This window comes from Quercus robur, chromosome 2 (assembly GCF_932294415.1).
Source record: "Quercus robur chromosome 2, dhQueRobu3.1, whole genome shotgun sequence".
NCBI classification, from domain to species: Eukaryota; Viridiplantae; Streptophyta; class Magnoliopsida; order Fagales; family Fagaceae; genus Quercus; species Quercus robur.
In genome coordinates, this window is record NC_065535.1 from 57431260 (window position 1) to 57503348 (window position 72089).

Sequence of the window (72089 nt, forward strand, 5' to 3'; positions counted from 1 at the left end):
TTCACCGTTTCGAACTTGTTAATGATTTGCTTTGCTACTCGCAAATAGGCTCTCATTCGAGAATCCCGAGCTTCAAAGCTACCTTGGATCTGATACACAACCAACCGAGAATCAGAATAAATCTTCATATCTCATGCACCCAAGCATAAAACAGTCCTTAAGCCGGCAAGAAGGGCCTCATACTCGGCCTCATTATTAGAGGCTTTAAATCCCAATCTGAAGGAATACTCCAAACGTATCTCCTTTGGAGTAATTATGACAATTCCGGCTCCGACCCCCATAGCACTTGAAGCACCGTCCACAAATACTTTCCACGGGCGATTCTCTACAAGACAGATAATCTTCTCGTCTTCTTTAGGAGAGAACTCCGCAATGAAATCAGTTAGGACCTGCCCCTTTATCGAGCTTCGCGGCCTGTACCGTAAGTCGAAGGAACCTAGTTGAGTCCCCCATTTAGCTATTCGGCTTGTGAAGTCTGACCTCTTTAACAATGACTGTAAAGGATACTCAGTCAGGACGAACACAGTATGAGCCTGAAAATAATGCGGCAGCTTTCTCGTGGCGTGCACCAAGGCTAACACCAACTTCCCCAAAGGTAGGTATCTTATCTCGGCATCAACCAGGGCTTTGCTGATGTAATACACTGGTTGCTGCATTCCTCGGTCTCTCAGCAGCACAGTGCTCACGGTATGATCAAACATCGAGAGGTACATGAATAAATCTTCCCCGAAATCTGGGGCCGTCAACATGGGCGCTCGCGTTAGATAATCCTTTAAATCTCGAAGGGCTCTGTCACACTCCTCATTCTACTGAAATCCCTTCCACTTCCTCAAAAGCTGATAGAACGATCTACAGTGATCAGCAAATTTGGAAATGAACCGGTTGAGTGCGGCTAACATCCCAGTCAATACTTGCACTTCTTTTGGATTGCTCGGCGGCCTGAGGCGATTTACGGCCTCGATCTGATCGGGGTTGGCCTCTATTCCTCGATTGGTGATCAAATACCCCAAGAACTTACTAGCCCCCACACCGAAAGTGCACTTCTCAGCATTTAGGCGCAACTTATGTTGCCAGAGCACCTCAAACACTCCCTGAAGATCTTCTACATGCCGTGCTTCTTGTTTGCTCTTCACTGCCATATCGTCGATGTATACTTCCACCGTACACCCAATTTTATCTCGGAACATCCTTGTCATCATTCGTTGGTACGTGGCTCCGGCGTTCTTCAATCCAAACGACATCATGTTATAGTGATAGTTTGCATCCGGAGAGATGAACACTGTCTTTTCTCGGTCCTCGGGTGCCAGGGCAATCTGATGATATCCCTCAAAGGCGTCCAAGAAGCTCATCATCTGGTGTCCGTATATGGCATCTACCAATTGGTCAATTTTCGGCATAGGGAACGGATCTTTCGGGCATGCCCAGTTTAAGTCCGTGAAGTCCACACAAACCCTCCACTTGCCATTCTTCTTCTTCACTACCACGGTATTTGCTAACCATTTCGGGAAAAAGATCTCTCCTATCACCCCAGCTTCCTTCAGCCTCCGGACTTCCAACTTTACCACGTTAACATGCTTCTTGGCAGCTCTTCTCAACTTCTGCTTCTTCGGGGGGAATGACGGGTCCACATTGAGTTTATGGACAATGAACTCGGGGTCCACCCCGAGCACTTCGTACGGACTCCACGCAAAGACATCCACATTCTGCATAAGGAATAACAACATTTTTACCTTATCCTGGTTCTTCATGCTCATCCCTATTTGAAAATACATGTCAGTGTCTGGAAAGATTTTAACCTTCATCAGTTTCTCGGCATAACTAGCCCCCACTTCTTCTCGGGGCTTCTGTAATTGCTATGAAGATGCCTTCTCGGTGGTTTCCTTTTGTTCAACCTGCTTACCCTTCCATCTGACTGCGGTAACTAGGCATTGCCTAGCCACTTGCTGGTTTCCCTATACTACGGCAACACCATTCTCGGTAGAAAATTTAACCTTCACATGCAAGGTGGACGGAACAGCCTTCATTGCATGAATCCACGGCCTTCCCAGGATTGTCGTGTATGGGGAGAACGATCTAACTACTGTGAAGGTCACCATTACTTCCTTGCCCTCCATATTCATAGGAAGGGAAATTTGACCCTCGGGAATCACCACTCTTCCATCAAATGAGACCAACGACGTATCATACCTCGTCAAGTCCTAACTTTTTAACCCCAGCCTTTCGAATAGATCTGGGTACATTACGTCGACCCCGCTTCCTTAGTCTATCATCACCCTTTTCACTAAGAAGCCGCTTATCCATGTTGTTACTACCAATGCATCATTGTGCGGTTGAATCGTTCCCTCCATATCTTCCTCGTCAAAAGAGATAGGCAACCGGCCCACTTTCATCCTCTTTTTGAGTGGTTGTTTTTCCACGCAAGTTTCTTTGGGTGCCACTGTCAATACTCCTCTTCTGGTTATAGTCGCACCCTTCGAAGCAGCATGGATGACCTCGATCACCCCTAATGGCGGCGGGAGAGGGTTCCCTTTTAGCCATGACCGACATCCTGGTTTCCGGAATCCATTACGAACTCTTTCAAATATCCTGCCTTCACAAGTTGCCCCAAATGATCTTTTAACACCCGGCACTGCTCGGTGGTGTGCCCCTTATCCCTGTGGTATGTGCAATACAAGTTTTGATTCCTCTGAGACGGGTCGTCCCCTATCTTGTTCGGCCATCTGAAGAACGGTTCGTTCTTAATCCGGTCTTAAATCTTCTGTACCGGCTTCTTAAATGCTACATTCACCCCCCCCCATTTGCACTTCCAGTTCTTGCATCTTGAAATCCTTCCTTGGTCTCGAGGGAAAAACGCCCTACTGGGAACGATTCAGTAACAGGGCCTTGCCCTTATTTTGCAGCCGATCATCTTCGAGATGTTTATACTCCTCAATGTGCCTCATAAGTTGTCTCATATCCTTGGGAGGTCTTTTCGTCAACGACTCCAGTAGTTCAGAGTCCTCAGGCAGCCCCATCCTGAAAGTGCTCGCCGCAATCTTCTTGTTACCTCCACCGATTTCATTGTATAGCTCCCAATACTGACTGGCATAACTCCAAAGGGTTTCGTCGACCCTTATCTTTATAGATAGTAATGCTTCCACCGGTTGTGGCACCCGGCTATACGTCATAAATCGAGCACCAAACTCCTGGATCAGCTCGGCAAAACTGTGAATGGAACCTTTTCGCAACCCATTAAACCATCTTAACGCTCTGGAGCCAATACTTGAGGGAAACACCTTACACATCAGCACATCGTTATGTGTGTACAAGGACATCATATAGATATAATGACTGACGTGCTCCATCGGGTCCGTTTTCCCATCATAGGAGTTAAACGGTGGCCGTGTAAATCGGCTTGGTATAGGGGCCCGTTCAATTTCGCTTGAGAAAGGCGACCGAGCGGCTCTTTTTAAAGCCCGGCTCATTACATCCATAGCAGCATTGTAGGGCTGCCGTTCCTCCGGGGAATCCAAACCACGGTCGGCATATCCGCGCGAACGTGAACGGTCCCGGTGTTGACACGTCTCTCGGGAATGTGAGCGGTTCCTGCATCGGCGTGATTCTCGAGAAAGGGAACAATCTCGGCGTTGACAGGAACCTGACTGGCTGGACCCCTCCTCACCTCGATTTCCCACACTACCATCCCTCCTTTCTCGGTTGTCTCTGTCCCCTCTCTGGTGCCAACCTCTCGCCTCCAACTCCAAATCCCTCACCAGTCTGCGCAACCGCTCCAGCTTTTGGTCTCTCTCGTTTTGTTGCCCGTGCCCTGAGGCACCCGACACTGTTCGGTGAGTTTGGTCCAACCCCTCCCCAAGGCCAGTCTCTTCCTCTCTTCGCTCGCACTCCCTATCCTCACGCCTTTTCTGTCTTCTATCCCGCCATATGGAATCCCGAGAAGACCCTACGTATTCGCTCTCGGCTTGGGCTCCCAAACGCCCTTCGGTCATTTCCCGTGCGTGAGTCTCAGTCGAACCACAGCTTCATAGGACAGCCCCACGGTGGGCGCCAATTGTGCATGTCGGAAATGAGATTGTTGGGCCTGAGCTCACTTAGGCTCACAACTTACTTGTAAAGTGGGCTTAGGATTTCCAACTTTGGGTCATTCTCCGCACAAAGACTCAACGTAGTTTCTCCTCTCTCTCTCTCTCTTTCTGAATCACTCTTTTTCTTTACTCTTTATTTTTTGAGAACCTTTCAACAAACTTTTTCCCTTTCCATCTCCTTATATTTATAGCTCTGGATTAGTGGAAAGACCATGATTACAACCATAGTTAGTGCAATTGGAGGTCCAATATCATCAGTTGTAAGTGGGCGGTTAGGTGGGGGTGGAATGTGGCGAATGTGGCCTTTGAACTTGGTTCCAACTCAAGTAGGAATGCTCGGTAGTGATGTTTCCTGGAACTGTCGGGCATGCTATAATGTGTTCGGGTGTTAGTCTTTCTTTATTATTAGGGAATGTTTTGCCGAGCAATGATCAGGTGATGAAACTTGGGCTTGTAGTTTGTGCGGGTTGTGTAGAAAAAGATTGGGGATGTGGGCCATGCTGTTGGGCTTGAATCCAAGGCCCAACTGGATCTAGGTACCACGGTATCGTACAGTAACTGTGTATATTTACATGGTTACTGTAGCAAAAATAAAAATCTACAGTGATTTAGAAGGACTGATGTGGGGTGTTTTTGAAGAAAAATGTGTAAAATTGACAAAATTTTGTATTTTGCAAGGACTAGTGTGATTGTTCTAACGTCATTGCCAATTTGGGAAGAGTATGTCTTGGTACAACAAAATTTCGCAACATTTTCTTGACACCTTTTTTTTCTTTTTTTGGTTTCATTATACCCTTATTTTGAGTTGCAGGTTCTAATATAACTTCTTTTTTTCAACCTCTAATAGACAATGACAAAACTTAGGTTCCTAAACAAAACTTAGGTACAGTAGTTAGGTGTTATTCCTTAGGTTCCTCTCTTAAGATTCAGCCATGTGGTTTTTTTCTCATGGGATGAAAGCGTATTTTTAGTTAAATACAGCCACATGGCTCAATCTTAAAAGGGGAACCTAAGAAACAATACCTAAATACTGTACCTAAGTTTTGTCTGATAGAGACTTTTTTTTTTTTTTTTTTTGAGAGAGGTCCGATAGAAAAATAAAAATACTAATTATTTATACCACTTTTTGTATAACAATTTATGTTCCAACAATCACAACTTGCTATGTGCATGATTTCACTCAATTTTAAACTTTAATTATTTTATGAGGAAAAAAAAATCAATACATGACAAGTTTTGATCGATGGAATATAGAGTGGTACACAAAAAGTAATACTGAGGTTTTGTACTCATGATAGGCTAATAACTCATTTTGTTCATTGTTGTGACTTGTGAGATTTTATTATGGCTTTGGGAGGAACGAATCTACTCTAAGAAGGAATTGTCCGTTTTAGGAATGAGCCGAGGAGGCCGATGCCACCCGCACGGATTTGCTCAATCCCACATCGGGGAGAGATGCCTACCCACAGCTTATAAGCATGAGCTCACAAGTGGGGTGTACTACTTGATGGGTACACCCCACTTGTGAGCTCATGCTTATAAGCTGCGGCTGGGAGGCGTCTCTCCCCAATGTGGGATTGAGCAAATCCGTGCGGGTGGTATCGGACTCCTCGGCCCATTCCCAAAGTGGACAATTCCTTCTTAGGGTAGATTTGTTCCTCCCACAATGGCCATAAGAAAAAGTTATTTTTTCATTCATATACCTACTTTTTAAAATAAACTTTCTAATAAACTCTCTATCCTTTCTCTATCACATTCAAATATTATTTCTTAAAAAATTTTGTACTCATTCTTTCAAATAAACTTTTATTCTTTCTACACTTATTCATCTTTTTAAGACCCCACCTACAACAAAAAAAAAAAAAAAAAAAAAAAAAAAAAAAAAAAAAAAAAAAAATTCCAATGGAAACCTTTTTGTAGCTAATGGATGCTGGCTCTTCAGACAAAGAGTCACCGTTCATGAGCAAAGAAAAAAAAATTCTATATTTTTAGAGATACTGTTTGACATATATATATTTTAGGAGTTTACTCGCAAAAATAGAGTGGATTTTGGGTTGTCCTATATTATTAGAAATTCTAATCATCCTTCTTTGAAGTTTGAAGTGCATGATTTACATCTCTCTCTCTCGCTCTTTCTCAATTGTGAATGAAAAGACCTCACCTAACCATCTAACTTTTTTATTTATTTGCTTTTTATCTTATCAACAAAAGGTAAACGCAATGGGGACCAGAGCATCTTTAATTCATGCAAGTTAAACATGTCTCCAATAAGAGAACAACGCAATAAAATTTTTCCATGTTTATATTTTTCAAATAAGCTATAAAGTAGAAACAATAAACAATTTTTTAAAACATGGTAGAATTTTTCACTGAATTTTATATTTTAGCTAATAATTTTGTAAGAACATTTCGATTAGTTTCAAATGAAGTGGTTTCAAATAGGGTGTCCATAGAATGGGCTAAAGTATTTTTAGATGGACTTAAAATAATTTTTAATACGTTAGAAGTATTACACGATTTAATTAAAAAATTATACAAAAATAAATCAAAATTATATTTATAATTAGTAAGCTATTTAAAGCTTCAATAGTGTTTTATCTGAATGAATTAACTATTTTAATAATTAATGATGAATCAAATGACATAAATCCATTCATTTTACAACATTTAATACATACAAATACTGAGTCATTTGGTGCAAATATCATTTGTTATGGATTCCGTTCCGTTTCGGTCGAAACGGTCGGAATTTCTCGTACCAGTATGTAAAACGGAATGGTAATACCCTCCATTCCACCTCGGATTAAATTCCGCCCCATTTCGGCCCGTTCCGGTCAATGCCGGCCAATTTCAGCCAAAATTCATTTTCCGGCCAGTATGAATTTTGCCTTCTTATTTTCCCTTTCTGAACTTGATTAGCATCTTTTTTGCTAGATCACCAAAAATCCTCCTCATTTTCACACTTGTAGCTCCTTGTCTCTCTATCATCTCTCACTATCTGACCCTCTCAACCATGACAAAGAAGTTGAAAAGAAAATTGAAGAGCAAGATGAAGCAAAAAAAAGTGTGAGTTGCGAAACAAAAAGGGAGAAGAAGAAGATGAGAAGAGGAGAAATAGCTCAGAAGGTGAAATGACAAAGAAAAAGTAGCAATAATGAAAGAAGTAGCATTTGAGCAGCTAATAGTGTTGTCACTAGTCACATGGGTGGGTTGGGAAATGGGAAAAACTGAAAAAGTAGTCAATAGGAAGCAACACTAGTCATGTGGGTGGGTTGGGAAATGGGAGAAACTAAAAAAGTAGTCTTCTTGGAAGCTCACTTGTGTACAATTACACAAAATGTGAGTTTTATTTTATTTTTTTAAAACCATAAATAATTTTTTTTTTAAATAATCATCCCACTTCTTTTAATAGAAAACTATATTAAATTTATTATTTTATAGAATAGCAATAATAATATATAAATATATATATATATATATATTTTAGCAATAATTTCGAAACGGTTTCCAAAACGGTACCCGAAATTGATCGGTACCGAAATATTCCATTCCAATGAACAAATCGAAACGGGTTCCGAAACGGTATCCATAACAATGGCAAATATTACATGTAGTGTGTAAACTTTACTACATTAAAATATAAAATTATGATATATAATCAAAATAAATAAATAAATAAAAATATTAATTTTTTAAAATACTGAAAAATTTTGGTAATATAAATTTAATAATAAAAATTTAGTTTAAGTAGAATTTTAAATTTCTTGTAATATAGGTAATAGAGTTTCACCTAAAGCAAGCTATCTAATAGTGGACAAGGTTTCTCGCCAAATTAGTCAAACTCCTCATATATCTTTTTATTGTATGTGAATTTTGAAAATCTAACCCTTATATTGCATACTCTTTATGTTCTTAATTTGCATATCAAATTTCATTCAAATGAATGTTATTTACTATTTGATCAATAAATTTATTTTTTATACATAATTTTATATCACAAAAAATTAAATTTTGAATATTTGATTGATTATATAGCTTTTAATCTTTTATCTTCTTGAAATTTTACAAGTATGGAGAATATAATAAAAACATGTCATTCAACGGTTAGATTTTTAAAATTCAAATCTAATAAAAAGATATAGAATAAGTTTGAAAAAACTTCCCTCTAAACTAAATTTTAAAAATATAAAAAATAAAAACTTTTCCATACATGTTTCCTATCCACGGCAATAATTCCAATCAGCCTATTGTTCACAATGTCAACCAATGCATTTGTTTGTTGGCAATGCGGCACGGTATTTATAATCCAGTTGTTAGGTAGCTCGCACATATTTGGTGGCATGTGTAATGTGTAAGAGCACTGGCATCCCAAGTGATATAAAAGTTGCTATTTTGCAACCTAAAAAATTATTTTTTCTAGAAACAGAAGATACACAAGCTAAAATCCACCCAACGAAAATACTATTGAACCCAAGTCCGACCAATTCAAGCTGAGCAGAGGTCTAAGACAAGGAGACCCATTATCCTCCTATTTATTTATAGCTGGCTAGGAAGTCCTCTCAAGACTGATTGAGAAAGAGTTTGCCTACAGAAACATAGATGGTGTCAAAGCTAGTATTGGAGCACCACCACTACAAAAAAAAAAATCCTATAGCTGCGTTTTTAAAACGCGGCTATAGCTAATAAAAACGTGGCCATAGACCTCTCAGGCCTATAGCCACGTTTTTCTAGGCTGCGTGTACAACCGTGGCCTAAAACCCGTGACTATAGGCTTGAGAGGTCTATGGCCGTGTTTTTACAAACGTGGCTATAAGCCCGGACCAACGACCGCATTTTTATAAATGCGGCTATAGGACATACTTTAGCCGCATTTTTCAAACACGGCTATAGTGTATATGTAGAGCTCCATTACCTTGTTACCAGCACAGAATGCTACAACAGTGTATATGTTTCTAACTGCATCCTCAAGGACTAAAGATGCCTTCCTGTGCATCTCCTGGATACCCCTCGAAAATCCAGCAATCCACAATGAATAAGTGAAAGTGAATCACATAAGTGAAAGCAAATATCCAGATACATTAGTACTTCATTATCAAAAAATGAATAAGTGAAAGCGAATCATATAAACGAAACTTTTGCATCTACAGAATACAAATATATTAGAGCAGCAGATATTTCACAAATCCAGGCACATCAGTAAGGTTAATAAATTGACTAAACTATCATAAAAAACGTAGATCCAAATATAAAGACAATATAGCTATTACCTTAACACAATATTGACCCTTTTTTGGGTCACCATAAGGCTATAGAGTTGGCAACTGTGTCTAGGACTTGGAAAAAGCACCTCCTTATAGATCAAAGAATGTATAAAATCAATTCTTTTTAATAGTAATTAGAAAAACAAATATAGTTTGCTGTGTGTTTGTGAAAATCAATTAATGAAATGATGCATATACCAATAGTTATTCAGCCCCGCACTGCAAGGGTGTGCATGCAAAAGCAAATACATGTGTGAGGTGTATACATTGTTTTTGTAGGATGTATTGGATAATATGGGACGAGAATTATTGTGGTCACTATTGGCTGATTACAATTAGCTAGCTGAGTGTGTGTGAAGTGGTCTTATGTGGATGAGTCAGTGGAGTTGATGCACAGGCTTCTGTCATGGGACCCATAAGAACCAATTGGTTTTGGATTAAATAATGCAAATATAAACCTAACATGCATTTGACGCATATATAAACCTAACATGTAATTAAATGGAATCATATTCACATATAAATTTACTAAATGAAAAGAGCAATTACCACAAGATGTGATGGCAAAAATGGTGCCAAGTGTTTCTTCACACCAATAGGACCCATGCCAGGACCACCTCCTCCATGAGGAATGCAAAATGTTTTATGGAGATTGAGATGGCAAACATCAGCTCCAATCCAACCAGGGCTTGTCAGTCCCACCTATAAGGACCAAAGGTTTTTTAGATTTAATGTGAAATTAAATTGAAAAGAAATGCCAGGAAAAATGAAATGCATAAATAGAAACTGAAGTTTCCACTAAAACAATATGTAGGTATGTATTTAAAGAGCAAAAAATCAAATGACCTGGAAATTATCTACTTAAACCCAGGGAATATAAATTAAAGAATCGAAAAATCTGCCAACACACACACAAACTAGCCCTACAGCTATATATTTTAGTAGACCATTTAATTATAAGGTGAAGGCTATTAGTTGATTTTACTAGATAATGTGCTCGATGAATACAATTAACATATGAAGGAAACAAAGGAGGATGGGGCAAATAGCTGACCTGTGCATTCATGTTAGCCCCATCCATGTATACTTGACCTCCATTGTCATGAATTATCTTACATATCTCATCAATACCTACTTCCCTCATTCAAAAACAATATAATACATACACTAAGGTTAGCCCAATATTATATTAGTGAAGACTTGTTGAATTGAAACTAGAAGAACTCGTAGTTGGGGACAAAACTATACATCTTGAGAGAGAGAGAGAAATCTAATGTATTCAGTTTCACAAGTCACAAGAACTCTCCAAGTTGTGGTGCCTATTAAATTATAAAATAAAGAGTAAATAAATTATGTTTAGATATCCATCATGTCCACATACTTTGTCAGTTTGCTGCAGGATTTCATTGTCGTTTGGATGGAAGTATATCTTCCCACTCCGGTAAATACCACAAACTGCCTGAAAGGACATCCATTTATAGAAAATATGAAAATGAGCAGCCCCATACTGAAGATTATTTATAAGCAAAACTAAATTTAGTTGTTAGCATCGGAGAAAAATGGAAATTAATCCTGATTTTCAAACATTATAATTAGTAGGCCACGTTTTCAAACTATATTTTTTACTAGCATCTCGAGTCTAAGAGACTCAATTTCCATGGTCTGATGTGACATTTTTTCCATGTGGCGACCATCTGGAAATCGAGTCTTAGAGACTCGATTTATAAGTTCTGAAATTTTATAAAGCTTTTGCACTACTAGTTCTTGCAAATGCAAAGTACCACACCGAGACCCACAAACAGAGCCAAGCCACAGTGCAACCCACAAGCAGAGCCAGACTAGGCCACACTAGACCTAGGTCGCAATGCGACCCAAGCCGAGCGCGACCTAGGTCGCAGTGCGACTCGGGCCGCGCAAGACCTAGGCCACAGCACGACCCATGTTTTTTTTTTTTTTTTTTATGAACACATATTTTCAGAGTAACTGAGGTTGCTGAAAAACTCGAAGAAGTTGATGGAATCATTGCTGTTGTTGTTGTTGTTAAGGTGAGAAGGTGTAAAGGCCAAAATCTTTTCTTTTTACTGTAGATGTAATATAGATGTAAATCGAGTCTTAGAAACTTGATTTACAAGTGGACGCCACATGGAAAAAGTGTCAATTCAGACCCGATCAGAACATGAAAACCGACCCTCAAATACTCGATTTACAGTCTAAAATTGAGTCTCTTAACCTCGAGATGCTAGTAAAAAATATAGTTTGAAAACGTGGTCTACTAATTATAAAGTTTGAAAATCAGGGTTAATTTCCCATTTTGGCCGTTAGCATTACCTCTTGAAACCCTTGCCTTATCTCTCTATAGGTCATTCCAGCTAGATTGGGAAAGCTACAAAGATTAAATACATTTTCTGCAATATGTAGACATCATGGTTTTAAAAACCGGAACGGACAAATAACCGGAAAAGAGACTGATTACTGGTTTTATGGTCCGACTGGGGTCAAACCGATGATGTCATAATTAATATTATTTAAATATTTAAATAATTTTTATATGAATTTTGAATTTTAATAACTTATTTTAAGAAAATATAAAATATAGATTTTTTTCTTTTTTTGCATACTATTTTTTTCTAGTTAGTAATTATTGACAAAAAAAAATAATAATAATAATCTACTATTAAAGTTTCAAATTTTTATTTTTATAAATAATAGTCAACTTTAACTATTTATCTATTAAAAAAAAGAAATTAAAACCCCCCCAAAGTCTAGTGATTAGACAACACACTGACTTGTTAATTATTATGACCAATTCACCATCCCATCCCCAGCCATACACGTACACTCCTCTTTCTTTTATTTTAATTTTTTTTTTAATTTCCCCTCATAAATCTAGCATCCCATAGGCCCACATGGTTGTTTACTATCAGGAACTTTTTTTTTTTCATTCTCATTGTTTTGTCCCCCAGGCTCCAGTACCTCCATCTCTCGCTCTCTGGAAGTTGATCTCCATCAGCTCCTCTCATTTTCTGTCTCACCGAAGAGCTGTGGATGCATCATACTAGTCCAAGAGGCTGGTTTCAACACCAAGCATGAGCATTTAGTAATTTTCTCAATCTCTCAAGCCTAGTAGATCTGAGAAAAAAGAAGATTTTTATAGCAAAAAATTTGTCCTTACCCATTTAGACCAGTAGATCTGAGAAAAAAAAAAGATTTTCCTGCAAAATAAAGCTCCATTTCAGATCTCTTTCATCCATTTTACAAAACCGGTTCAACCATCGCGGTTTCCAGTTTTTCCGATTTTTCCGGCTGAACCGACGGTTACCGGTTAAATCCGGTTTTTCTTAAATTTTCGGTTTTTAAGCATAACTGAACTAGATTACTATCCGGTTCCCGGTTGAACCGGCCGGTCCGGTCTGATTTTTAAAACTATGGTAGACATAACACTAATTAAGAATCAACTAAATTTGGTTGTAGCGCTAATACAGATAAAAATGCATCAGTATCAACTTCATACCTAATCAATTGAAGACCTAGAGTTAGGAAAATTTTAAAGTGAAATTTTAAGAATCTTGGCTAAAAAAAAAGCTTTTACACTACACAAAATGATCTTATGAGCCACAGATACTGATGCGTACAATGGGGCATGTCATCGGTGCTTCCAATTGTGTCATTCATAATCAAAGTAACATGCCTATTAGCTCTTACCACTAAGTCATCTTTTGATTGAAACATGGGTAACAGGTTAACAAGTTAATGCCTAGAATACAATGGCATTCCCCATTAAATGCAGAATTCTGATGAATAATACAACTTTGCCATATCCTTGGACAGTCTGAAAGGCCATGGAGGGAAAGCAGCTTTAAACCAAAAAATTAGAATAAACATGAAAAACCTAACCAGTTCTTTTAAGTTGATCACGTTCTTACTTATTTTCCTTTGTTTGAAGTATAATTATTGCACGTGCTTTGTCTATCGCAGCGTTTTCAAAGGATGTTGTTAAACTAAGGCTGCAACCGTAAAAGTGAAAAAAAAATAAAATAAAATAAAATAAAGAAGAAGAAGAAGAAGGTAAGAGATGGAATCAATTCAAGTTTAGATAATTATATCTCCCCTAATTACAAGTTATATCTAATATTTATTTAAAATCTTAAAACCTGAAACGAGAGAGCCATGATAAACTCTATGAATGACAAAGTCCCATTCCCAAAAGAAACTAGCTTTCTGAGAGAAAAAAAAGGGATTGACAAAGGTAACTGAAGAAATCAAGCCTATAACAATAACCATTTGGTTCACAGTGTCAGCCAAAATCAACATGTTTGCTAGCTATATATCATACAGGTAGCATTCAATCTGAACACTGGGTACCATGCATGCATTTAAGTCAAGCAATATCATAATGTCCACATGCATTTCTTTCAATTTTAAAGCCCTCCAGATCAGCAAAAGCAAATTGAAGGATAAAAAAAAATGAAATTCGGAGTGGTTCATTAGAAGCTGTAGTAACTATCAGTCTTAAAAACTCAAGCTGTTAGAAAGTGAGCTGGTAGAATATTGATTAAGTAATTAAATTTTCTCTTTCCCATCAGCTTAGGCATTTGGAATAAGTGATAGTTTATCATGGTATTAAAGCTAGTGATATTGAGTTTGATTCGGCAAAAAAATAAAAAAAGTGATCTTGAGTTTGAAACTCGTCCTTACTCTATCTTCCATTTAAAGTTAAAAAACTAGATGTATTGAGAGATTCTATACTCACACATGAGAAGTCTTAGAATATTGATTAAGTGATTAACTTCACACTTTCCAATTAACTTGGGTTTTTTGGCAAAAGTGATAGTTTTTCTGGACCAACAAGCAGTGGAGGTCAAGAAGACAAAAAATGCAAGATTGTTTATTATTATTGGTAAGTTACACAAGCATCATGTTAGGAGTGTCTAGTTGTATGTGTGCGTGTGGTGCTAATGGGCAGTGTGTGTGGTCTTGAACCCAAGGGGTCTTGAACCCACAACCTCACCCTCCACCTTACTCTACAAGATGATAAGTATCATTTGAGCTAGAGTATGATCAACTAACTGGTTTGTGTTAAATCATCTAATAACACCATACTTCGGTTCCATTCAAATATTGACCATTCTATTTTTTTTTTTTTAATACGAATATTGACCATTCTGTTATTTAAAAAGAAAAACCCTCCAAACTTGCAACAACCCATTTGCTTAATAACTGCTTCAACCAAAAATCAATTGTACCCTTTGCAAAGGCACATGCAGAACCCTTTTCAAAGTTTTAAAAAATAAACAAGACAACGTCATTTCCATGTGATGTCCTATCTTCCGTATTTAGATTACTATTTTTAAATTACAGAGGATAAGGACAATATGGATTAGCAATTCAAAATATAAAACCAGATTCAACTGACCTTGAGTGAAATGGACTTCTTTACATCTTCCACCCTATCTTCAACCTCCTTTCGGTGTTTCTTATCCAACTCGCTCATAGAATCAGCCCATTTAATCTTTTCTTGAATTGAGATAAGTAGATTGTCCGACGTAGCCAACCTATCTCAACATTTGTAGATAAATATTAGACAAAATACCAAGAACCAATTATCTTTAGAAGAAGATTCATAGATCATGAATTGTGGGGAAAAGAAGTAAAGAAGCAACTAGACTAAGCAATTTTTATTGTAAACTAGTAGCCATATGCCCATATCTATGGTGGTATATGGCAAGCTAGATAAAGAATTGGAACACTAATTTTGGTGAATTTTTCCAGCTAGATTAAACGAATACTAATATAGATATATATATATTGATAAGTAAAGTAAAGAGAGAAAAATGTGAAAGGCTGTTTGGGGGAAAACAGATGAGAGAGATACAAAGAGTCCCCTTAAATTCAAAAAGGCCTTTTAGTTTGATATCTGCCTCCTAACTAAGCCAGGTATGAAATCCAAGTTCACATGGCTACTCTTTGAGGCAATAACGAAAGCTAATATGGTTATATGTTCACATAAAATATTATTCACCAAAAAGGACAGATTAAAAGTCACTTAAGATGAGTTTTTTTTTACCAGATTAATACGAAATTCATTGAAAATAGAACCTGGTATAAATAGAGTGACTAAATTTTACACTGATTGTCAACCTATGCAACCTTATTCTGGTATTTTCAAATAGCATTTTCACTTGATAAGTATAAAAATTAAAAATAGAAAATAAACTGTTCAAGAAATGGAGAATGATTTAGCAATCAAACAAGCAACCAAACATGAGCATAGAAGTTACTCAAATGCTATTTGAACAAGGGATGTTACCAGTTTGACAAAGTTTGTATCATGCTCCCAAGTTGACCAGGTCTCAGATCCCTCCCCGCTGCAAATTGAACCTGTAGTACAAAATCATAGATAAGTCACTAAAAGGATAAGTAACTACTTAAAGAGAGGTGACAGTAATGAGCTCAAACCTCAAAGCATCTTCGCAACTGATCCAGCTTCCCTCTGACTATGCCCTAATCGAATGCAACAAATTCTACCACAACAATCAGCACAATCTGTTTATGTCATTTCTCTATCTTAACAATTATAATAGTGCAACTTTCTACCACACCACCCCAACCCAGCTTTTATTTCTAAAGAAAGGCCCATATTAGAGATGTCACTAAAAGGCAAGGCCAGAGAGAGACAGAGTAAAGAGAACTTCAATATGCCATCTATATCATTTGTAACATTAGTACCAATGGATGCTAGCTCAAATGGCACCTCTTCCCCCTATGACTATAGGGTGGAAAGTGGGATCATGGTTCAAGACCACTAAGTGCATGCATATCATATGTAATATTATGAAAGAAATAACAAAAAAAGGGCAATTGCCATCAAGTCATTAAAGCATTTGAAGCACCATTTTCTCACAATCAAAGTGTTTGTTCAGCAGTTAAGAGTAAAATCCCAATTTCATAGGTCATTAGGATTGGAGCAACAATATGGACTTTGAATGGGGAATACCTACCGCATACATGCATTCATTGATTAGGAAATCTTCAAGTTCACGTACATTCATAACATCTAACTCCTGCATTAGTTGATCATAAGGTAGAACCTGGGAAAGGACAACAATTAGACTCTGAGAAAGATAAAAAGAAATATCAGAAAGAAGACACTGAATATAAACAGAAGTACTGAATACCCGTGACCTAGATGACTGCCCATAAAATTTAATTTGGCAAGAGGCTCACAGAGAACTTGCAAAATCCATCAAGGGCAAGTTCAAAGGGAGAGGTTAGTTGAAAAAGTTATGATTCCACTCTTCAGTATCTAATCTTATAGTAAAGAATGTACACAATAACTGTTTAAAAAGGTAGCCACTTTTATGTCATTAACTTCAGTAAGCGAATCCCAAGCTATAATCGATCACTGACACTCAGAAATTGCTAAGTCATTCGCTTGGATATACTTCAGGGTAGTGAAGATATTCTAAACCTGTTTTTATAAAACTTGTTTCGATGAGAAAGGATGCACCCAAGACATTTCAAACTTATAACTTAATTCAACTTGTCTTAATATTCTTCCTGTGTCTCAACAGAATTGATAATAACTTACTACAATCAGAATTCATTTGCTTCCAAATAGATCCTTGAATCACTCACTATCTCTATAAAGAGTAGGAATACTAGACAAGCAACTTGTCTGAATTAGGCCACAAATTGACTACACTGTTACAATATTTTTAAAATGACATAGTTCCTTGAAAATCAAAACCATAGAGCTGTAACCACTATCATTCAATCAGGCAGGTAAATCAACCTGTCAAGTGTCAAATGTATGAATTTGAAAAGAAAAGGGTTGAAACTCAAGGAAGGATACCTTGTTCGTCTCAGCCAGTGTAAGCACAGTAAGTTGTTTCAGCTTGACGACTTGTTCAGGAACCAATTGTGGAAGACGGCCAGCATTACCTACAAACATACATATTTAAATTTCCAAAAATCCGTAACATTATGCCTTGCAGAAACACAACTCAAAAGTCAGGCTCAATGAAATGAAATTGTTAAAATAACAATTTTTTTTATAAATAAAATTTTATTAAATATGTAAATCATTTCACACTCACGATGATGAACACGGAGTGTTTAAAAAATTACAGAAATCATACAGAAAGCCTATACCTTTCAAAATCAAACTATTTCAAAACCCTAGAATTCAAATATAATAACCGCGAAACAAAAAAAGAAACGGAAAAGAATCAGAACCTAGAGAACTTTGCCCTAAATTTCTATTCAAATTAAACACAGAACTTAAAACCCTAAATTCAAAAATTGAAAACAAAAAATAAAAATATAATTACCTCTCTCTCTCTCTCTCTCTCTCTCTCTCTCTCTCTCTCTCTGCGAAACCACCAAAGATTTGAAATGTCAAGAGGTTGGAGATGAAAGGTTTGGAAGTGGAGGGTGAGGGCTAGCTTGAGATCGGAGAGATGGAGGGTGAGGATTCAAATCGGAGATGGAGGGTGAGGGCTTGAGAGATGGAGGCTTGGAGGGTGAGGGTTGAGATCGGGCTTAAGTGATAGAGGCTGATGTGCGATGGGAGAGGCTCGGGTTGAAAATGTTTTTAGTTTACTATTTATACAAAGCCTAAAGCCGCGTTTTTAACCTGTGGCTATAGGCAAAATTTTTAGGCCACGTTTAAGAAATGCGGCCCCATCCCAAACTAAAACCGCGTTTTAAACACGCAACTTTAGACCAAATTTAAAGTCGTGTCTATAAAACGCGGCTTTAGGCAAGCTAGAGCCACATTTTATAAACGTAGCCATAGTTAAGATTAAAAGAAAAAAATGAAATAGGAAGGTTCTATAGCCGCATTTTTTAAACGCGATAATAGCTCCACCCTAAAAAATGCGGCTATAAACACTAAAAACGTGGCTATAGACATATTCTATAGCCGCATGTTTAAAACATGACTTCTTTTGCCCACTTTAAGCCGCGTTTTTTAAAAATGCGGCTTTATCTCGTCTGTAGCCATGTTTTTACAAACGCGGCCTAAGACCCATGTGTTTTGTAGTGCACCCATCACGCACATGATGTATGTAGATGATATTATTTACTTCTCTAAAGCCACTAGGAAAAATACCTCTGCCATCATGAACTACATTGATAAATACTGCATGTGGTCAGGTTAAAAGCTCAATGCTTCAAAGTCTAGAGTTTTTTTTCTCAAAACTCACAACTAGCATAACTGTACGTAGAGCTATTAAGCATATCCTCTAGATGAAGAACTTAAAGAAAGATGCCATCTACTTGGGATCCCCACTCTTCCTCTCTAAAGCTCAATCTAAGGATTTCAAATATCTTATAGATAAGGTTGAATCCAAGCTCATGGGTTGGAGAAGTAAAAGCCTCTCGTGAGCAGGTAGAAGAACCCTGATCAATTTAGTAGCTCAGGCCATCCCAAAATATGCCATGTCCTCTTTTAGCATACCTTCTAGTGTTTGTGAAAGCTTGGATGCTCTCTCCCACAGGTTTTGGTGGAAACCGAGGCAAACAAAAGGTAGGTACATAGCCCTCACAGTTTGGAACAAGCTATGCCAACCTAGATGCAAGGGTGGACTTGGGTTTTAAAAAGCTAAGGAAGTGAACAACGCCCTCTTAGCCAAGCTCACTTGGATGATAGCATCCAAGAGAGACAACCTCTTTATGTCAATCATGAGAGCAAAGTATAAAGTTAGACATGATTGGTTTTGAAAGGACCCTCCAAAATCTACTTCCCTAGTTTGGAAAGCAATAGAAGCAGTTAAAAAAATCATCATTAAAGGTGCCTGCTACCTTATTGGAGATGGAGCTTCTATTAATGTATGGCTTGATCTGTAGGTTCCCTCGATCCAAGATTTCACTCTGAATCTGTCTTAAGCTTGTTTTCTCGTTGTTTTATGGTGCTTTGAGTTATGTTTAATATCTTTGTTGCTCTCATTACAACATGTTTATGTGTTGGACATGCATACATCATTATGTTATTGTGCTTTATTAGTTGCATGTTCGAATGATCATTTCCTTTACTATATGATCATTGTAGTCATTTCCATATGACTGTTTTGGTGTATGATCAAGTTGCTCACATGTTTCACATACTGTTTGCTTGATCACAATTTACTTGTTACATTATACTTGTCCTTTTATCACTTGATTTACCTTGAGGGTCTAATGTGTTTTGTGTAAGTGTTTCAGGTTACAGATATATATGTTCCAAGTGCTTTACAGCTTCTAGATTTAGGTGTGAATGAGTTTTGTCATTGTTTCCAAACTCATGTTTAAGTCTAGAGTCTGTTACAAAGTGTTTTGTCACAGAATAGCCAAAGGGGGAGATTGTAAAGTTGTGATTTACAACTATGTTTTATGTTGGCTTTATTCCATGACAAAAAATGTTGTAATTATTTTAATTTATTTTCTTGTATTTTGTGGGATTTTATTGTATTGGGTTTAGTATTAAGTTGGTGAAGACTCAAGCTTAATTGGAGATTAGTGCATTTCACGACTAGCTTGCGAGAAGTTCGCAAGAAGGGTTCCCGCGAAAAGGGCATGTGAGGAGCACATGACTGGAAGCTGAAGAGTTGTGCTAGGCTGTCATTTTTGCGAGTGTCTCACGGGTAAGGCTTTCCTGTGAGGTAGTCGTGAAACATTCTGCCTGGAGGATTTTTATGTGTGACTTTCTTACCCTTCACCCATACTATATATACCCTCATTACCCACAAATATAGAGGAGGTCATTCAAAGAGAAAAACCCTAGATAGGTTTTCTACAGCACACACACCCATCTTTTAGAGAGAAAGCTATCCATCCTTAGTGAGAAATTATTGTAGCCTCTTCTCCTTCCCTCTCCCATTATCATACCTTGAGAGGTGATTTATACCCAAACACAACCCACACCTATTTAGAGTGTAGAGAGTGTTTTGGAGCTTGGGAAGCTTTAGGGAATTGCCAAAAGAAGCCGGTGAAGCTTGGCGGATGCAATCGGGCGTATTGCGGGATTCGGAAAGCTAGACAAGACACGGTTTCGAGAAGTCTTGTTGGAGTAGGAGCTTGGAGGGCTTAAGTACATTGGGTAGATTAGGTTTGGAGGGTCTTTTGCTATTCGTGTATCCCAACTTATTGTCTAGTGGATCGATTTACCGCTTGGAGGGTGGTGGAGAGGTTTTTTGCCGAGTTCTTCAGTTTCCTCTTTAAGAACACATCGTCGTGTTATCTTGTATTTGCATCTCTCTTCCCTTACTCTTGTGCTTTACTTTTATTGTTTGTTATTCATGTTTATGCACTAGAGTAGTATCGGTTGATTGCGCTTCATTTACTCTTGTTTCCGCATTTAGATAAGTTAGAGTAAAAGCAATCTAGTCGTAATTTTTAATTGAGGGTCTAAACAGCTCTTGTGTTTTTAACACATTTTCGAGCTTTCAATTGGTATCAAAGTGGGTACATTTGTTTTGGTTTTATTACCTAAGTGTGATCCTTGACCCCTTGTGTGTTTTGCCATGGATAATTCTTTATATGCTTCTGTGGATGTTGGTGATTGTAACATGCCATGTGTTTGTGAAAATGCCTCTATGAGTGTTTATCCTCATGATTGTGATGCCATGTTACAAGAATCTTTGGGTGTTGTTGATCTTGCTAACATCAAACTCTTGAAGAAAGGAGGTAAGAAGTTTCATAAGAATTTGAGCAAGTTTCATTGTGAAAAGGATGATTTGATTGCTAAGCTCAATAAATCCAATAAATTGGTTGAAAAATATAAGAAGCTTGCTGAAAATTCTCTTGAAAAGCTGAAAGAGTTTGAATGTTTGAATATGGACTTGGATACTAAACTTGTTTTGTCTAACAAACTAGTTGATGGTCTTAAATGTGAAAATGAATCTCTTAAGATGTATGCCAGGTATTTGATTGCTGAACTTGTTGCTAAAAATGATAAAAATATCTGTTACCCGATTTTGTGCCTATTGTGAGTTTTACCTTTAAAGACAATTCGATGTACATTCCTCCACACAAAGGAAACCAAAAAGTGGAGAGAAAGGCTCTTAAGCCTAAGCCTCCGGTTAGGTCTCATCCTAGGGAGTTGAGCAGATCTAAGTTTGTCACTACTTGCCACCATTGCGGTGTGATCAGTCACATATGACCTCAATGTTCCATGTTGAAAAAATGACAAAACCATGTTGCTAGATCCCTCCTTAAAAGGCCTAGTGGACCTAAACTCATTGTTTGTCACCATTGTGGTGCCTTTGGTCATCTTAGACCTTATTGCTCTAAGTTTCAAACTCTTAAAAGAATTAAAAGAAAAGAGAAACTTGAGTTTTTTGGAAGTTGTGTTTTGAAAACTAAACCGGTTTTGGAGGAAAATGGTAAGTTGTTAAACAAATTTTTTAATGCTCTTACCTCCTTATCTATGTGCATCTTCAGTTCTCATTCTTCCAACCCTCATCTCACTTCTCATGAGACACTCATTCCAAACCATTGTTCCATTTGGATGAGGAAGAGTTCCTATGGTTGAGCTTATGCTCTTTTGATCCTTGATCTAATTCTTTTGATCTTTGTAGGACTCTTCATGCATTAGATGCTTCATTATCATGCATTTATACATCTTGCATTTATTTGTATGCATTGTTTTTGTATTTAATCTCACTTTATTGCTTTTGTTTTGTGTGAGTAAAAATCTAAAACCACATAAAAAGTGAAAATTTTAAAAAATTTGATCGTATATGTTTGAGCACATGTCACATGTGAGTTTAGCCTAGTACCTTCGTACTAATGGCGTAGTACATTCACGAGCCTAGCTTCTTATGTATGCACATATATCTGTGTGGGAGAAATCTTGAAAACTATGTGTGATTGCCGTAAATAGATCTTCAAGCTTGTCATGAATGATTGGTCAATAGTCTTGATGGTCTTGATATATGCATAGACTTGTGTCTATATCTCTTCCCACTTTATTTTTATGTTTTTGCTTAAAGAGCTTAACAAATGTAAATTTCAAAATGAAAAGAAATAATGAGCTGCAAAAACCGTCGCACATACTAGTATTTGATTAGGAAAAAGGGAAAGCAACTTTTTATTGAAATGTACAGTGCTTAAAAAACCAAATGCTAACTTTCAATATTGAAATATCAAAAATTTCAAGCACCGATCTCACAATGAGATGTATTGTTTAAAAATGATAAAGTGTTATGATTTGTAAAGAAGCCAAATGAAAAGCTTCAAAGATGTGTAATCATTTTCTTGTGGGAGGTCATATATGTTCATTTCTATAATTGAGATAGATCACTTGACTTAGTACCGGTTGTGTATAACTTGATTGAATTGATCATTGAAGCTTTACTTTGATCTAAGGACTATTCCACATTTGATATACACACATAACACTCAAGTCTAATGTTCAATGAATATTTATTTCATTTGTGTGATTGTACTTGTTCAAATGTGATGTGTGTATGCTCAACCATATATGGATCAAACCAAAAAGATTTTTGTTTTTTTTTATTACTTTTGGAAGTGATTTGTATCACCCATGCTTTTCAAAGTTTTTCAAGTTGTTTTTATGTGAAAAACATGTTTTCTGGGTGTTTTCATGACTTATTTCATGTATAAGCTCAACTGGGAGTTAAATGGTCTAATTTTAAAGTTTTTTCAACTTTGAACAGAGAGTTTCGCGACTGTTTCGCGAGTAAGGCTTACTTGCGAAAAATTTCACGAGTAAGCTTCCCGCAAAAATTTCCAGATTAGCTTTTTAAAGGGTATTTCGTGGGTCATTTGTTTTAAACATCTCTCATTCTCTCCCAAACCCTGTTTTAATGTTTCTACATCAAAACCCAACTAAATTCAAGTGTTTTTCATTCCATTAATATCTCTAAGGTAATCTTTAACTCTTTTCATTGATTTTGATCCTTAGATTATGTTTTTGGGGGTTTATGTTCATAGTTGGGATTTTTTCAAATGGGAGTTGGAAAACTTAATTTTTGTCAATCTTTTTAATTGGGTTTTGTTTTAAATAATGATTTGCTTTGGATGTTGGCCCCTTGTGGCAAAAATAACATGTATTTAGGCAAGATTTTCATATGGTCATGCATTATTTAACATACATGTGTAGTGTGTGCACTCTAAGTGTTTGATAAAATGCCCAAATGGCATTTTCTCGTTGTTTTGGACTCCGATGAGTACCAAATTTTGGGAATCACCATAATTATTCATGTTTATCATGTTTTGATCATGGTTGTTAAAATCGCGATCCGGATTGTAAAATTGCACCCACCTCACCAAAAAGTTTAAAATCATAGCGGGATCGCAAAAATGGTAGGATCGTATGTAGGACCATGTAGGATCGCATAGGATCGTAGAATCGTATGGAATCCTACCGATCCTACCATTTGGATTGATTTTTTTTTTTTTTAAGTGGGATTCATTTGGGTAAGATAATCCACCTAAACCCATAACCCCAACGAGTTATCAAAAGCTCAATAATGAATTGAAGTCCCAAATTTACCCCTATGTCAACATAAAATCTCAAAAAAACCTATAGTACTTAAGTTTAACGTTTTCAAAAACAAAATCTAAAATATTTAGATGATGAAATGGGATATGACAATGACAGTGATTAGATTAGAAGAACCTTAGAATGAGAATTCTCTTTTGGATTTCATATTTGTAATTAGCTAGTTTACCTTAGATTGAGAATTCTCTTTTGGATTACATATTGTAAATTTGTAGTTTTTATATGCTAACTAGCCTAACTTATTTTGGATTTGGAACTTAGAATTTGGAAAACATTTTCCATATATGTAGATAATATTTTGGTACTTAGTTGCTACTTAAACATGTACTGAATTTTTTAGATATATTATGTCAAAAGTTAAATATATTTTGTTTCGTTAGAATGACATAAGAACGATGTAGTGCGTGCAAATTACATTTTATGATGCAATTTTTTTTAATGGATGGATTCATATTTTAAGTGATTATATAACATACAAAGTCACTATCAATAGGTTTTTTGCTTAAAATCTAAAAATAGGTAGGATCTTACGATCCACGATCCGATCCTACGATCCACGATTCTACCTACCTCCTACAATCCTACGTAGGATCTCGATTTTGACAACCTTGGTTTTGATCATTGGTTATGTTTTATAAACTTTGCCCCTTGAATGCTTGCTCATGCATTGGTCATGCATCTCATATGCATACTAGATGCATCTTTGCTGCACACACTTGATCACTTAACCTGTTTTTACATTCAATCATGTTAGTTAAGTCCTTTTAGACCTTTTAGCACATTTAATATGTTCTTGTGTCTATGTCATGCCTAGGTATATATCATGTTCCATCATCCTTAGTATGTCATGCTTACTCTATGCTTTGTAGCATATTTTTATGATGTTTTATCTTTCGTTTGAGTTTCATTTTCTCATTCATCTTGCACCCCTCATGAATCATCTTTAACCCTTGTTCATATCTTCTTTTCTTTCCCTCCTTCCTCTTGATTCATTTGTCTATTCGTGGCAAAAAGGGGGAGAGTATACCTGTGTGTTTCGTCATTTCTATATGACTCATGTGCACATTCTTAGGGGGAGAAATTCTACCTCGTGTACATTCTTGTATGGGGAGAAAGACATAGGGGAGATGCATATACCAAGGGGGAGAAGACATTGCTTTTTGAGAAAACCTTGTTTTGTCTTGTTTTACCTTATGCTTGTTTTCTCATTGTTTTATGGTGTTTGAGTTATGTTTAATATCTTTGTTGCTCTCATTGCATCGTGTTTATGTGCTGAACATGCATACATCCTTATGCTATTGTGCTTTATTGGTTGCATATTTGGATGATCATTTGTTTTGCTATATGATCATTGTAGTCATTTCCATATAACTGTTTTGGTGTATGATCAAGTTGCTCACATGTTTCACATAATGTTTACTTAATTGCAATTTACTTGTTACATTATACTTATCCTTTTATCACTTGATTTACCTTGAGGGTCTATTGTGTTTTGTGCAAGTGTTTCAGGTTACAGGTATATATGTTCCAAGTGCTTCACAGCTTCTAGATTTTGGTGTGAGTGAATTTTGCCATTGTTCCCAAACTTACGTTTAAGTCTAGAGTCTGTTATAGGGTGTTTTGTCACGGAATAGCCAAAGGGGGAGATTGTAAAGTTGTGATTTACAACTATGTTTTATATTGGTTTTATTCCATGACAAAAAATGTTGTAATTGCTTTAATTTATTTCCTTGTATTTTGTGGGATTTTATTGTATTGGGTTTAGTATTAAGTTGGTGAAGACTCAAGCTTAATTGAAGATCAATGCATTTTGCGACTAGTTCACGAGAAGTTCGTGAGAAGGGTTCCCGCGAAAAGGGCATGTGAGGAGCATATAACTGGAAGCTAAAGAATTGTGCCAGACTGTCGTTTTTGCAAGTGTCTCGCGGGTAAGGCCTTCCTGCGAGATAGTTGCGAAAAATTCTGTCTGGAGAATTTTTATGTGTGATTTTCTTACCCTTCACCATACTATATATACCCTCATTACCCACAAATGTAGAGGAGGCCATTCAGAGAGAAAAACCCTAGATAGGTTTTCTACAACACACACACCCATCTTTTAGAGAGAGAGTTACCCATCCTTAGTGAGAAATCATTGTAGCCTCTTCTCCTTCCTTTTCCCATTGTCATACCTTAAGAGGTGATTTATACCCAAACACAACCCACACCTATTCAAAGTGTAAAGAGTGTTTTGGAACTTGGGAAGCTTTGAGGAATTGCCAAAAGAAGCCTGTGAGGCTTGGCGGATGCAATTGGGCGTATTATGGGATCCGGAAAGTTAAACAAGACATGGTTCCGAGAAACCTTGTTGGAGTAGGAGCTTAGAGGACTTAGGTACATTGGGTAGATTAGGCTTGGAGGATCTCTTGCTATTTGTGTATCCCAACTTATTGTCTAGTGGATCGATTTACCGCTTGGAGGGCGGCGGAGAAGTTTTTCGTCGAGTTCTTCGGTTTCCTCTTCAATAACACATTGCCGTGTTATCTTGTATTTGCATCTCTTTTCCCTTACTCTTTTACTTTACTTTTATTGTTTGTTGTTCATGTTTATGCACTAGAGTAGTATCGGTTGATTGCGCTTCATTTACTCTTGTTTCCGCACTTAGATAAGTTAGAGTAAAAGCAATCTAACCGTAATTTTTAATTGGGGGTCTAAATAGCTCTTGTGTTTTTAACACATTTTCGAGCTTTCAATAATAATAATAATAATATTTCATTTTCTTCTTAAATCTAGAATGTAGTTTGGTTTACTCAGAAGTTAATAAAAGAAATCCTTTCAAGGCTTTAACTGTGGCAGGGGTTGGCCATGATTGCATGGTTGAGGTTTTCTTTGGGTCAGTTCTAATTCCTTGACCAAAGATGAGATGACCCATATATTCAACTTCAGGGTAGCTGAAAACACATTTAGGCCTTTAGCACATAACTAGTTGTGAAGCAACACTTCTAAGACAGACCTTAAATGGCTCAAATGGTCTTGAAGGTTTTTACTAAAGACTAAAATTTAATCAAAGACAACCAGCACAAATTTTCTCAAATTAAAAAAAAAAAAAAAAAAAAAAAAAAAAAAAAAAATCATTCATTAAGGCTTGGAAGGTGGAAAAGCATTGGTTAAGATAAATAGCATTACCAAGAACTCATACTAACCCTCATGAGTTCTAAAAGCTGCTTTTAACACATCTTCATTCCTTATGGCCTGTTTGGAAGTTTAAAAATGGAGGAGGAGTAGAGTAAAGGGAGGGAGAGTAATTCATTTACCTTGTTTGGAAGTTTTTTAAGGAATGAAGGAGAGGGGTTTGGAGGGGTTTTAATTACCTCCGACCCCTCATTTTTAATTCCCCCAAATTGGAGAGATTTGAAGGGAGAGTAGAGTAGATAAATTATTGACTAATTAAATTTCTTGATTTATCATTTCCAAATTAACAAAATTACAAACCAATTATATAAATAATCTTTGATTATTTAAAAAGAAATTCTTCAATATTTGACAGGATATTTTCTCTGAGAAAGTAACATTTTACCTAGAAACAAGCAGTAATTAACGAAGCCGTTGTTAATAGTACAGAAAAACAACCATAACTGCATCATTCGCATTTGACAATTAAGAGGAAAATGGATCAGAAAAGAGAAAATGAAAACCTAGAGCGGCGGATTGGATCATCTTTTAGAACTCTTCGAAGTTGACATTTCCGTCGCCATCATAATTGACGGATCGGATCATCCAATGGCAATCTTCGATAGAGCATTTCATGCCCAAGCGGCTGATGATGAGGTGGAGCTCAAAGGCGGAGATAAGGCCATTCTGGTCCTGATCACAGAGCTTGAACGCGTCGCGGAGCTCGGAGGCTCTGCCATCTTCAGAGCTGGAGCAGCAGAAGGCGGCAAACTCAATCAGAGAAATGAAGCCGTCGTGGTCGGAGTTGAGCTCATCCATGACGCGGCGAAGCTCGTCCTCGTCGGAGAATTTTCTTGGCCCACACTTTCTGGAAAACCAAACGCTTACGAGAGAAAAGTTTATTTGAGTTCATTGGTTAACACACACGACGGTTTGGTAAATTATAAAACTGTCCTATCAGTAGCTGCCACGTAAGTGAGAAGAGTCAACCCATAGCAAAATAAGTATTGAAGACAACGTGAATCCAGATGTTGCAAATGGAAATCATCGGAAATTGGGAATTAAATTAAGCATTTTACTGTTGCAAATGGAATAATTTATGCAAAGTGAATCCAGATGTTGAAAAATGTTGATTCAAAATTTTATATAATTTTGTCACTCAGAGAATATATTGAATATTTGGATTCCAATTTTTCAAATTTTTAAAAAAGCAAAAAAAATATTTAATCATAGACCAATATTGATTATTTAATTCACATAAAAAAAAAATTATCAAAAAAAATATTGCATACTATAGTTATAATTATTGACCAATATTGTAAGTCCATTTTCAAATAGGGGTAAATTTGTCTATTTTAATCACTTTCTCTCCTCTCCATCCTAATTCTTAAAACATCCAAATAAGGGGAAGGGCTAATTACTCTCTTCTCCCTTGCTAATTTTAAAAACATCCAAACAAGGTGGAGAGGAACCATTCCCCTTTACTCTCCTCCCCACTACTCTCCTCCCCTCTACTCCCCTCTACTCTCCTCCCTCTCTAAACTTCCAAACAAGCCATTATTCTAATCTGCTGATACCCTTAAATCACATGAAAAGATAGAAAGTGTTTATTTAGGTACTCCCTTAAACCACCCCATCAATCAGCTTGACAAGTGCCCTCATAACAAAGATGAACAATAATGATAAGAATCAGTCTCATTGTCTCAATTCTTTAGAGCAAGGAAAGAAAACCGAAGGACTCTTTTTGAAAATTACTACAAATCTTATTAGAGATATAACCTTTTGAATCCAACTTCAGCAGTCCCAATCCCAAAGCCAGATTTTTGCAAAGTATATTAGATTATCCAAATTTTATCTGGTTCATCTCTAATTTTTATAACCCCAGAGATTTTGTGTAAATCCTACTATCCAAATATTTGTTTGCAATTAGCACATCTAATAATTAATTACCTCCCCTCCACAAATGCATTATGCATTTTATGATGGAGAAAGCAATTTACCCATCACTCTTCAACTGGTTAGTGTTAACCTTTGCAAAAATTTTGTAAATGCCCTCAACCAAGTTTATGGGCCTGTAATTCTCTAATATTTGAAGCTCTCTTTTACTTAGAACAAAAAGGATTACGGAGGAGTCATTTAAACTTCTCAAAAAAGTACCCATGAAAAACATTTTTAAAAATTTGTGTAAGTTGCACTAAGATCCCCGAAACTTTATGTTGTCGCATTAAAGCCCTCTTTGTTTTTTTCTCCAATTTGGTACACTGACTTTAGTAATGTACCAAATATACCATTTCTATCTCCATCAAATTTAACGGAAGAATGTAGAGGATTTTTCTATTAAAAAAAAAAAATCTAATTTAATTTTTTTTCCCACATTTGAAATTTTTTGTGGCAAGTAAACACAAATCTAGGATTACACCTTTTGTACCACAACTTTGCCTCAACTCTAATGTGGCACGCTGTGAGTAGTGGAAAAAAAATGGTAAGGCTATGTGAAAATGACAGGTAGTCGCTCACAATCTGTTTATATAAGATAGTTGTCAAAAATAGTATGATTCTAGAATTACTCAAGGAACACTAGGTTCATTGGGAGGCTCTGGACAGAAGTGTTCAAACGCCTAGGTCCATGCTCAACTTCTTCACAAACTTCAGCCCAAAGTACATACGAGCTTCGTCCTTAGCCCGACCATCTTGCTTACTATAAGCTGTCCAACACTCTAACCTTAACTGCTTGAAGCTATCTCACAAATTGGATTTGAACCAGTATCAAGCTACCACCCTTTTAGTAGGTCGTAAGTGTATACTATACAGTCTTGAAATCCAGTTTTGAAACTGAACTAAGAACTCTCTTTTTTCTTTTCTTGCATCACGTCCATTTTTCGTAGCTTAATCAAACCCATTGAAATCCTACTATAGATACTAATTATGTGACAGCCTAGGCAAATCAAACTCTTCTTTTTCCAATAGTTGTCATGTTGTATTGAGTGGTTTTCCACAATCACTCGAGCTTGGCAGATGCTGCATAGTACGTACAAAGCTTGTTCACACACATAACCCTGGTCTGAACAAGTTTCCCTAGATCTGCCTGGGCTATCTCACAAAGTGGCCCCAGGTTCTCCATTAATGGCTCCGATACAGCAAACCACCAAATGGAGAACCCAATCAATAACCAAGTTACAAGAACAAATCTTAGGTCCCGGAGATATGAGTATAGAATAGCACCCGCCAGTTTTGATTTCTGGTGTAAGCTTTCCATGGTCCAATTGAACAGATGATTTTGTGATTGCTTCTTGCCATTCTAAACCAATATTTTTCTCGACCCACACTTTTTTAACATCTCACCCAAAGCGGTTGTTGACTCTTGAATCCATGATTAGCGATTCTGATCTTACTAAATGGGGCCTTAAGTTTGTTGACATCCGTGATCGCAAGGCTTTTGGTAGAGAGCTCTTGGTATATGGTAGACTGAAGTTTGGGCTCTTCGATCTTAGCCTTGATGTTTTTAATGGTGTCAGAGGGATTGGTAGAGGGTGAAGGGTTTTCTCAGTTGGTGTTTTCACGCATATTTGCATGTTATTGGTGAGATGGGGCGATGAACAACTCATCAATGATTAAGAGAAGTGATAAAGGAGGAAAGGCTCTTAAGTCTAAGAGATCAGGTGAGAAAAATATAATGTTAAAGGTTCTTGATCAGATATGGTAGTAAAAAATTTTGGTGCACTCCCCTTCTTCACCGTTCCCCTTTCACCCAAGAGTCCCACTCCAACAAGCCAACAAATCCACAACCTACAGAATTCCAAACATACAAAATACCAAGGACCAAAAATTGCGCCAATACTCACAATAAGGAAGCAAATGGTCCATAGATTCCCCATTAGACATTTAGACTTACACATCCAACACCATTCAATAATACATGTATGAAGTTTCAATAATTTTTAAAATGACATATATTCATAGGTCCCAGTATGAGAATTCCATCACCTAAACCGACTAGAACACTGAAATTTTTTTTCAAGTAATACCAATACTGACCGCCAGCAAACTTACCCCCAGCAGAAATCCACTTGTTTTGATCAGCTTTGGTCAGTTGGGTTGGTTTTACAATGTGGACAAAACTTAGGTACAGTACCTTAGATACAGTTCTTTAGGTTTTCCTCTTAAAATTTAGTCATGTGCCTATTTAACTAAAAAATGCACTTCTATCCCATAAGGAAAAATTCAAATGGCAAAATTTTAAAAGAAGAACCTAAGGAATAGTACCTAAGTCTTACTCTTAGCAATGTTTATTTACAGCCACCCCAGTCCTAAGTCCCCAAATACAGAGCTCATTCCTGTTTTTCAGATCTCCCTTCAACATTAGAGTGGCAATCTTCCTTGTCATGCATACAAGAAGTTCATGAAAATGCATGGTTATAAAGACTGACATCAATCTTCTTTCTTTTATTATTGGTAAGTTACACATGCACTCAATGGGTCTTGAACCCACAACCTCACCCTCCATCCCATTATTATGAGAGGAAGTGCTAATTAAGTTATAGCTCATTGACTGGAACTGACATCAATCTTTGAACACATAAATCATGGTATGCAGACTACAAGAAGTTCACAGAAGCACAAAGGCCAACAATTAGATAAAAGGTTTATATTAGGTATGCAGTCCATATATATCCTAGTTATGCGGTTATCACTGAAAGTTCTATTTCATCTTCTATTCATATTTATATGTTTTTTATTTAGATTTTTTATGAACAAGTAATTTTATAAATGAAAAAACAGATCGATAATCTTAAAACAGAGCATGACATCCAGAAACTACAATAACACTTTAAGAAATCAAAACTCAGCATACTCCTCTGCTACAAGCCTATAACAGCTACAGTCAAAGCCCCAACCTACAAAGCCAATAGGGTATCCTACCACTACAACAGTACAAAACAGAGCAATAAACAGACCTTACTTTAAGCACATACAAAATCAATGGAAGATATGTTCCAACCAATTACACACAGCCCTATCTCATATAGAATATTTGGCACTACTTAACAATAACTCATCTTCCATCTTACATCATGCTTAATATTGCCCAACAATAGCTTACTCTAATAATATATTGTTATTTTGTTATTATATATTCCGGCATTGCGTTGCACCCAGATGTGATACATTGCAACAACCTACATTAGCTTGAATAGAGTAGCTTTAATTCTCCTATCTTCAAGCTTATGAGCCCCCACTAGGAACACTCACACCAAGAGGAGCCAACTTGATCTCACACGGTACCAGCAACTGAAACCAAATCCTACTAGTGAAAGAACTTTCAAAACACAGGTGGTCTCAAATCTCAATTGCGTTTCTACAAAACAAAGTAACACAAACATCACCAACATAACCTGTTTTAAAAGCCTTTCCCAAGTTGATTGCCTATTTAGAATAGCTAACCAACAAATGTGAATATTTGGGAATGAAAGGATTATGCCAAATCAATTTCCATGAAATTACTTCTTCATGCTTGACTCTAATTTCATTCCAAGCAAAAGAACAAGTGTAGGCACCAGACAAAGAAATTACCCATTGCACTAAATCAACATTTCCCATGTATCCTACTTAAGCCTGCTTGTAGGAGCCCCATCACTTCAGGTTGAGCATGGGGGCAAATCCAGCGACAATCCTTTAACATACTAGATACTTTGGCATCCAAGGAACTGGCAGCTTCAACAAACAGTCTATGACCAAACTTGGGCTAAAGCACCTTCAAGATGCCAGTTGCCGAATGTCCCCTCACCAATACCAAAGGAGTGTTTAACAATGGTCTAGCAATATCCCAAAGCTTAAGAATCTTCTCCAACCCCACGAACAGCCTTGTATAACATACCAGAAATTTCTACATTTTTTTTTGGATAGGTAAGAAAAATTGTATTAAGAAAAAACTACTTCATTAAAAAAATGTAGTAGGCAGAGAAACTATCTACAAGCGTCAAAAAGAAAACAGAAAATTATGAAAAGAAGAAAGGGAATCTAAAAACAGCGGATAGAGGTAAATCTCCACATGAACAAAGTTCCTGCAAATAAAGCTAGGAGCTTATCCCCTGTAAACACCAAATCTTCAAAAATGCGATTATTTCGCTCCCTCCAAATAACCCACATCACACAATGTAGTACCAAATTCCAAATATTCGAAGAGTGCTTTTCCAACCAGTTTCTCCCACCTGCCAATAAATCAATAACCTTCTTGGGTAAAACCCAAGTAACACCAACCGATCTAAAGGCAAAACTTCATAACCGAGAAACCTCCCCACAACGCAACATGAGGTGAACAACACTATCCCCAGCCACTACACAGACAGAGGCCACACCGATCCATAATAGCAAAGCCCCATCTCCTCAAATAATCATCTATGAGAATCTTCCCCCACGCAGCTTTCCAAATGAAAAAAGACACTTGACGTAGAGCCTTTATACCTGAAATGCTTTTCCAAGGAAAAGTAATAGAGTTAGTTCCCCTCAAAGCACCATAAAAGGACTGTATGTCGAAATCCCCCTTCAACCCCAAACACCATCTCATCCTATCTCAGTCCTCAATAGGAGAATTTTGTGACTCCAAGGTATGAAAATAGGCCCACACCAACTCCATCTTAAGAAGCTTCTAATTTAGCTTAGTTCTCTTCATGTTTTATTTGTCCAATAGTTTGCAGGAATGAGCTGCATTGCAGCAATGGCCAATGACATTTATTTAGTTAGAATGTGAGTCTAGTTGTGGTTTTGGGCCTTTATATCTGGACATAGTTGTTAAAAGCCTGTTCTGCTCGTCAAATTTTCCAAAATTTTATACTCTCCAAAATGAGGAGTCTGTCCCACTAAAATATGGACCAACAACTATATAAATAGCATTTAAACTGTCAATTAGTCAAAGTAAAAAATGAGAGTTTCCAGCAGCCTCGAAGCCCTTTTGAGTTTGAGAGGGGTATAATACTTTCTTCCCATGACTGCTAAGGAAATCTAGGCATGAGATGATTGCAAATGTTTCTTCTCATATTTTCATTTATAGTAGTTAAACCATTAAATTCCATTCCCAAATCCATATTTTATTATGTCCCATTCATGCCTATGCCTTTCAACAATAACCCACCACCAATAAATATCCAATATGAACTGAATTCAAAATGAACCAACATCATATTTTGTATCAGAGAAACAAACCTGTTCTACATCACATACAAAATTATACTTGACCGTGACTTACTACTTACTGATCACAACCTCATCCTAATGCTTATAAAAGATACTCAAAAAGCCAGTGATCCAAATAATTCTTATCAGACAGAGTTCAAAAGTTTCATAGTATGAATCTTAATACATACTGTGAGCCCATCTGTAAAAAACTCTTCCACCAAAGAAACAAATAGTTCAGTAACTGCCCCACCCCAAGTCTTGAAAGCTCAATCACAGAAGAAATTCTAGTAAACTTTAAATCAAGCGAGGGAGATGAGAAAGATTATTTGGATAGAACAAACAAAATCCAAAGCAGGAAGAGAAAGTTAAAAAATAAAAATAAAAATAAAAAATAGATGCAAAAAGATTATCACATCACAGGATTATGCAATACATTGTCCATAGACTAACTAAACCAAACAGTACTACCAACTCATTATTGTAGTTCAGCTTACAGAGTGACCTGGTTGAATTCTAAACGCAAGTAAGTTAGACGGAACGGCCATGAGACATGGTCCCAAACAATTACACTACCCTTTATTGGGTTCAAGTTATCGTTGATGTAACTTTTATCAATGTCATACCTTTCAATAACTTTCTGGGCAAAATATAACTTACCCACTTATAGTTTGACTGAAATTTTAGTTGCCCACCGGTGGTTTACAATTTGATATTTTACCCACCTAAGGTTTAGTTTACAATTTGACATTTTACCCACTTTAGATTTGACCAAAATTTAAGTTGCTTACCTGTGGTTTGAATTTCCATAATGCAAGTGTTCCAATAGATAGTTTTTTATCTTATTTGATCTTGTATTTTTATGTTTTTTTTTTTTCTTTGGTGTTTTTGGAGGAGAGAGATAAAAGTAGAGCAAAATTATATATTTAGCTCTGTTTTTACAGAGGCAGGTTATAGAAATCTAACTGAGCTAACCTCAAACGAGAAAAATGTCAAATTTCAAACCACAAGTAGGCAACTTAGGTTTCAGCCAAATCACATGTGGCTAAATTGTAATTTGCCCTAACTTTCTAATGAACTTAGACCAATCCATGGTTGGATTATATCTCTCTCCTTATACCTAAATATCTTATGCTTACAACATATCAAGATGATTAATACAAAATTCAGCGTTCATGTAAGATTTCCAATAAAATGACTGCATAAAACATTGCATTTCATAATTCAGAATTTATCCAATTGCGCCGTGATTCGAAATAAAGGTAAAGCTTATTATTAGTAGTAATTTTTTTATCAGGCTTTGGGTTTTTTTTACTGGTAACATAAATAGCACTAGTAAATACCATCAAAGACTCGCGGATTGTGGCGAAGGGACCACGTAATCAACGACGACCACACTCTCCAGGTAATCCCTAACCTTATCCTTCTGCGAATTCACAAACTCGTGATTCGAATCCACGGCTTCCAAATCGCTAACTCCAGGATAAACCGCGAGTGAGGCCAGCGTGTACCCCTTTGCTCTGGCGGGCGAGAAGTTTTCTCCATAAGAAATCTGACTAATCTGTGGGAAGCTATCTTTAATTCCTTTTATAGCCCTGAAGATCTCGGATTTCACATCTTCGCCCAGGTTCTCCTTGAGCTTTAACAAAGTGAGTTTTACAGCCGAACCAGAAGGGACCGAGTACACGTGGCCTTCGTCGTCGGAGGAGGAGACCCAATCGACGGCCATGATGTCGTCGACTATGGGGAGGACGTTTTCTTTGACGACGCTGACGTGGCTAGGGTGAGCCGAGTAGGCGGCGAGGTCGTCTTTGGATTTGTAACGGCTATGGAGGACGTGGGTGAAGGTGAGGGGCTGAGATCTGGTGCGGAGGACTGGACCGGCTGTGATGTGGACGACTTGCTCGAGGGAGATCAGGGCGTTCAGGCCGTTGACCATCGCGTTGATCTTGGATGGGTCGGTGTTGTCCTTGACCTTGAAGAGGACCACATGTTCGATGGTCTCCAACGACATCTTGATGTTGGTGGTGGGTTTGGACGGTGGGGATTGAGTGTAGAGTTTGAAGGAAAATGAGGGTTTGAGGTGGGGGAGGCGTATGGGAGGTGAGAAAGTGTTAGAAAATGACGGGGAAAAGAGAGTTCGGGCTTTCAGACACAGCATCGTCTCTGTGTGTGCGTGTTATCCTTAAAACAGTGTTTACAAAGTATTGGTTGATGATTTAACTTGACAGTGATAGAAGGCTGGTGGTTTTATACATACTAGTCAGGCAGCACGTGAGAGCCACGGGTTAGTCATGGAAAAAAAAAAATAATAATAATAATAATGATTAAGATCGATTTTAGATTTTATTTGTATCACAAAATAAAAATATAAATTATTTGATTTTTAAAATATATATAGATTTACATTAATTAAAATAGATATTAATTTTAAGAATTTTGATAATTGTGTCATAAAAAGTTAATCTCATTCATATAAGACCGAGATAGATCTCAGTCCAATATTTTAATATTTTATTTTGACCTATAACTTACACGTTAATAGTTGTGAATATATTGTAACAACAACAAAATGTCACAACATTTTTAGTTGTGCTATATCTCAGTATAATATTTTTTTTTTTTTGACCCATAAGGAATTGACACATACGTTACAACATTTTTATAATATCTTTATGCATACATTGTACTTAATTACAATGTAAATTTATATTATAGACACAAAAAATTTGGCAAATTTTGTACACATTTACAAAATTTGTACAATATTTAACATTTTTTGTGCAAATGTGTATAATATTTACCACTTTTGTGTATTTACAATGTAAACTTGTATTGCAAGTACAAAGTAAACATATAAAGATCTTAAAAAAATAAAAAATAAAAACAAAAACAAAGCTCAAACCAAATGGCATACTTGAAGGGAAAAAAAGAAAAGAAAAAGTGCATCTCACTAATTGAATAAACCAAAAAAAAAAAAAACTATTCATGAGCCTTTGGCTCTTTTTATATAGTTAATAGATATGCTAACTTACATAAATATTTAAAAGAAAAAAAAAAATCCTTTAGGCATTGTAGAAATTAATGTTAAAATGTTGTGAACTTAGCATTTTTTTTATTTGATCTATAAGAAACTAAGATTTCAACAATTGTGAAAATATTGTGATAATAATAAGTGTTGTAACATTTTCTTAAAACATTTATTTTTAGTTGTAGTTGGTCACAGTCACATATTTTATTATTTTATTTCGACTTGTAAGAAATTGACATGTCAATAATTATGAAAATATTGTGAAATTTGTTATGTCAGTATAACAATATATATACCAGCTTACATAAATATTTAAAAAAAAAAAAAAAAAAAAAAAAAAAAAAAAAAAAAAAAAACTTTAGGCACTATAGCTACCGAGCCAGTTGAATAAACCAAAAACACTACACAACAAGTGTTGTAACATTTTCTCAAAAAATTTATTTTTAATTGTGGTTGATCATAGTCTCATATTTTATTATTTTATTTCGGTCGATAAGAAATTGACACGTTAATAATTGTGAAATTTTTTGTGTCAGTATAATAATATATATACCAGCTTACATAAATATTTAAAAGAAAAAAAAACCGACTGAAAAAAAAAATAAAAAAAAAAAACTTTAGGCACTGTAGCTACCATGCCAGTTGAATAAACCAAAAGCATTACACAATAAGTGTTGTAACATTTTCTCAAAACATTTATTTTTAGTTATGGTTGATCACAGTCTCATATTTTATTATTTTATTTCGACTTGTAAGAAATTGAGACGTCAATAATTGTGAAAATATTGTGACATTTGTTGTGTCAATATAACAAGATATATACCAACTTACATAAATATTTAAAAGAAAAGAAAAAGAAAAGAAAAAACACTTTATGCACTGTAGCTACCGTGCCAGTTGAATAAACCAAAAGCACTGCACAATAAGTTGTAACATTTTCTCAAAACATTTATTTTTAGTTGTGATTGGTCACAGTTTCATATTTTATTATTTTATTATTTTATTTCAACATGTAAGAAATTGACATGTCAATAATTGTGAAAATATTGTGAAATTTGTTGTGTCAGTATAACAATATATATAAAAGAGAAAGAAAAAAAAAGTACAAACAGAAGACTGGAAAAAAAAAAAAAAAAAAAAAAAGACAAAGTGCCTCACCAAAATGGCACTGTAGATGAACAGTGAAAAATGTTGTATGAACAGTGCAAAAACACTGTAGGGGCATTGGTGCTTTTAGATATAAGATTTATATATATATATAAAGTTAGAAAGTGGGTGGGTGTTTTAATTTTTTTGAAATCGGAGCAAACATTTAGTCCTGGTACAAAGTTTCCACAACTGGTGGGGGTTGAACCCTCCACCAAGTTGGTGGCTGTTTCAACTTTCAAGTTTCAACTAGAGTTGTCCATAAGTCAGTTGGATTAGATTTGGGCTCAACCCGCATCCAACCTAACCTAATCGAATGAGGCAACCTGCAATCCCTCATCAACCAAGAGGATGATTAGATTGGGCAGGTTAGAGCTTCAACGAATGGCGGGCAAATCGATTACGGTTAAAGATTTGGAAAACAATGAGAATTTGGCATGAAAAATGTGAAAAAGGCCCGAAATCCGGCAAGATCTCAACTAGATCTAGCGAAATCATTGGATCTAACTGAGATCTTCTTGAAAATATCCCAAATCTCGTTGGAAAAAACCTATGTGGTAGGTCGGTTCAGGTTACTCGGATTTTAGAGGAGGAGAACTAACATCCAACCTACCAATCTCGGTTTTTGGAGAAAGAAACCCATCACTGACCGCCGGATATATATATTTTAGAGCATATTCCGGTATTCCCTTTAGCACTTTTTTTTCTTTCTTTTCTCCTTTTTATTAAATAGTAAAAATGGCATTTTATAAAAGTTAATCCATCGCATTTATATTATATATATATTTCTTTTTCTACTAATGTATTTTATAAATAAAACATAATGTAATGTTTTTTCTTTCAGAAAAGTAAGAATATTATTGGTTCATGAATGAGATACATCATGATCCAATACATGAAAAACAAGGAGGTAAATTCTCCATCCATACAGTAGTAGCAACATTATCATGAGCAATTAAGGCTAATTGGTTTCTAGAAAAAACAAAATATAAGGCTAATTGTTGTGCTACCCTATCACAAGACTTTGACACCAACTGAAACTGATATGACTGGGTTGGAAACAAATAACAACTGAAACACATATTCAACCAGTTGAGCAACTCTTGAGTTAGTGCAAGTCCGTTGTTGAAAAATACTCACCGTAGTCCTATCCCCCCACTCAAGGAGGATATCAAGGAGCCCAACTTCCAAAGAAAACTGTATTACATCCAAAGCAACAGAAATATAGGAAACTAAAATATCATTCAACATAGGTATTCTACAACTTTTTGCTGCAATCACTAGATTATTTTTACTTTGAGGTAGCATTCAAGAACAATTTATTTAGTTTTTTACTAAAAATTTTTTGCTGAAAGTGTACTAAAATATACTTAACTGAATTTTAAAAAAACTAGACATAAAAGCTAAAAGCTAGCCCCAAATACAAAAAAAAAAAAAAAAAAAAAAAAAAACTAAACATAAAAGCTAAAAGCTAGCCCCAAACACAAGCTTATAGATTAACTTATAAAGGCGGCGTCAATATTGCTGTATCGATAGTTCAATACCCTTTTGCTCCATTTATATTATATTCTATTTTGGAAAGAAAAGAAAAGAATATTAATTCTCAAAAAAAGTAGTGAGCATATAAGATGTTCACACATACTGTACAAGATAAGGTTGAAAACTTTTCAATATATATATATATATATATCTTCAGCTCTCACGTCCCCAAACCAGCCCAAACCATCAAGCTCTCAATCTCAATCCATCCACCACTGTCCACAATCAATGTTCTCAACAACAAAAGAAATAAAATAAAAAGGGATATGCCCTTTAGCTTCTTGAAATCTTAGAAGAACTCAATGGCAAGAAAGTTACTGCCCACAGTACAACTATGAGCTATCAAGAAATAATGTGACTGATCCTCTTCCAAAATGAAGTCTTTCATCTCCTTAATTGATTTGTCTTTATCGTTTTGCAGCTCGATCATGCATGTCAACACAAATCATATATATATATATATATATATAGAGAGAGAGAGAGAGGGGTTTGTGGTGGGCCTTTTTTGCGTCTTAAGCTGGATTGCTCCTGCTGTACTACGGCCCTATGATTTTGGGGTAGGAGAGTCAGAACTGGCCTAATTGAAACACATCTTAGGCCAACTTGTGTGCAAGTACAAACGAAAGACTGAAAAAAAAAACTAAAAAAAAAAAAAGACAAAGTGCCTTACCAAAATGGCACTGTAGATGAACAGTGAAAAACGTTGTATAAACAGTGCAAAAACACTGTAGGGGCATTGGTGCTTTTAGATATAAGATTTATATATATATATATATATATATAAAGTTAGAAAGTGGGTGGGTGTTTTAATTTTTTAATTTTTTTGAAATCGGAGCAAACATTTAGTCCTGGTACAAAGTTTCCACAACTGGTGGGGGTTGAACCCTCCACCAAGTTGGTGGCTGTTTCAACTTTCAACTTTCAACTAGAGTTGTCCATAAGTCAGTTGGATTAGATTTGGGCTCAACCCACATCCAACCTAACCTAATCGGATGAGGCAACCCTCAATCCCCCATCGACCAAGAGGATGATCAGATTGGGCAGGTTGGAGCTTCAACGAATGGCGGGCAGATCGATTATGGTTAAAGATTTGGAAAACAATGAGAATTTGGCATGAAAAATGTGAAAAAGGCCCGAAATCCGGCAAGATCTCAACTAGATCTAGCGAAATCGTTGGATCTAACTAAGATCTTCTTGAAAATATCCCAAATCTCATTGGAAAAAACCTATGTGGTCGGTCGGTTCGGGTTACTCGGATTTTAGAGGAGGAGAACTAACATCCAACCTACCAATCTCGGTTTTTGGAGAAAGAAACCCGTCATTGACCGCCGGATATATATTTTAGAGCATATTCCGGTATTCCCATTAGCGCTTTTTTTTTTTTCTTTCTTTTCTCCTTTTTATTAAATAGTAAAAATGGCATTTTATAAAAGTTAATCCATCGCATTTATATTATATATATATTTCTTTTTCTACTAATGTATTTTATAAATAAAACATAATGTAATGTTTTTTCTTTCAGAAAAGTAAGAATATTATTGGTTCATGAATGAGATACATCATGATCCAATACATGAAAAACAAGGAGGTAAATTCTCCATCCATACAGTAGTAGCAACATTATCATGAGCAATTAAGGCTAATTAGTTTCTAGAAAAAACAAAATATAAGGCTAATTGTTGTGCTACCCTATCACAAGACTTTGACACCAATTGAAACTGATATGACTGGGTTGGAAACAAACAACAACTGAAACACATATTCAACCAGTTGAGCAACTCTTGAGTTAGTGCAAGTCCGTTGTTGAAAAATACTCACCGTAGTCCTATCCCCCTACTCAAGGAGGGTATCAAGGAGCCCAACTTCCAGAGAAAACTGTATTACATCCAAAGCAACAGAAATATAGGAAACTAAAATATCATTCAACATAGGTATTCTACAACTTTTTGCTGCAATCACTAGATTATTTTTACTTTGAGGTAGCATTCAAGAACAATTTATTTAGTTTTTTACTAAAAAAATTTTGTTGAAAATGTATTAAAGTATACTTCACTGAATTTTAAAAAAACTAGACATAAAAGCTAAAAACTAGCCCCAAACACAAAAAAAAAAAAAAAAAAAAAAAAAAAAAAAAAAAAAAACTAGACATAAAAGCTAAAAGCTAGCCCCAAACACAAGCTTATAGATTAACTTATAAAGGCGGCGTCAATATTGTTGTATCAATAGTTCAATACCCTTTTGCTCCATTTATATTATATTCTATTTTGGAAAGATAAGAAAAGAATATTAATTCTCAAAAAAAGTAGTGAGCATATAAGATGTTCACACGTACTGTACAAGATAAGGTTGAAAACTTTTAAATATATATATATATATATATATATATCTTCAGCTCTCACGTCCCCAAACCAGCCCAAACCATCAAGCTCTCAATCTCAATCCATCCACCACCGTCCACAATCAATGTTCTCAACAACAAAAGAAATAAAATAAAAAGGGATATGCCCTTTAGCTTCTTGAAATCTTAGAAGAACTCAATGGCAAGAAAGTTACTGCCCACAGTACAGCTATGAGCTATCAAGAAATAATGTGACTGATCCTCTTCCAAAATGAAGTCTTTCATCTCATTAATTGATTTGTCTTTATCGTTTTGCAGCTTGATCGTGCATGTTAACACAAATCATATTTATATATATATATATATATATATATAGAGAGAGAGAGAGAGAGAGAGAGAGAGAGAGAGAGAGAGAGAGAGAGAGAGAGAGAGAGGGGTTTGTGGTGGGCCTTTTTTGCGTCTTGAGCTGGATTGCTCCTGTTGTACTATGGCCCTATGATTCTGGGGTAGGAGAGTCAAAACTGGCCTAATTGAAACACATCTTAGGCCAGCTTGTGTGCAAGTTAGAGCCCTGGCAGGAATCTTGGGTACGTCATGTGCCCACGGTAGGAAATACTGTTACAAAGCGTTATAGCAGGAAAAACATAATACAACAAGATAACTAAAATGATTTAACTAAAATATTTTCTTCTGACAACGATAATACTAGAACAATTCCACAAAGGAGAAGTACGATAACGTGATTACAGCAGGAATAGATTAATAACAAAAAAGTTACGTTAGTTCTCAATCAACCATGGTGAAAGAAAAGAAGACTAGTCTACTAAAGGAACGGACTTAACTCTCTGGTAGATTCAAGTCCAAGAAGGGAACCAATCTCAATGTGGGTAACCTCATAAGGGAATCCTATTGTGGAAGTTACTCACTTTGGAAAATGGACCTAAGTGGCTTGATCTCAAATTCTTGACTTGTTAAAGAGTGGGCTATTGAGAGGGAGAGAAATGGGTAGCCTATTGGTGCATTTCTTTACTCCTATCTCTCATATTTTTCTTCCTCACTCTTGGTTTCTTTGTTTTCCGTTGTTGTTCCCTTTCCTTCTTTGTTTTTCGTTTTTCCCCCCTTTTTACTGTGCACGTCAATGGCCTTTTATACTGCCTTTCGCGACAAGATTTACCATTTTTACCCCTTAACTACTTTTGGTCTATTGTGGGTGTCCTTCTAGGACTGCCCACTGCTCTGCCGATTGCCTAGCCACCACCACTAGATTGTGTTGACTGTGTTGTGCCTCATTCCAAACAAAAGTGGTTTTGTTTTGTTTTTTTACTTCCCTTAGCACTTCCATCCGGATAAAGGCTGGGCTTCTCTCTTACCAAGCTCTATAGCATGCACCTAATGATTCCAGCTCATATTTGCCTCTTTTGGGTGGGATGTCATCCTAGTAGGATATTTCCCCCACATCCCACCCAAAAGAGCTTGAGCAAAAACCCTAAAATAGGCTCCCCCTTTCTCCCCACCACCAAACTACACCCTTTCTTACCTCTAACCCGTGGCCCACCTCCCTTGTATTAGTTGGGTACAAGTAGGTTGTGCCTAAGCCTTGTGTGCGTGCTCCACTTCCATATAAGTCCATTGTTTTTCTGGCGTTCATGCGTTTGCCATTGCCTACAGGTTTGTCTGACTCTGCTGCACACTCTGGTGCTTGTTTAACTCTTATGGTGTGGATGAGTTCTTGGGTCTTCATTCTTTGCATCTCATTTCTTCTTTGGGTAGAGCATTGCTTGGGTGTGGGCTTTCTCTTCTTCAATTTGGCCCCTGTCTCCTTTCATCCCTTGTCCGTGGGCTTGCTGTTGCTCCTACCACGCCACTGCATTGTTCCTGCCTTAATATCTTTATCCTTGTTTACTTTACTACTTCTGGGCTTGTGGGCTGAAGTGTTTGTCATGCCAGTTTCATATGTTATTCATTCCTTTAGTTTCTACTACCCAGCATTCCTGCTGGACCAGTTCATGTAATATCTTGGGCTTCCTTGGCCCATTTCATTTTTTGGGCATCCTTGGCCCATTTCACTCTTTCCTACTTCTTACATTCCCATGGGTTATTGCTAAATCTTTTGAGCTTCCTTGACCCAATTACCACATCCTTTACCTTTGGATTTATTGGCCTTCGAACCAATCCCATTTACTAATTTCTTTCTTCACCTTTTTCATTTTGTTGGGTTTATTCTGCCATTAGGCCCTTTTGCCAAAAATGGGCATCAGCAGGGTCCAAGTTACATATGCTGTAACTTTAAGCAATTTTATACCACTCAATATTTTTTAATTAGATGTGAATTTTGACAAATCCACCGTTAAATTAGATTATCTTAGTATACTTTTCATGCTTGCAAAATTTTAAGGTGATTAAAGATTAATAATTATATCATCAATTAATTGTTTAAATTCAAGTTTTTGTAGTTTAAAATAATGCATAAAAAATGAGTTTATAGACCGAATGGTAAATAACATCCAATTAACATGAAAATTGGCATGAGTATTAAAAACATATAGAACATGTAATTCAAATGTGAGATTTTAAAATATGAATTCTATTACAAGTTATTGGGTGGTACACCATTGCTTAGAGTTATACTAGGTGTAATTTGACAAGAGTTACACTATTTTTAGACTATAGCTTTCTAATTGATCTAATGGTTAAAAAATTAGCATTAAATGCTAATTGATTTACACCTTATTCACTTAATTAATAGCAGTTTTGTTTCTCTCCCCTTATTTATTATTTAAAACATTTTACATATATTCCTTTTTTTTGGCCAAATGATTTTACAAATATATTTGCAATACTCTTTTCTTTTTTTCTTTTTCTTTTTTTTAGTCCATAATACTCTTTTATTTTTCTTCTTCTTTTAAGCCAGTAATACTCCACAATTTTTTATTTTTTATGTTTTTTAAAGTTCTCGGTAGGGTTAGGGTTAGGGTTTGCCTCTCTGCCGTACTGTAGCAAATTGTTTCCCTCCATAGGGAGGAAGCTGAGTCCCTATAGTAACTGGGTTACTAGTAGGGTTAGGGAGTGGTCTCTAAACGTTGGTGTGGGTTGTTTTAAGGATGGAGGACCTTGCTAATAATTGGAAAAAATTGTCACTATCGGAGAAGGAGGGCGATGAGATTGATTTATCGGGAAACAGGAAAACTACAAGTTTTGTTTTAGCAGTGATGTTCTTTACTCGTCGCTCCTTGAACCTTGAAGCGAGGGCCAAGACGTTCATACCGTTGTGGCGTACAAGGGATAATTTTGAAGTCAGTGATGCAGGGAATAATAAGCTTCACACCTTTCAGTCTGAGGAAGATGTGGAGAAGGTGTTGATGGGGGAACCGTGGTCTTTTGATAGACAGTGGTTTTTCAAAGATACACAACCTCTACACCCATTGAGGAACTCAATTTCGACAAAGTTTCTTTTTGGATCTAGATACACAATCTGCCTTACCCTTTATTATCTGCTAAGGTTGCTCGTAGTATTAGAGAGATGTTAGGAAAGGTTTCTATGCCAAAGGATATCTCGGAATTAAGGGGAGGTAATTCTCTGCGTATAAAGGTAGCCATTGATGTTAACGAACCGCTTTGTCGAGGTAGGCATGTCAGATTTGACAAGGATAATGAAGGTTGGGTGTCTTTTGCTTATGAGCGTCTGCCCAATCGTTGTTATTGGTGTGGCCAATTGACTCATGATGATAAGGATTGTGCGATATGGCTTCGGAGCAGAGGTTCACTATCAAGTCGAGATCAACAGTATGGGGCTTGGATGAGACCAAGACAGTTTAATCCGTCAAAGAAAATGGTTGTTGCAGTGCAAGGTTATAGTCAGTCCAAGTCACAGTCAAAGCAAAGGCAGTTGGTACCGGTGGTGGAGGACAGTGTGAAACCGGCGAAAGTGGTGGAAGCCGAGATTTCTGCACATGCTGATTTTGAGGCGGTTATTCAGGGGCTGGATGAGGAGATCTGTGGGGTTAAGGGTAATCAAAATCTGAGCGAAACGGTTTTGAGGAATGATATCGCTACGGATGGTGGTGAACAACTGGTGAAAGTTGCGAAAAATGTGGCTATTACAAAGGTGGTGCATGGAGTGGATAGAGATGAACCTATGGAGAGTCAACAGTACCATGCAATGGTGGGTCCAGCGGATGTAATATTCAATCCGAGTTGGGCAGATAAAACTGCGGATAAAAAGTCCATTAAGGGAGATGTGAAAGGAGTAAAAAGTGGAGCACAGTGTGCTAAGTCCAAGACAGCCAACAACTTAGATGTAGCTGGGTCTTAGAGACAGGGATCTTGGGTCAGAATGAATAGGCCCAATATTGTTTCAAACAATGGAGATGCTATAGTAAAAGAAAGGCCTAAAAGGAAAGCTCGGGTGGTAGCACAGTGTGGTAGTGAGGGGGAATTTGAGAAGAAGGTTAAAATTGATGAGGAAGCTAGAAAATTGAGCTCGTTGATGGCTTCAGAATTTAGAGCGACGGAGGTTGCTAAGCAGCCCCGCCGGATCCAATGAGTCTTTTAAGTTGGAACTGCCGGGGGTTGGGAACCGCCGGACAGTTAACGCCTTAAAAGAGGTGGTTAAAAGAGAAGTTCCCAAAATTGTTTTCCTTATGGAGACAAAGTCTAATGAAGATTGGATGGTTACGGTTAGAGATAAATGTGGATTTAAACATGGAATTTTTGTTTCTAGTAATGGTTCTAGTGGTGGTTTGGCTATGTTGTGGAAAGAAGAGGTGCAGTTGCATGTTCAATCTTTTTCATTATCACATATTGATGCTTTGGTGGATGATGGGAATGAGGTTAGGTAGTGGCACTTAACGAGTTTTTATGGGAATCCTGAGACTTCTAGGAGGCCAAAATCATGGGCTAAATTGAGGCAGTTGAGGCACACTTCAACTTTGTCGTGGTTGGTAATAGGTGATTTTAATGAGATTATGGGGATGTCAGAGAAGGAAGGAGAGAGTACAAGACCAAGGCAGCAAATGGAAAGCTTTGTTGACACTATAAATTGGTGTGGTTTAAGGGATATTGGTTTTATTGGACCTAAGTTTACTTGGTTGTATGAGAGTAGGGATGGCCTTCAAATCCGGGAAAGGTTAGATAGAGCTCTAGCTACTGTTGAGTGGGTTAATTTGTTCCCCATGGCTCGTCTTTATCATCTTACATCAGCAGCTTCAGATCATTCACCCTTGGCTTTACATTTTGTTCAGAGAATTAGGGAAAGAAGAAGAAAGCGTTTGTTTAGATTTAAGTCGATGTGGTTGAAGGATCCAAAGTGTGAAGAGGTGGTTCTTGAAGCTTAGGAGGAAGGGCTGGCGGTGTCATATGGTTTTCCTTTGACTTCGTGCTTAGAAAGGTGCAAATTGCGCCTAGAAGCATGGAATAAAGGTGAGTTTGGCCATGTTGGGAGGAAGATAGCAGAGTTACAGAAGCACTTAGAATGGTTGGAGTTACAGCCGGTTTCTCCAAGCATTATAGGGGAGATGAGGAAGACAAGGATTGAATTAAATTGTTGGCATGAAAAAGAAGATGCTATGTGGTACCAACGGTCCAGAATTAATTGGTATCAATTTGGTGATAGGAATACTAGCTATTTTCATGCCAAAGCATCTACAAGGCAAAAGAAGAATTATATGGAGGGCTTAATGGATGATAATGGGCAGTGGCATACTGAGGAAGATAAGATGGGAGAGTTAGTTATTAATTATTATACAGATTTGTTTTCATCTAGTAACCCATTGGAATTTGTTGAATTATTACAGGCTGTGCAGCCAAAGGTAACCACAGAGATGAATCACAGGTTAACAATGGATTTTTCTGGTGAGGAAGTTTGGATGGCGTTGAAACAGATGTATCCTCTCAAGGCTCCAAGTCCTGATGGGATGCCTCCTTATTCTATCAGCATTTCTAGCAGAACATAGGTATTGTTGTTACTCACAATATTCTTGATTTTCTTAATAATGGTGTATCTCCCCCTAATTTTAATGATACACACATTATTCTTATTCCTAAGGTAAAAGAGCCTAAGAGGGTGACAGATTTTAGACCTATTAGTTTATGTAATGTGGTATACAAAATTGCTTCAAAAGCTATAGCAAATAGGCTTAAAAGATTTTTACCTTCAATTATTAGTGACACTCAAAGTGCTTTTGTGCATGGAAGATTGATCACCGATAATATTTTGTTAGCTTTTGAGGTGATGCACCATATTAAACAGAAAAAAGGGGGTAAATTGGGAGATATGGCTCTCAAATTGGATATGAGCAAGGCCAATAATAGGGTGGAGTGGGCATGTTTGGAGAAAATCATGGAGAAAATGGGTTTTGCAGAAAAGTGGAGGAACCTGGTTATGAGGTGTGTTTTTTCGGTGACATATTCCATAAGGATAAATGGGAAACCGAGAGGACATATTGTTCCTACTAGAGGAATTAGACAGGGGGATCCTTTATCACCATATTTATTTATGTTATGTACTGAAGGTCTTTCTTCTTTGATTAGGAGGGCAGTGGAGAATGGTGACATGGAGGGTTTGGCTGTTTCTCGTGGTGGCCCTAGGCTCTCACATTTATTCTTTGCCGATGATAGTCTTATTTTCTGCAAAGCTTCCATGGATGAGTGCAATTGCTTACAAAGAATTCTTCAAGTTTATGAACAAGCTTTTGGACAACAGTTGAATCATGCCAAAACCTCTCTCTTTTTCAGCAGCAACACACCAAGTGATGTTTAACAAGAGATTAAAAATATTTTTGGGGCACAGGTGATACAGCAACACGAAAAGTATCTGGGGTTACCTTCGTTGGTGGGGAGGAGTAAAAGGAATTCCTTTAATGATATAAAGGAGAAGTTGAGGAAAAAGTTAGCCAGGTGGAAAGAAAAGCTACTTTCAAAGGCAGGCAAAGAAGTGGTCATTAAGGTTGTTGCTTAGGCTATCCCTACTTACACTATGAGTTGCTTTAAAATCCTTAACTCTCTATGTGATGAGATGACTAGTATGATCCAAAATTTTTGGTGGGGTCAAAAGCGAGATAAGAGGAAAATGGCTTGGCTTAGTTGGGAAAAACTTTGTGAGCCTAAAGAAGAGGGTGGTATGGGTTTTCGAGAGTTGAAATAATTCAATCTTGCTTTGCTTGCTAAACAAGGCTGGTTGTTGCAAACAAAGAAGGATTCCCTAATGTACCGAGTTTACAAAGCTAGATACTTTCCCTAAACTGATTTTATTCATGCCTCTGTTGGTCATAATCCTTCGTATGCTTGGAGGAGTATTATGGCGGCTCAGTCCATTGTGCAGCAAGGTCTTAGTTGGTCTGTGGGGAATGGTGAATCTATACGGGTTTGGGGGGATAGGTGGCTTCCGTCCACGTCAACACACAAAGTGGTCTCACTAAAGCTTTTCCTACATGAAGATACAAGGGTCAGTGAGTTTATTGATCCAGATGTGGCTGGTTGGAAGGGTGGAGCTTTGGATGCAGTGTTTCTACCTCATGAAGCGGAGTTGATTAAAAGCATTCCTATAAGCTTACAGCTACCGGAGGACAAGCTGATTTGGGCTCTAACTTCTAATGGTGTGTTTAGTGTGCGCAGTGCTTATAGGTTAGTGATGGATCAAGCAAGGGCTGAACGGAGTGGATCAAGTTCAAAAAATGGCAAAATCCGTAAGTTTTGGAGGCAATTGTGGCGCTTGGAAATCCCTCATAAAGTCCGTCATTTTGCATGGAGAGCAATCAAAGGAATTTTGCCAACAAAAGTGAACCTGGTGAAGTGTGGAGTGATACACGATGATCGGTGTGATGAGTGCAATGTAGAAGCTGAATCAGAGGGACACATGTTATGGTCGTGTCATCGAGCTCAGGAAGTGTGGCAGAATTCGAAGCTCCATTTTAGCTTTGAGCAGCACAGGATTCGGTCTTTTCAGGATATGATGTGGCTGTTACTGATATCTGAGAACCCAAATGTGGATTCGGTCAAAGCGGTGGTGATGATTGCTTGGGCGATTTGGCACAACTGGAATGAAGTTAGACACGAAGGTAGGAAGAAAAATGGGAAGGAGTTAGTCCACTCGGTGATGCAGTATCTTCAGGAATTTAATGAAGCTAACGTGGGTTTTCCAAGCCTTGATCATAACCATGTGGTGGCCTGGGTTCCTCCGTTTGCTACACAGTATAAGGTCAATGTGGATGGAGCGGTTTTTGCGGCACAGAAATCAGTTGGAGTTAGGGTTTTAATCTGTGACTCGCATGGTCAGGTGGTAGCCGCAATAAGTAAAAAAGATCAATGCTCTGTTGGGTCCATTGGAAGCTAAGATGAAGGCATGGGAGGAAGGTGTGGAATTTGCTAGGGAGGTTGGTGTTTATGACTTTATGTTGGAAGGTGATTCACTGGTGCTGTTTAATGCTATAAGTGGACTATCTAATCCACCTGCTGTTGTGGAATCTGTAGTCAGAGGGGTTTTAATGGCTTGTGGGTCTTGCTACAAGGTTGATTTCTCTCACATTAAGAGACAGGGTAATAGTCCAGCTCATTTGTTAGCAAAACATGCTTTAGGCATTGTTGGTTATGAAACTTGGATGGAAGCTAGTCCTTGCTTTCTTGAGCAAGCTTTAATCCATGATGTATCTTTTTTGGTTTGAAGTTTAATAAAAGTGTAGTATTCACATCAAAAAAAAAAAAAGTAATACTCCACAAGAATTCCACATTTTTATAGTCATTGATTTTCAAAAGATCTAATAGTTAAAAAGGAAACAATATTAAGTATTAACTATATCATCATTAAATACTTACCTAATTAATAGCATCCTCATTATCTTTCTTCTTATTAATTACATTTGCAATTATCCTAACTTTATTTGAATTGGCATGAGATTTACTTGTAAAATTGGTGGGATTTAAGTTCAATTTTGTTAGATTCGTTAGGTAGGGCAAGGATCTATCCAACTATGGTTTTCTTTTAATTTGGGGTAATCCGAGAAGGTGGTAAGCAAAGGACAAAGGTTACTTTGATGCTCCTACAGTTGGTTATGGTACATCAAATGTGATGGATAAATCCTAAAAAAAAATGTGATGGATAAATAAAGAGAAATATGGAAGATAAACAAAGCCATTTGCAGGAAATTAATATTAATAGTTGTAAAACCAAATCTTAAATTGATATCTCTACTCATCTAAAAAATAGGTGGATATCTCTCTGCTTTAGTTTTAAGATGATAAGAAATTTTATGAATTATCTATCCATGATTTACAATTTATTTTGTCACTACGCGATCAGGTGCATCAATGGAGGCCAATTTGTGTTATTCTCTTTCTCTATTTGTATTTTCTCTAGTGTTACATGATTGGGTTGTTGAAAAACGTGAGCTTCCACTTCCAGAAACTTAGGCCATAGAACTTTTAAAAACTAGTTACACCTCGACGACAAATTTATAATTTGCCCACTGAAGTGACGACCACTAAAAACTTAGGAATTCCAATGTTTAAGAAGAGGGTAGAGAATAGAAACTTTGCAAAATTACCAAGAAAAGTTCCTTCCTTGGCTATGATTCTTGAATTAAAAGTTAGAAGTTAGAACCCACCATATCACTCACGTGAATTTGGTTGCTGTAACAAAACCACGGGATTTGTTTAAAGAAGATGGTGTAATAGTGGGGACTTTAAAGGAAAAGGATTAAGTTCTTCTTTAAAAAGAAGAAGGGAAAAGTATTAAGTGTTGGGAACAATGAATATGGATGACGTTTTTAAGGAAAATTATCTAATTTGGCATTTAATACCTATTAATGGCTATAAAGTATAAACTTGAACTCATCTCTCTCTATCTTGTTAGATTCTATAATTGAAATCCAATTTTGTACCATCGTATACCCTTGGTGCGATGGTCACTCCACAAGTATAAGTGCTTGTGGGGTGTGGGAGGCAAGGGTCGGGTTTTAAATCTCCAAGAGGGAACTTCACACATATATATACTTAGATTAGGCTAGAGTAGAATTCTATCTTGTATAAAAAAAAAAAATTAAAAAAAAAAAGGTCCAATTTTGTGTCATGTGTCTTAAAAGTTTTCCTAATTTGGTGCTAAATGTGGGATCACACCATAAATATCCATCTAATATATTCATTGTATTTACAATAATGCAGAAACCAATGAGTCCAATTAAAAAACGTTTTAAAAAGTGAAACACTGTTTCATGTCTCACAGATTATGAGAGAAACAAACACAAAAAACTCAAATCTATGAAGAGAAAAATTTGAAAGCCACCACCACCACCACCATGAGAGCCACTACCTAGTGGCAGCTCTACATGCAAGCTAGGGTGGTCACAAGACCACCCTGACTTGCAAAAAAATGTAGATATACACTTGCCAAAAAATGTTATATGCTAAACTAACCTATTGTGACTACTTTAATAAAAATTATGAACCTTGACTTGAGAATTACAAAAATTTTACAACAAATCTAATATAGTAAGTTGTTACTAATTCTAATTTGGGCCAAATACTAATATTATTTTTTTTACCTACCAATAACAGCTTTTTGCATAAGATTTATTGTAAAAATGTTATGGACATAGCAGTACTCCAAAATTAATTCTGCCTCCAAACATATATAATTCTTAATCCCTGCATTTTTTAAAGCTTAAATAATGAAAATAAATATTAGATCAAATAACAACAAACATAAACCAAACAAAAACAAGACCAAACCAAATAACAACAAGTGAAAAAATTATTCAATAAAAAGCCTATTATAAAATTAAAAGATAAAATTTGTAGCTCATTTAGCCTATTCAAAAATAATAATTTCTAATTTTATTTTTCTTTAAAAAATGGTACCAAGAAAAATATTGTGGTAATTTAAATTTCTTAGTGATCACCCTAAAAAAAAATTTCTAGAGCTAGCCGCCACTGTGACTACCCACTGTTACACCGGCCTCCACCCACCCAGACGATGACTTGGCCATGGTTTGACGGAGATTCTGGCCTTTTACCCTTGATTTTTTTTAAAAATTGGCAATATGCCCCTGTTTGCAAACTATATAGAAGCGTGCCCCTATTTCGATACTCGATTATCCTAAAATCAAGTTCAATTAAATACTTGATTTGTAGAAAATCGAGTTATGGCCGATCAAACTTAAAAAAAAATATTAAAAAAAAAAATTGCATGGAACTCGAGTTTCAAGAAATCGAGTTCCATGCGAAAAAAATTTTGTAAGTGTGATCGCCCCATATTCAATGAGCCCTATAGTGGCATTTTTAAACCCTATAGTGACATTTTAAAGCACTATAGCGGCGTTTTCCTGCAAATTTTTTTTATAAGTGTAATCACCCTGTTCCGGGAGCCCTATAGTGGCGTTTTTAAGCCCTATAGTGACGTTTTAGGGCCATATAGCGGCGTTTTCCTGCAAAAAAATTTTGTAAGTCCCCATACCAGGTTCAAGGGGCCCTATAGTGGCGTTTTTAAGCCCTATAGTGATGTTTTAGAACTCGACTTCCCTAAAATCGAGTTCCGTGCTTTTTTTTTTTTTTTTTTTTTAAGTTTTATTCGGCATAACTCGATTTTCTATGAATCGAGTATTTCATTGAAACTCGATTTTAAATTAATCGAGTATCGAAACAGGGGCATATCCCTATATAGTTTCGAAATAGGGGTATATTGCTAAATTTTTTAAAAATTAAGGGCAAAAGGCTAGAATCTCCATGGTTTGACATAGCCTTGTAGGTTTTATTCTCTAAAATTGTTTGGTTCTTTTCTTTGTTTTTTTTTTTGAGAAACATTTTTTATATATAGTTTGCTTAGATTTGATTAGTGGGTTTGATTGTTTGGTAGGTGAAAACAAATCCTGGCTACGTGGAGTTGAAACCATAAATCTAAGAGTAGAGACAATGAGATAAATATTATTCAAAAAGACATCAATATTATTCAATAAAGATGATAGGAATAGAGGTTCGGGAATACGATAGCGGCATCATTTTGCCCTTAATTTTTAAAAAATTTAGCAATATGCCCCTATTTCGAAACTATATAGGGATATGCCCCTGTTTCGATACTCGATTACCTTAAAATCGAGTTTCAATGAAATACTCGATTTGTAGAAAATCGAGTTATGCCGAATAAAACAAAAAAAAAAAAAAAAAAAAAAAAAAAGCATGGAACTCGATTTTAGGGAAGCCGAGTTCCAAAACGCCGCTATAGGGCTTAAAAACGTCACTATAGGGCTTAAAAACGCCACTATAGGGCTTAAAAACGCCACTATAGGGTCCCTTGAACTTGGTATGGGGACTTATAAAAATTTTTTACAGGAAAACGCCACTATAGGGCTCTAAAATGTCACTATAGGGCTTAAAAACGCCACTATAGGGCACCCAGAATAGGGTGATTACACTTATAAAAAAAATTTTGCAGGGAAACGCCGCTATAGGGCCTTAAAATGTCACTATAAGGCTTAAAAACGCCACTATAGGGCCCCTTGAACTTGGTATAGGGACTTATAAAAAAATTTTGCAAGAAAACGCCGCTATAGGGTTTTAAAACGTCACTATAGGGATTAAAAACGCCACTATAGGGCTCCCTGAATATAGGGCAATCACACTTATAAAATTTTTTTTTGCATGGAACTCCATGGAAATTTTTTTTTTTTTTTTAAGTTTGATCGAGCATAACTCGATTTTCTACAAATCGAGTATTTAATTGAACTCGATTTTAGGATAATCGAGTATCGAAACAGGGGTACGCTCCTATATAGTTTGCAAACAGGGGCATATTGCTAATTTTTTTAAAAAATTAGGGGTAAAATGCCAAAATCCTCCTCGGGAATACACCAATCTTACTGAATCTAACTTTAAGTTTCTTTCACTGTTCCAACTTCTCATTTTTTTTAGTGGAGTAATATTATGTCGATTGTGTGATTTTTATAGAGGGCTATGCTTCTTTAGATGTGAACATTTTATTCTATAAAGGTTTTATAGGTTGTGCCATTTAGAATGATGAGTTGACTAAGAATTTCCGCATTTGTTGCAATTGTAGATAGTAAAAAGGTGAGGAAGGCATATAAATAAATAAAAATGCAAGCAATTGAATAGTACAAGTAGTTACACCAATACTGGCCCCCCAAAATATATATATATATATATATATATATTAATATATATAGGAATTTTATCTAGGGAAAATGGTGAGCAATTTTGTTGTGAACTGGTTTTTGATCACCTAATGATTGCATATTTACCAACCTAAATTGGATTCAATTGGAGTCCAATTTTACCACATGTCCATTTAAGTTTTTAATTTTTGTGATAAGTAAATTATTGAGTGCAAAAACTGAAGACTCTAAAACCAATTAAATTCTAGATCATATATATATAATGAGAAATCATTATATAGTTTAGAAATGTATGGTTTAAAAAAAGTGTAAGCTAATGCCATGTATAATTTGAAACTCGTCCAAAAAAAAAGTAAAATTTGAATAGTATAATTGTGATTATTTTTAATTGTATCCGTGTATATGTATGGAGCTACACACTAGTATATATAAAGCCAAAACTGAGATAAAATCTAATTCGATCTCAAATTTGATTGTAATTTTATGCTAAATTTCCCATCCAATTTTCTTAATTTTGGTATAATTATTTACTACACTACAAAAATCGAGGAGTCCAATTTAATTTAATTTTCTTTTTTTTTGTGCTAAATGAGTTATTAAGTGAGAGAACCATAAAATCAAAATTAATAAACCTTATAAAAAATCACTATCATTGATTCATTTTTCTTATATTATTATTGTTATTATTATTATTAAACAATTAGTGGTTGGACAAACTAATTAAAATTGAGAATTTCATGAATAAAAATTTAAATGCTTTTTTTTTCATTTATTTCAAATAAACATATTTATTTTATTAGTTGCTATTTTATAGTTTCAAATATAGAAACATTTTATATATCATATATAAACTTGGTAAAAAATAAAATCCTCATTTAATTATTTTTATTTGTAAATGTATCTCATGCATATTCATGATGTTATAAGCTAGTTTTTTTATTCTATAAACTCTTATTATAATTTTTTTTTGCTCATGAATCTCTTTTCATTTTCATAATTACTGTGTTTTTTGTGTTTGAATTGGAAGTATTTAATCTTTTTTTTTTAGTATGATGATGTCATGAAGGCAAAGTGTGAATTTGATCGTGTTTGAATTTAATTAATTTTTCTCAATGAGTTTTGTGAGGCCATAAACGCATAGTGTGTGATACAAAACAAGATATATGCCTATCGTCTACATTCTCGTCCAGGACAGTTGTAGTAGCTCTTATTTATAAAAATAAATCCCTCTTTCCAAAAAAAAAAAAAAAAAAGTAAAATGTCGTCCATGATTAAACTTCACCTATTGTGATATGTAGTACAGATTGTACTACAATTTGATTTCAAACTCATGTGATTTTTTTTCTTTTTTTTTTTTAATTTATGATAAAGATAGAAACTTATATTGATAAACAAAAGAAAAACGTATACAAAGGAAAAGCACATTATGGTGGGGTTTGGATTCGGTGTCTGCATTTACAAGTCTGCGTTTTTTGGCCTCTCTTTTTTCACGCGTTTCAAGGAGTAATGTGGCTATTGTTCATAAACAGTAGCCGCAAAGGTTGACTTTTCTACGGTGAACAGTGCACCCATGCACTGTTCACAGACCCACAAATTCCACTTTTCAGCAATTTTTTCATTAAAAATGGGTCCCACGACACTATTCACACATTTAAAAATTATTTTGCTACAGTGTTTTCAGTTTCAGCAAAAATAAGTTCAATCCAAACAGACTCTATGTAATCAACATAAAGAAGAATAAGAGTAATACTAGTAGAGGATCTTCGAACGAAGAAAACAATGTCATGAGGACTCGAAGTGAAACCCTACTGAGCAACAACTGAGCTAAACTTTTCAAATCAAGCCCGAGAAGCCTGCTTAAAGCCATAAAAAGCACAGTGAAAGCGACAAACTCGACGGCTTGAGTGAGTACAGCCAAGGGATGGTTGCATATACACTTCTTCTTGGAGGTCTCCATTAAGGAAAGCATTATTCACATCCATCTGATGAAGAGACCAATGGCAAATGGTAGCCACAGTAATGAGACATCTGACAGATGTAAGGCAAGTAACAGAAGCAAATGTTTCCTCATAGTCAACGCCATATTCCTAAGTAAAGCCATTGGCAATTAGGTGAGTCTTGTATTGTTCAACAGATCCATCAGCCTTAGTCTTGATCTTGTAAACCCACCTACAACCTACTATAGACTAACTAGGAGGCAAATCAACCATATCCCAAGTGTGATTTTTGTGAAGGGAATCTAGTTCTTCGGACATAGCTTGTTGCCAAAGAGGGTCAGTATGGGTCTCACGATAAGTGTAAGGCTCATATAGGGTGGCAAGAGCAAAAGAGCAGTGATAATCAGTGCGATAAGTAGGAGAAGAGTAATGAAGGCCAGGACCAACAGGAGGCTCAGGAGATGGTGGTGCCACAGGATCCAAGACAAATGGGTCATGTGCTGAGGACAAAATTGGAGATGAGTTGTTTGGAAAGGTAGCTGATGTTGAAGAATTCTCTACAAGTTTAGGATAAAGAGGGAGGAAAAGATTAGTAAAAATGGGAGACTCTAAGGAAGAGGACATAGGAAACTGCTGAAAACTCGTGAAAGGATGGGAGAAACGAAGGCGATGAGCTATGGGATCATAGCAACAAAATCCCTTTTGGGAGACACCATAGCCAACAAAGCAATAGAGACGAGCATGAGATTGGAGCTTTTTTTGTTCATAAGGAGGAAGAAAGACAAAACAAGCACAACCATAAACCCGAAAAGAGGAGTAGTCAGGGGTTTGACCATAGAGGAGCTCAAAGGGTGATTTGTTGTGTGTGGTTTGTGAAATGATACGATTAATGATGTAAACAGCAGTGAGTGCTGCCTCACCCCAAAAGCACTCAAGAATGGAGGCAAAAATGAGAAGGGTGTAGACAACATCAAGAATGTGATGATGTTTTCGTTTTGCATGACCATTTTGTTGAGAGGTGTAAGGACAAGACCGGTGAGGGAGGGTGCCATTGCTATCTAAAAAGGATAGAAAATATTCATCATTATATTCTTGAGCATTATTTGACCGAAAGATCTTAACGGTGCGATTGAACCGTGTTTCAATCATTTTATGAAATGTTTGGTAAATGGACACAAGTTTAGACCTATGGTAAAGCAAATAAATCCAAGTATATCAAGAAAAATTATCCACAAATATGACAAAATATCAAGATCCTCCCTCAGTGGGAACTAGTGTAGGACCCCAAATATCAGAATATATAAGATCAAAAGGCGCAGAAGAAAAAGAGTTACTATTATTATAGGGCAATTTTGTTTGTTTGCCAAAATGATAGGAAGTACAATCAAATTTTGAAAACTAAACTAAACCTAAATGACTTTGAGAAGCTAACAACTGAAGATGAGATAATGATGTATGATCAAGACGAGCATGCCATAAATCAGGCAATATGGTGGCAGTAGTAGTAGCATCAGAAACAACTTGTGAAGGAATCTTCAAGTCATGAACCTCAAACAAACGTCCAACCTTCCGGCCTGTCCCAAGCACTTGTTCTATCCAAGGATCCTGCATATTCACACCATGATTAGCAAATAGAATATCTACTCCTAATTCACAAAGTTGACCAACAGAAAGCAAATTGAGGGAAAACTTTGGAATTTGAAAAGTGTCAATAAGGGATAAATTAGGAGAAGAGATTGTTACTTTATGACTAATAGGTATAGGAGTTCCATCAATAGTATAAATAGAGATGGGATGTGCTAAGGGTGCCTTATAAGAGAATTGTGATTCATCAGGGGTTATATGGTTACAACATGCAATATCAAAAAACCAAGAATGTTTACCTAAGGTGATAGAAAGGGTAGTGAAAGTTTGGGATAAAACCTGTTGAACTACTGTCTCAAGGTCAGCTGTAGTAAGTGAGGAAGCCAAAGATGGACCTGTAAGAACTGATAGATCTGAGGGACACATAGCAGCTGCTTAAGGAAAGGGAGTTTTGTTCTACTCTTGCATGAAATTTCTGCAATTTGCAACAAACAGAGATATTATGGCCTTTGGCACAGCAAAACTTGCAGCGAGTAACTTTGGAAGACTGAAAGGTGGGTCGCTCAGAGTTTATTCATGGAGGAGTAGTGAATGCAACAATGGGAGGCTGTGGAGGAGGAGATGGTGTAGCCAACACATGATCAGATGATGACATGTGATAAGTAGGCCGACGGTTCTCCTAAAAAATGAGCTCCTTAACTACAACATCAAGAGAAGGAGTAGGAGACCGACTAAGCAAAGAAGCTCTAGTAGGCTCAAAATTTTCACATAAACCCATAATGAAATACATAAATTTACGACGATCCCAATATTTGGAAAAAAGCTCAGTGTCCTCAGGATACAATAGTGGAGGATCTACAGCACAGAGTTGTTCTCACATAGAAGAAGTTTGAGAATAATAATCAGAAATAGACTAACTTGTCTCTTGGCGCATTTGATAAAACTTTGATTCAATGTGGAACTCCAAGCTTGAATCATTAGTGTAATTGTAGCGATTGGACAGAAATATCCAAGCAACCTCAATAGTACCAAGACAAGGAAGAAGACTATGGATGGAAGGTACAGAGTTGTACAATACACCAGCCAAGGCATGGGAGAATGTCGATGTGGCTAGATCTGGACCTTGCACATGGAGCGGCTGTAAGCAAAGGAAGAGGAAAAATTGGCTACAAAGTTCTATCCTCAACTCGTGCCAAAGGCGTGACTACCTTGGGAAGGAAGTAAGATATGCATCTGACATGGTACTGAAGCACTCACAAAAGGAAGATAGTGACCTTCTGAGGTCAGCAACTATAGAAACACCTCTTATTGGCTGAGTGCATGTTGGACCGCTTTAGGGACACATGTATCATCTACAGTACTTCTGATGTCCCTCTCATTGCCCAAGAGTTATTCCCCAGGTAGTGACAAAGTCACCTACCCACATGCCACAATGCTGATGTTGGTGCACTGTCTCTCCTCCAATCACCAAATAGTACCCTAGTTGTAGTAAGGTCCAAAATAGGAAAATGATAACTTGACACCTGTCTTTGTACTCAGCCATATTCCTCAAATTATAAGAGGAACATGTTGCTGGACTTTTAGGGTAAGAACCCAAGTAGATCTTTTGAGAAGAGAGTAGAAAGTTGATAAGATAGTGAGGTAGAAAACAAGGTCTCTCTTTTAAGGAAGAACATCCTTATTGTACAAGGGTTACCTCTTTTTCCATACAATACAAAGCTGAACAAAGCAAGAATGATTCTTTCTTGCTTAAACCGTGGTTTTGCATCCCTTTTCTAGGGTTTCCCACGTACATCCTGTGTTCCTTTTATATTCTTTCTATCACTTTCTTCTTCTCTAGACTTTGTGATGTCAAAGCTTGCATTTTTGTCATTCATGAGCTTTCTCATCTAGATGTACTATTAGATAACTTATTCACTCTCCAATATAAGCTTAAATCTAAATTCCACATACAAGAGGTATTGATAAACCAAGACAAGATCTTACTCTGAATACTCTTCCATTCTTCTAGGCGTGCTTCATAATCATCCTCTGTTATAACAGTAATCTTGGAAGAATCGGCATCAGTTATGGCTTTAGACTGAGGTATCGGTACTGGCTTGGGAATCGAACCAGTTACATACCTCCATAGTTTGCGACCCTTGAGAAAAACAGTCATATTTTGAGACCATGCATGATAGCTAGTAAGATCATCCAAGATAATGGTGATAGAACATATAATGTCTCGTTCGTTATGCTGAGCCATAATGAAGAAAATGACCAAAAAGAGGGATTTAGAGACCTCAAATGAAGAAACGGAGTCCAAAATCGGAACCTATGCAAAAAATTGAGCAAGATGGGCCTTGTTGAAAATTTTTAACTTCTCGGTAAAAAGTCAACAACTGGTCAACAGTCAATGCTCATAGTCAACGGTGACTAGTCAATGGATGACGTGTACTGATGCAGGACTTTGACACAGGCTAATGACGTGGCAAGATGACGTTCGTGATGACTATGGCTTGACGACAATAACTCACTTCTAACAGTGGTTACTAGATGAAGGCGAGGGCAGCGGAAGAATGCCAAAGATGACCATTGGTACTAGAAAGTCAGAGTAATAGCTCTGATTCCATATTAAGAATATAAAGTGAGAGAGAGAAAGACTGAATAGTCTGTTTATTGATGTATATTCTGTATAAATAACATTGTACAATAGAGAGCCTTATATAGGCTAAGTATGTGTGACATACAAGTAATATGAGTGTACTACAAATACAGTATACTGTGCTAAGCTTGATGGGCTAGGCTAGATTAAGCTATATACTAACACCTTAAAATAGGTGAAGGAGGAACAAATAGAAAAAAATAAACAGTTAAGACCAAAGGAAGCAAAAAAATAATCATGGAGAAAAACTATCAAGAGTCGTCTATGGTACACTTCAAGGAAGCCAACAGCACCATCCAGGAATCTCTTCGGTTGGGCTTGATTTTTCTCAAGATAGAATTTGTTCCGACATTTCAAATCTTCCAAGAAGTCACTGCCCATCACTTAAGTTCCCGAGTATCCAGCTTTCCTATCATCTGTTTGAATAGCAAGAAAAAATCTTGGACATGGGTTTGGCATTTCTGAGCTTTCCTCTAAACAGAGCCCAGACATTCCTCACAATAGGACAGTCCCAAAGCAATTAATGGTGTGTTTGAATACCGCTTATTTTGCTGAAACTAAAAATTATTGCTAAAAGTATTGTAGATTAAGATAAAAGTTAGTTAAAATAGTACAATGAGGCTCATGAATAGTGCCAAAAAGTGCAGTAAGACCCATGAATAGTAGCAAAAATAAGCTGAATAGTGAAATAATTTTAATTTTCCTACATAACCCAAACTCACACTAAGTGGCCAATAGTCAAGAGATTCGGGTTTGTCGCAGCAAATTCCACAGGAAGGGTCATGTGATTATTGATTCATACCACCACATGACTATTGACCACCACATATATTCATAATAATTTATGATGAAAAAATTTTATAAACCTCATAATTACACACACAAAATGATATATATATATATATATATATATGTTGAGAAACACTCACAAAATGATAGTAAATTTGTAACATCACTCGTTTTACTCTTGCTATAAAGAATATAATCAAAACGTTTTTTTTTTTTTAATAATAATAATAATAAGGTTTTAGTTTTTAAAAGAAACAAGGTGCAAAGAACCCTATGGAGTAACGCAAATAAAAGTCCTTGTAATTGTTACTATTTTGCCCTATACCTACCAATCACAATCTGTCATACATCACTTTTTCTATTTTGTAAAGTAATCCAAGTTTAAAATGGAAAAATCTAGATACATGACATTCTGTAGTTAGTTATTATAAAACGAAACACTATCAGAGTGACAAATAATACAACTATGAACCATTGGCGTAATAGTCACTCCACAAGTACAAGTTCTTGTGGAGTGGAAGGAATATATAAGACAATGGCCAAGGTTCAACTTTTTAAGAATGAGCTTCTCATATATATACATTTAGATTAAGTTATAGTAGGATTTCTAAGCTCAAAAAGCCCTTAAATTTGCAACATGAACCTCATAAATTAAAAACACCCTCATCTGCAAAATAAAAATTGGCTCGTATCAAATGGATGCATCCATTAATATTTTTAAAAATTTTCCATAAAAAAAATATTTTTTAAATTAGAGCAGGGCCACTTGTGGGGCACATGGCTATCTAAAGATGTATGATATCTTATCTTCGATACTTGAGTAGTTCTAGAACCACAAATTATTCCATAATTTTTTTTGCCACAACTTTGATGTGATAGATTGTGAGTGGTTAACCATCATTTTCACATAACCCCACCATTTTTTCTTCAATAATCACACTCTACCACGTTACTATTTTGACAAGAAATCATATACTATACTATAAAATAAAAGTTGGGTTTAGATGCCGTGGTTGTGCCAAGTGGCTTCACCAAATTGAGGAATTTTTTTTAGATTTTTAGATTTTAAAAAGAAAACATTTAAAACCAACTAATATTATATTAACATTAGATTTTTTATTCATGTCAACTTCTAATTACAAAGACCAACAAAAACTAATTAGATAAACCTAATCTGAATCAAATATCACTCCCAAAACTAATTAGATAAAACAGGAATACAAAACCTTCTAATTAAAATGAATTACAAGGACCAAAAAATACTAATTATATGAAGACTAAGACGCATAAAACATAAAAAAAAAAAAAAAAAAAAAAAAAAAAAAAAAAACAGAAAGGAGAAGATGAATTTGATCACAATTGAAATCTTATCCGCATCAAATACCACTTCCAAATATTAATATTTTACTATTATATATTGACTCCTTTAATTTTCAAACTAAGTCTCTCTCTCTCTCTCTCTCTCTCTCAATTAAAATTTAAAAAAAAAAAAAAAAATCTCTCTCCCTCTCCTAGAAGCCGTTTGACATGGAAGACATCACTACCACCACTAGCAAGTATTTTTTTTTATATACTTGTACTTTATTTGTCTTTCAAAACGAAAATCCATTATGAGTTTACGACTATCAAGATCTGTAGATTCAGCCAACAAAAAGCAAACAAACACTATTCTTGCAAATAGATCATATAAGCAATGAACAATTGAAAGTAACCAATATAGTCATACATTTATTTTACATAGTAAATTTGTATCGAATTACAAATTTATCTGCTTCAATTGTGTACATTTGTTTCTCCGAAAAAAAAAAATTGTGTACATTTATTTTATAATAAATTTGTTTCAATAAACTAATCTTGAATTATGAATACTTCAATAAACCGGGATGCTGATGCTGTTGCAAATTTGCAAGGACGTGATATATATAATAAGTACCAACAAAAGAAAAACTCCATTCAAGAAATTGATCTCCAAGCAAGTCTTTTTCTTTTTCTTTTTTCTCTAAAAACTATTGTTATTATCATCTTTTTCTTTCTTCCCTAAAAACTATTGTTATTATCAGTACACTGGCTTTAGTAGTTGCCATGCATAAATTTCTTCCTTATGGGTTAAATGGTTGAACAACATTTAAATAAAAAACAAGAGAATCAAGGTTAAGACGAAGATCCATTATGAATGACCAACGAGAAGGACCTACAAATTCAGCCACTAAGAGGCAAAAAAACACAATTTAAGATCAAATATTCGTGCAAAAGATCATCTAAACAATAAACATATGGTCATATATTTATTTCATAATAATTTTTACTTTCAACTGCAAATTCATCTATTTCAATTGCACACATTTATTTCATAATAAATTTATTGTGAAATACAAATGAAAGTAATAAACTTAGTCATGTGTATTTTTCATATCATTTTTCTTTGCAAGTACTTTTTAACTTTTTTTTTTTTTTTTTTAACTTTTCATAACTGTATCTTTATTTATTTACTCTATGACAATTCCTGTAATCCTACTAGCATATGTAAATTTTAAAAGATAATATTTTGTAAACTAAATCATTATCTTTTGAAAAAAGAATGATTTTAATTGTTTGCACTATTTCATTATGTTTGCTTATGCAAAAATCTATCAGTTATGCCTATCTTTATCTAAAAATAAGGTTATCAACAATTTTTTTTTTCATATTTATCTTCGAGTATATTTACAACTTGAGATTAGATCATAGGGAATAATTTGATGAGATTTTATATTAGAATTTAACATGAAACTTTAAACAATACTTTAAGGATGCCTACAGTGAAAGCTATAAGTTCTCTTTTCCTCTCCAAGGTTATTTAACTCTATCATTTCTTTTTCTTTTTCTTCTTTTCTATTTCATTATACACATATATATATTTGACAGGGATCTTTTTTTCTTTTTTTTTTCCTATTTCATAATACACATATATATATTGATAGGATGAAATTCGGTGCCTCTTCCCTCGCTTTCAAAAAAAAAAAAAAAAATCTCATGTAAGTCTCTACTTTTATTTTTTATTTTTTATTTTTTAATGTTTAATAATTTAGGTTTTTCTAAATTCTTAACTATTAAATTGAGGTTACCACTTAAATAAGCTTTCAAATATATTTTTTATTTTATCTTTTTTAATTATTGAATTCAAGATTGTTTTTCATTTAAATATGCAGTGGCGATTACTTGAGCTTTAAAGCTTAATATATTATTTTGTAAACTCCCTTTCTATTTTTTGTAGCCATCTCTTTTTATATTAGTTACATAGTTAATTTTCGAATTATATGATTTAAAAAATAAAAAATAATAAAAAAATAAAACTTAATCTTACACATGCATTCATTATATAACTTAAAATAAAAGACTATTTCTCTTTACTTTATTTTAATTATCTATTTTATTATTTAATTTTAATTAATTTAAAAATATTTTCTTATTTTTTTTAGTTTACACATAATTTTTCTTCGGTACCGTTTGTATATGACGCAAATCATTAAAGGCAAAACCTGATAGGCTGGACTCATTTATGGGCCGGCGTACTACGTACTAAACGAAACAATAGGAGCACTGGCGAATTTTGTGTTTCAATGAAAATTTAGCTTTTACCCAAAAAAGAAAATTTAGCTTTACAAAAAAATATATGAATAAATAAAAATAAAAATTTTGCTTGATTAAAAAAATAAAAAATTTGTAACCAAACCTAACTAAGTCAACAAATACAAATAAAAAGCAAAAGAACCCTATAAGTAGTACTGGTGGTGTTTCTAATGCCTGTATTGATGGGTGGCTTGTGAAGTTGTTGACATGTAATGGGGTGAGTTACAGTGTTAGTAGACGTGTCACTCTATAGCCAAAAGGGTGTCACTCTATATGTTTATTCAATCAATACAATATATACATAAAATTCACTACTCATTCATGACAACACATGGAGCAATTGTTGAAAATTTTCAACCAAGATCCTCAGACCAAAAAAGCAAAGGAATTAGAACATCCAGAGAACAAAAGGGGGTGAAAACTAAAAGCAATTTACCAAACTCTCAAATATCACTAGTAGAGATATTTATTTTAAAAAATAGTAGGTAGACATAACACAACTAATGAGAAACTAGCCATGAGAATGAGAGGAAGAGGCCACAAGTTCCTACAATGTCAAGAATAGTCGTGTTTGTGTGAGGAAGGTGAATTACACCTCTTCATTACACATATTTGGGTAACAATGCCACTAACACAATATATAGGGCATATATGCAAGTGTGTATATATATTTGGTATATGAGAGTATTAATGTATTGGGTTTTAATGGGTCAAACCAATACATTTGCAACCGAAAAATGTCTAATATTAACGTGCGGAGAGCATTATCCATTATTGGGTTCAACAGATGCCAAGCAAAATACATTCCAACTATTCATGATTTAATTAGATACACATAGATGACTATAGATAATGGGCTTAGTTATGCATCTCGTTTACTTTGAGTTAATCCATGTATCTTCTAAATCCAAAAAAGATGACAATGTGTTAAGATCCATAGCTTCATTTGGCAGAAAAGGATTAGTAGCCCTCCAATTCTCAGGCTTCCCTTCATCCATTAAATCTTTAAGCTTGGCATCGCATCCAAAAACTGGCAAATCCAACACAATGTCATGTACATTGATTTCATTGGTTTGGTGGCAATTTGAATCTTGCACATTCGATCTCAAAAGGTAATTTGTATCCGAATCTATCAGGAAGTTAGAGATATTATTCTCCGACTGAACTGAAGGAAATAGGTTTTCACTATTCCCATGAGGAACTATATTTTCATTGAAAATTTGATTATTATCTGGTTGCCATGGGAGGATAACCTTTGTGCACCGCACTGCTTTTGGTCGAATCACAGGGTGAGCAACCGGTTTTATTCTTGGATTGGAGTTTGATGTCAACTTTCCTATCCTTCCAATGGATTTTAATATTCTACTACTTTGTTCATGAATCTTGTCACTTTGCACCCTCTTGCTTAAAATGGTGTTCCAGTAATTCTTTATCTCATTGTCAGTTCGTCCTGGTAATCTCCGAGCAATGAGTGACCAACTGCAACACTCATTACACAACGTTTAGTTTGTAAGCACATTAATTTATCACTTTATAGTGTGACATTTGGGAGGAGGGAGGGAAATTTTCCCCAGACCCAAAGGAAAAAAAGACCATATGATCTATGCAAATTCTTTATAGTTTCACTGATTGACACTTCATGAAAATATTCATGGTTCAAATATCTCATCCACCTTTATAACTATCAAAATTTATAATTTAAAAAAAAAAATCTTGCATGCAAAATGAGTTTCTTTCACTTGTTTATGATTTGCACAATTGTGGATTTTATAAATTTTTTCTTAAAATTAAATTTACTGTTACTTTTGTTGACCTTTTATTTGATACTTGTTAAACTTATCACTATATATTATCAAATTTGCAATTAATAGCAATGTGTAAGGCGTTTTTATCATTTCATCGTAAAATTATTATAATAAAAAAAATCATAAAATTATTGTAATGAAAAAAAGGGTGTTGTTTATCATATAATAATAATAATAATAATAATTTATTTAGTTTATAATAATAATAATAATAATAATGTATTTAGTTTTCTTTTTAATCTAAAATATATTTTGGTTTGCTCAGAAGAAGTTAATAAAAACCTTATACAATATTATATATGAAGATCACTGTTATGCATATAACGTTTTGAACAATTTAGTCAACTTATCATCTAAGTTGTGGAAAAAATTATCTCTTTAATATTGTTGAGGTGGTAAGTTGAAATTGGTGAAACATTAATTTACATGAGCTTGTTGCTAACATTGTTTTAATCACAACATGTCATTATATACTAATGACATGTTACTAGGGCAGGTTGGGTAGAAAGGGTTATTTAACTTCTTCTTTTCTTTTCTTTTTTTCCGAAAAGTTATTTCACTAATCGTATTATGAATAAGGTTGTAGTTCCTAAGTAAAAAATAGGGTTGTAAATCAATCAAAATCTTAGTGGACCCCTAAATATATGTCATCAGTTTTGTGAGCACATTAACTTAACACTTCAATGCATTTTCACTTTCCATGCAAACTAACTCTTGGAAATCAAAATAAAAAACACATGGAAATTCTTGAAGAGTGAGTATGACTACATCGAATCCAATAATAATATATCATTTTTTTAATAGTAAAAGCAGTGCTATTTGATTTTTTTAAATACCTTATTTCATATAGCTAACTAAAAATTAGAAGGAAACGGCGAATTCATTAGGAGAGATCACTGTATTAATTACTATAAAATTTTCTAAATAGACATAATTTAACCATGTTCTTAGCATTTCTCATGTTTAAAATCATATTTCCCCATTCATTCTTGAAGTGTGAGGGTGACCACATTAAATCCAATAATAATATATAATTTTTTTTTTAATAGTAAAAGCAATGCTATATGACTTTTTAATACTTCATTTCTTATAGCTAACAAAAACTTAGAAGGAAACAGTGGATTCAATGGGAGAGATCCCTGTATCAATTATTGGACTATAAAATTTTTTGAATTGACATCATTTAACCATGTTCTTAGCATTTCTCATGTTTAAAATCATAGTCCCTCATTCATTCAGGAAGATTCAGTTAAGTATGCTTGGTTTCAATTCGCATGCAACATATCGGCATCTAGATTTTCTCAAAATAAATAATTATAAATGTTTGGGCCTTAAAAGATAGACGTTGACATATAAAAAAAAAATGTTTGGGCCTTTAGTTTAGTAGTATGTATTCATCAAATTACATATTTCATTCTTCAAATTAATCTTGACTTAATTAATATTAAATAGAATTATTTAATTTATAATATTTTTATGAATAACTTATTTAATCTATATATAAATATAAAAACCGTTATTTAGATTTATGGCCTCAAGTCTAATATTATATTGAGCCGGCTCCAGAGGAGGAGAAGAAGAAGATTTCCCATACCTGTTACCAAGAAGCTTATGTAGTTTGATAATGAGATCTTCTTCATCCTCAGAAAAGTTGCCTCTCTTGATATCTGGCCTTAGATAATTCAACCAACGAAGCCGGCAACTCTTCCCACATCGCCGCAGCCCTACAAAATAAGAAGTGTCAGTGTGAATAATTGACAAAAGAGAACCACTTTGAGAGAAGAGAGAATATATAGTGCAATATATATTGTTAGAAGTTAGAACCAGCTCTTTGAGGCAGGTCTGTCCATTTCCCTTCGCCATGGATTTTAATGTAGTTTTTAAGGATCTCATCTTCCCATGCAGACCATGCTCCTCTGATTACACCTTTCGCACACCATGGCCTCCTTTCCATTTCTGCTCTCTCACGGCACTTTTTTTTCTCTCTCTCTCTTTTAGGCTTTTGCTTCCACTACTCTCCCACTCTACAAGGAGCTCCAAACCTTCTTAATTATATAAACGTGAATGTGCAAGTGCAACAGAAGCTTGACACGACTGATTTTATTAATTTATTTATATATATTAATTATAATAATATTATATTCAGCAAAAAAAAAAAAATGAAATTATTATTATTATAATCATGGCTGTAGCTATCACGTTTTCACACCGTTTAGCAAAAGTTCCAATATTTCCTGATATTCCCTATATTTGAGTCTATATTTATCATGGTAGTAGAATTAGTCTTATCAAGTTTTCGGATTTTCCATCAAAAAAAAAAAAAGTTTTCGGATTTTATTAAGGTTGTCACTGAAATTTTCAAAAAGCTAGGGGGGATATGGCCCCCGGCCCCAACGTGGCTCTCCACCGGACAAAATTGTATGTAAATTCAATTTTTGCCCCCTCTAGAATTTGAGGAGGAAAAAATTATACAAAAAGAAGAAAAAAAAAATCTAGTCCATTCCTTTGCTCAATAGCTCCTCAATATTTTTGGGGGGTAAATCAGCCCCTCAAATCCAAACACCAAAAATATCTATAACAAATCCGAAAACTTGAAATTTATTAGTTGAAGACAATCAGTTATGTTACTTGGAAAAAAATAAAAATAAAAAACCTGGATAAAATGAAAAAAATCCCTTCTCGACACTTCAATGACTCAACAATCTGTTTTGTTGTTGTCATCCGCTCCAACCTCCAGTAAATCTCTCTTCCCTTTTCTCTCTGTTTTGCTTTGTTATCTGCTGAGATCTCCCCTGTTTGGTAAAGTCTCTCTATTTTGTTGAAGCAGTGTTTAATTTGTTACTGCTTCTAGATGACGCCATTGCGTCAGTTCATGTTTGATTTGTGACTTATAGCTGGCACCTTTTTCTAATACTTTATATTATATATTTTTGGTTGAATATTTTTATGTTATATTTAATTTGATAACAATGGTTACTGTTTATATTCCTTGATCCTCTCTTAAAATATGTTTATATTTGACAAAGTAGTATGTGTAATTTTGCTCCAAAAAAAGAAAAGAAAAAAAAATTATGTGTAATTATTGAATGATTGTTTAATTGTGTATAAAATAAAGGGTGGCGCTTGTGTCTAGTTTCACTAGACATAAGTTGTTCCCTAAAACAAATAGGCTATTATAAAATTTAATTCAAGATCAATTATAAGTAATTTTAGTACCATAAAAAAACTCAGAACACAACTTTATTGAATTAAAGCTAACTTAGAATTTTTTTTACTTAAGAATCTTGTAATTGTTATATATAGCTTAGTCCCTCTAAAAAATATTTCTAACTTTGTCATTGCATTTGTCAAATAGATAATTATTACAAAAATTGTGTTTTATTAGGCTATATCATTTATCACTATAATATTTTTGAAGAACATTTAACCCAAGTACTCCCCTTTTTAGAGTCTTTCTAGTGCCACATAAAGTGGTAACAAAAAAAGTCACAACTCGCCCATGTGGCGAGTTGTGGTTGGTGGAGGGGTGGTGGTGGGACAACCCTCCACCAACCACAACTCGCCACACAGGCGAGTTGTGGTTTTTTTTACCACTTTATGTGACACAAGATTTTTCCCTCTTTTTAATATTGGGTTTTACTTTATAATGATTGTACACCGTGTTGATCATTAATTACTGTCCAATTTCTCTACAACCTTCAATCATTCTTGTCAAACTTCAATCATTCTTGTCAAATAGATGTGCTGATAGTCTTGCTAGGCTGAGCTTAACTCTAGATGCTGATTTTTCTTCCTTTCTTAGTCCACCTGTGGACATTTTTAGTGTTTTTGAGGATGACCTCAATGGGATGTATTTTGACAGGCTGTGTCTTGATCCTTTTGTTTTTTCTTAGTTGTTAATTGAATCGTCTGTTTACCAAAAAAAAAGTACTGTTCTTTTAAGAGTAAAGCTAGGTACTATAATTTGGCATAATTTTATGTCACAATTCAGTGTATTATAAGTTGTAATTAGTAAAAATGTATTTTTATATGACCTACCATCACATTTTTATCAATCACAATTCATCACATGGCGAACTATTATATAACTAAATTATGACAAATCATGTGTCTTTAGCATTGCTAGGGGTGTACAGAAAACCCACCGACCCGCCAAACCCGACCCAACCCGACTCGACCCACCGGGTTGGGTCGGTTTTTAAGGTTTGGTGGGTTGGGTTGGGTTACCAAAAAAATTATTATAGCGGGTCGGGTTGGGTTTGGGTCATAAAATTACAAACCCGCCAAACCCGACCCAACCCACCTATATTTAATATATATTTAAAATATATTTTATATTTAATAATTTAAAAAAAAAATCAATTGTAGGGCACTTATATATAT

General features: G+C 35.5%; 4 protein-coding genes and 1 non-coding gene across 9 annotated transcripts; 1 reads left to right on the top strand and 4 right to left on the bottom strand.

The window, feature by feature from the left end:
* Positions 1-6721: 6721 nt before the first annotated feature.
* On the bottom strand, positions 6722-17937 carry LOC126714144 (COP9 signalosome complex subunit 7-like). 5 transcript variants are annotated; one of them, XR_007651552.1, is made up of 11 exons: positions 17674-17936; positions 17196-17284; positions 16342-16431; positions 15800-15844; positions 15651-15721; positions 14757-14895; positions 10725-10802; positions 9893-10045; positions 9350-9432; positions 8995-9078; positions 8227-8667 (listed from the first exon to the last, which is right to left on the bottom strand). XR_007651552.1 is itself a non-coding variant. In XM_050414152.1 (11 exons), the coding sequence occupies exons 3-11, from the start codon at positions 16408-16410 to the stop codon at positions 8629-8631; spliced, it is 771 nt and encodes a 256-aa protein (XP_050270109.1). In that variant the 5' UTR covers positions 16411-16431; positions 17196-17284; positions 17674-17937; the 3' UTR covers positions 8227-8628. The 5 variants fall into 5 exon arrangements, 4 of the variants coding, with proteins under 4 accessions (XP_050270112.1, XP_050270109.1, XP_050270110.1 ...); XM_050414152.1 differs by having other exon boundaries at positions 8995-9088; positions 17674-17937; XM_050414155.1 differs by lacking the exons at positions 8227-8667; positions 8995-9078 and adding an exon at positions 6722-7080 and having other exon boundaries at positions 17674-17937.
* LOC126716251 (small nucleolar RNA U19) lies at positions 15173-15279 on the bottom strand. The gene has a single exon (XR_007652063.1). It is a non-coding gene; the product is annotated as a small nucleolar RNA U19 (small nucleolar RNA).
* Positions 17938-35352: 17415 nt separating the features above from the next.
* Positions 35353-36388, bottom strand: LOC126714146 (stress-response A/B barrel domain-containing protein UP3). The gene has a single exon (XM_050414156.1). The coding sequence runs from the start codon at positions 36328-36330 to the stop codon at positions 35515-35517; it is 816 nt and encodes a 271-aa protein (XP_050270113.1). The 5' UTR covers positions 36331-36388; the 3' UTR covers positions 35353-35514.
* Positions 36389-46863: 10475 nt separating this feature from the next.
* Positions 46864-48174, top strand: LOC126701086 (uncharacterized). The gene is made up of 3 exons (XM_050399226.1): positions 46864-47057; positions 47103-47348; positions 47610-48174. The coding sequence occupies exons 1-3, from the start codon at positions 46864-46866 to the stop codon at positions 48172-48174; spliced, it is 1005 nt and encodes a 334-aa protein (XP_050255183.1).
* Positions 48175-66624: 18450 nt separating this feature from the next.
* Positions 66625-69779, bottom strand: LOC126714147 (transcription factor MYB1-like). Its single transcript, XM_050414157.1, has 3 exons — positions 69531-69779; positions 69301-69430; positions 66625-67380 (listed from the first exon to the last, which is right to left on the bottom strand). The coding sequence occupies exons 1-3, from the start codon at positions 69658-69660 to the stop codon at positions 66777-66779; spliced, it is 864 nt and encodes a 287-aa protein (XP_050270114.1). The 5' UTR covers positions 69661-69779; the 3' UTR covers positions 66625-66776.
* Positions 69780-72089: the final 2310 nt, after the last annotated feature.

What these genes read in the sequence shown, in the direction of transcription:
- LOC126714144 (XM_050414152.1), bottom strand. Translation starts at nt 16,410, where the DNA reads ATGCAGGAGTTAGATGTTATGAATGTACGTGAACTTGAAGATTTCCTA. An exon ending in TCCTGCAGCAAACTGACAAA is followed by an intron (nt 10,046 to 10,724) that starts GTATGTGGACAT and finishes TGGTCCTTATAG; the next exon opens with GTGGGACTGACAAGCCCTGG. An exon ending in AGGGTCAATATTGTGTTAAG is followed by an intron (nt 9,089 to 9,349) that starts GTAATAGCTATA and finishes TGGATTTTCGAG; the next exon opens with GGGTATCCAGGAGATGCACA.
- LOC126714146 (XM_050414156.1), bottom strand. Translation starts at nt 36,330, where the DNA reads ATGCTGTGTCTGAAAGCCCGAACTCTCTTTTCCCCGTCATTTTCTAAC.
- LOC126701086 (XM_050399226.1), top strand. Translation starts at nt 46,864, where the DNA reads ATGGAGACAAAGTCTAATGAAGATTGGATGGTTACGGTTAGAGATAAA. An exon ending in GATGATGGGAATGAGGTTAG is followed by an intron (nt 47,058 to 47,102) that starts GTAGTGGCACTT and finishes TGAGACTTCTAG; the next exon opens with GAGGCCAAAATCATGGGCTA. An exon ending in GGCCTTCAAATCCGGGAAAG is followed by an intron (nt 47,349 to 47,609) that starts GTTAGATAGAGC and finishes GTGCTTAGAAAG; the next exon opens with GTGCAAATTGCGCCTAGAAG.
- LOC126714147 (XM_050414157.1), bottom strand. Translation starts at nt 69,660, where the DNA reads ATGGAAAGGAGGCCATGGTGTGCGAAAGGTGTAATCAGAGGAGCATGG. An exon ending in AGACCTGCCTCAAAGAGCTG is followed by an intron (nt 69,431 to 69,530) that starts GTTCTAACTTCT and finishes CTTATTTTGTAG; the next exon opens with GGCTGCGGCGATGTGGGAAG. An exon ending in CATAAGCTTCTTGGTAACAG is followed by an intron (nt 67,381 to 69,300) that starts GTATGGGAAATC and finishes TGAGTGTTGCAG; the next exon opens with TTGGTCACTCATTGCTCGGA.